This window comes from Nelumbo lutea, chromosome 1 (genome assembly GCF_056320005.1).
Source record: "Nelumbo lutea isolate HS-2025 chromosome 1, American lotus-T2T, whole genome shotgun sequence".
In the NCBI taxonomy this organism is placed as follows: Eukaryota; Viridiplantae; Streptophyta; class Magnoliopsida; order Proteales; family Nelumbonaceae; genus Nelumbo; species Nelumbo lutea.
In genome coordinates, this window is record NC_142684.1 from 188,317,906 (window position 1) to 188,389,994 (window position 72,089).

Here is a 72,089-nt window from a genome sequence, read left to right on the forward strand (position 1 = left end):
ATGGCTCTATTTGTGACCTCCGCTTGACCGTTTGCTTAAGGGTGTGCTACCGAGGTGAAATTTTGTTGAATCCTCATATTTTTGCACTAGTTCTGGAATTTAATATCCTCGAACTGCTTACCGTTGTCAGAGATTAGTACTCAAGGTAGTTCGAAATGACACACTATACTCTTCTAGAAGAAGTTCTGCACATTTTGCATTGTGATCGTCGTGAGAGGTTCGACTTCTACCCACTTGGTAAAATAATCAACTGCCACCACTAAGAACCTCCTCTGCCCTATCGCTGGCAGAAATGGTCCGAGTATTTCGATCTCCCATTGTGCGAAAGGCCACGGGCTGGTGAGATACTTCAGGTCGGTGGCAGGCTGGTGGTGGATGTTGGCATGCTTTTGGCACTTGTCACATCTTCTAACGAGCTCGATCGCATCTGCCTTCATTGTTGGCCAGTAGTATCCCTGTTGTAGCGCAGATAGGGGAGCGTGTAAGATCTTTGGTACACCCATTCATCTATTATGACGTATTTGGCCGCCTAATGCTCTACCCTTCTGGCGGCATTGCGATTTGCACGGAGGGTCTCGTGTAGAAGGAAGCTCACGAGCGAGTCAATCTAGCTCAACTCTGCTTGAACGACAGGAGCGATCTCCTCTTCCCCCCCCCCCCCCCCCCCCGAGAATGCTAGGCCGAGGCAAATTCTCTATGTACACGGTTCTCATGGTATTATCATTGGTGCTGGCTAACTGGGACAGGGCGTCGGCCTCAGCATTCTCAGATCTCGGGATTTGCTTGATGAAGTGTGATTAAAAGTTGAGCAGAGCCTCTCTTACTTTGGCTAAGTAGGCGATCATGGTTGGCTTGCGGGCTTCATATTCACCTATAACTTGGTTGACCACGAGTTGAGAATCATTGCAGACGACAATGTGTTTGGCTTTCACTTTATTTGCTAGAGCTAGCTCGGCTAGTAATACCTCATACTCCGCTTCATTGTTGGACGCCGTGAACTCAAAGTGTAACGCATACTTCAATTTCACCCCGCTTGGCCCATACAGAACGATTCCAGCTCCGCTGCCCTACTGGTTGGACGAGTCATCTACGTGAAGGGTCCAGGGCTCCTCATCTCAGCTTGGGTTTGATCTAACTAGGAGATAGGCCGCACTGGTTGCTACCCCATGGTGCTCGAGCTCAACCGGCCTGGGAACCTCGGGTTTATCCGACCTGAGGGCCTCGGGCTTGACCGTCCCGGGGACTTTGGTGCTGAAAGTGCATTCCGTGACAAAGTCAACTAAGCTTGGGCCTTAATAGCAGTTCACAACTTGTACTGGAGATCATATTCACTGAGCTCGATGGCCCACTTCGTCAACCTACCAGAGACCTCGAGCTTGAGCAAGACTTGCCTCAGAGGCTTGTTGGTGAGGACGATGACGGTATGAGTTTGGAAGTATGGACGGAGCTTCCGAGCTGCAATGACTAGCGCATACGCCAACTTTTCAATCTCTAGATATCTCATCTTCGCTCCCTACAACACTTTTCTAACATAGTAGATAGGTCGTTGGACCCTATCTACCTCTCTTATCAATACCGAGCTGGCCACCTCGTCACTTGCAGAGAGGTACCACTCCAAAACATCACCCTCCTCGGGTCAGGTTAAGATTGGAATACTAGCGAGGTACTTTTTTAGCTCATCAAACACAAGCTGGCATTCTTCGTTCCATTCAAAGCCTTTGCTTTTAATCGCCTTAAAAAAAGGTAGGCAGCGATCTGCCAATTTGGACATGAAGCGGCTCAGGGTGGCTATTTGGCCATTCAGCCTCTGAACCTCCTTCAATTTCCGGGGTGATCTCATATCTAGGATAGCCTTAATTTTATCTGGGTTAGCCTCAATGCCACATCGGTTAATGATGTACCCTAGGAATTTACCCGAGGTGACACCGAAAACACAATTGTCCAGGTTTAACTTCATATTAAATTTGCGCAAAATCTCAAAAACAGAATGCACGTCTTGTATCAAATCATTTGAAAACTGAGTCTTGACGACCATGTCGTCTACATAACATTCTATTTTTCTACCAATTAAGGGCTCAAATAATTTATTTACAAGTCTTTGAAAGGTAGCCCCAGCATTTTTTAATCCAAAGGGCATGACCTTGGGATAGTACAGGCCTAGCTCGGTTATAAAAGTTGTTTTTTCTTCGTTGGCAGGGTCCATTCTTATCTAGTTATAGCCCAAGTAGGCGTCTAAGAAACTCAACAACTCATGCCCTGAGGTCGCGTCCACTAGGCGGTCAATCTTGGGGAGTGGGAAGCAATCCTTCGGACAAGCTCGATTCAGGTCAGTATAATCGATGCACATGCGCCATTTACCATTGGCCTTCTTTACCAGGACCGGGTTGGCTACCCAGCTCGGGTAATGGACTTCTCTGATGAAGTCGGCTGCGAGGAGCTTCCCAACCTCCTCGTCAACTGCTCCCCAGCGCTCTGGGGCTAAGTTGCATTTCTCCTGTTTAACGGGCCTAACTATAGGATCTGTATTCAGCTTGTGAGTGATGATGCTTGGGTCTATGCCGGGCATCTCTGCCATAGACCATGCAGAAACATCTAAATTTTCAAACAAAAGACTTACCAATTGGGATCGCAGAGGCTCCTTGATTGAAGCGCTGATTTGGAGTGTCCGAGTTGGGTCATCTATCGAAGCTAGGACGGAGACAGTCTCTTCTGTAGGTGCAGATCACTCTTCGCATTGCTCCGTAGGTCATTCCAGCTCGAGGTCATCGGCCACCTTGGTTTTCCCTTTGAGGGCGGTGATGTAGCACGTGCGAGACTCGAGCTGATCGCCTCGCACTACCCCAACTCCGAAGTCCATGGGGAACTTCATTGCCAAATAATAGGTGGAGACCACCGCACGAAGAGCATGGGTGATGGACCGACTGATTATGGCGTTGTACGGGGAGGGAGTTGCAACCACCAAGAAGTCGTGGTTGAGCCGCACTATGCTAGGCCAGTTGCCAACTTCCATAGGTACTGTGATTCTCCCCAGGAGCCTGACTTCCTCTCCGCTAAAGCCTACCAAGGGAGTACTTGCGGGCTTGAGATCACTCTCTTGGAGCTGAAGCTTGTCGAATGCTGCCTTGAAAAGAATGTCTGTCGAGCTGCCGGAATTGACGAGGCCACACTTGACTTCGAAGTCATTGGTCCTTATCTTTATGACAAGCGCGTCATTGTGGGGGTAGTGGACCCCGCGTGTGTCATCCTCGATGAAGAAGATCGGGTCTTCTGTCCTTGGCCGCTTTGGGGGGTTCTACTCCTCCCTTCCGACCTCCCGAGCTAATGTCCGAGTTGCAGCTGAGGTGCAGCCCACGACGATCGAACCTCTGACGATCACATGTATGGTGCCCCAAACTTGTCTCTCTTCGGGGGGCTGCCTCTGTGGCTGCTCAGCTTGCCTGCTGCTGGATTCGGGAGAGTCTCTACTTTGCTCCCCCTGTCGACCTGCTTTATTATTATTATTATTATTATTATTATTATTATTATTATTATTATTATTACTATTATTATTATTATTATTATTATCATTATTTTGTACAAAATTTCTTAGGTATCCGCGACGGATGAGCTCTTCTATCTCGTCGTGGAGGTTCTTACAACTCTCGGTACTGTGACCGTGATCTTTATGGAAGCTACAATACAAGTTCTTATTCCTTACATTAGGGTCCCCTCTCAGCTGGGGTGGCCACTTCACGTACGGGGCATCCTTGATCGCCATAAGGATCTTGGCCCACTTTGCATTCAGAGGCATGTTGTCTGTCCTCTCTACTGGTGGAGCTCGGAAAGGCTGACCTGGCCTTGCCCCCCAAGTGGGTCTTTCTTAGACACACTCTCATTTTTCTAGTCGATCTCCTCCTCCATCCCTATGAACTCGTCTGCGAGCTTGAGGAACTTGGTTAGAGTCTTGGGCCGATTGACCACCACATGCCACTTGAATTCTTTGTGCGTGATGCCTCTCTTGGTCGTTGTAAACCGGACTGCGGGGTCCAGGTCGGGTATCTGTAAACAAGCGTCATTGAAATGCTTGATGTAACTTCGAATAGATTCTCCTTCCCTCTGGACTATGCCAAGGAGACTCTCCTGGGTCCTCGGGCATTGCTTGCTGGTGACGAAGTGAGAAGTGAAGACTTGCACGAACTACGCCCAACTTCTTATTGATCCGGGCGTGAGGTTCCTGTACCATGTGCGAGCCACTCCTTTGAAAGTGGTGGAGAAAGCCACACACATACAGGACTCACTGGCCCTTGCTAAGTGCATCTATGACTAAAAGGCGTCTACGTGATCATTCGGGTCGAACGATCCGTCATATTTGTCCAAGGGAGGTAATTTGAAGTCCTTAGGCATTGGGACGTCCAAGAGTTTAGGAGACAGAGGGGATGGTACAGAGAGGAGAGGAGTGGGTTTTATTTCACTCGAGATTACCTCTTCCTTACCTTTGAGCTCGGGCAGGTTATGCGTTGTAGTCTGGCGAGCTCGGCGACGTCTCTGCTGCTCTTTTGTGGGCTCCGCATTGGTGCTGCTGGCCTCGGTATTGTTGGGTACAGTTTTCGCAGGGAGGGGGACAGACTACTGGTGATGGTTGCGGATACAGGGATCTTGACTGGATCTACAGCCAAGACCTCGAACCGGTTCTCCACAAGCAGGGCCACGAACTCGGAAAGCTAAGGCGATGCGGGCCTAGTAGGTCGGGACCCTCCCGACCTGACTACGCGCGGTGAGGCAGGGGTGACTGGTCTTTCCTTCCTCCTGTGGGATGAGACTTGACTCTTGAGAGGATTTTGGGTTTGAGAGGTCTCTCTCCAGCGAGAAGGACGCTCATTCTGGCGGCAAGGCCGGACTTGTTGCATGGCTAGATGCCATGGTGTATCAGCTGCTGGGTCTGAGGCAGTGGAGGAAACTGCTACTGATAGTGATGCTGAGAAACTTGGTGCAGCACCTGCTGCTGATATAGTTGGAATTGCTGAACCCGTTGCATCTGAGCTTGCATAGCTCGCATGCATTGCACCAGGTCTTCAAGCTGGTTTTGGGCAGTCACGGGAGGAACAAGGGAGGGTTCGGTGAAGGTTGTTCCAACTGTGAAAGGAGTGGAGCATTCACGGGTGCCATTGTCGGAGGCATGTTCAGAATGGGAACTCCATTCGCAGAGAGGGGGATAGTGAATTGTCTAATACACACCGTTGGGTCCTGGAGTTGCTCCTCAGTGGTGTTCATTTCTGCACTGTGTCTTGCGTTTCCCATAGACAGCGCCAATAATGTAGTGCGATCTTCTCACTCCTAACTGGCAGGGGCCTCGCTCCTATCTGGCAATGGACAGCGCCTGAGAAGGAGAAGATGAAGGATTCCCAGGGAGCTTGCCCGGTGGGAACACTTCGATGCTTAAGTTAGAAATCAATGAAAAGCTTAGAGAGTAATGACGAGCTAAGAGTGGAGATGCGCACTACTCGATTACCAAAAATTCAATTAACTTTTTCCTTGGGAGTCGGAGCCCTTATATATTAATGCGTTGCCAAATTGGGTGTAACCGTCTCTGATTCTCTGCAACAGCCGTTATTCGTCAGGCTAACGGCTTGATTGGCGCAGGTATCCATCACAGGGTACGGTCTTGTCACTTGAGAGACATTATGCATAGCTGGCGTGCACGACGCCGCCTGAAGTGAGACGTGGGCGTAGTCCTCTGGACTGGCAGGTGCTGCGCCGCTGGACAAGAGACGTGGGAGCAGTCTGACAAGCATGGTCTTGTTGCAAAAGAAGTTTCCTAAAGGCTCCGGGTTACTCAATAACGAGCTCCTTTGTAGCGAGCTCCCTCGTAGTGAGCTCCAATAGTGAGCTCCTTTGTAGCGAGCTCCCTCGTAGCGAGCTCCGATAGCGAGCTACCTTGCAGCAAGTCATTCTGTAGCAAGCTGTCTCATGGTGAGCTGTTCTACTGGTGAAGGGATAGGAAACCATCATATGGACGCCCAAGATTGCGGAATAAAGGGGGGCGAATTTCAAAAATTTTTCTTTCCCTTCAACTGGGAATCAAATTCCCTATTTAGAAAATAATATTTTCAATGATCATTCTTGAACCATAAACTGAACCAGATCTGAACCAAAAGGAGGAGAGAGAGATAATACCTGATACAGAGAAATAATATCTCTCAACAGAGGTGTTCACGCCTAAGGTAGAAACTAAAATCTGCTCCCACTGAAGATGGCACAGTGCAGGGTGGAGCAGAATCAGCAGTGTCCTTCCTAAGAACTTGATTCTTCCCAAGAATCACCTAGGCGGCTAGTGAATACAACTCCTACCAATCTTTTCTCCAAAAGATTGGAATCAAAATCTGATCTTGATTTCTCCCAAGCAATGGAGATCGAACTGCTATAGGCGGCGGCTGCAGGAAGGAGGCGGCTAGAGAGAATTTGTAGGGTGCAGAATTCTCTCCTCTGTGATCTCAGCTCTGAAGACAAGACTGTTGCTGGTGATTGTGTGTCTAAAGGCTGTCGCCCCCTCTTCCTTTTATAGACTTAAAGGGATCAGCTCCTAATCCCATTAGGAGTTGCTAACCCAAATCATATCTGGATTAGAAGTCCCTTTAAAATAAGGGATAATCCCTATCTTATCTGCAGATTAGATCAGCCAGCTACTAATCTAATTAGGAAGTTTCCAAATCTAAATCTCATTTAGATCTTGGACTCTCTGAGTGGATAGGGTGTGGGCCCAATCCTATCAGCTGATCTTATCTCAGAATTCGCCCCTTAAAGACTAATCAAATTAGCCCAGTTCGAAATGGGCTTAAGGCCCATTAAGGGTTATGTATTCATTAAGCCTTCCAAACTGCTGCCCGGTTGGGCTTTCTTATATGGCGTGGGACCCAAACATTGATCTACACATCAGCCACATGGGTTCAACCTAGCCTTTGTTACAAGACCTGGCCGAATACACTGTTATGGATAGTGCACTCCCTGAAACCCATCAGATGGGCTCTATGGGCCCAACACTTACCCTAAGTGGTCCCTGGGCCAAGCCACCTTATTACACCCAGGGACTGTGGGCAGATGCAAGATTAGCCCATCAGGTATTATCCTCAACGGCCTTACACTTAAACTCTCAGCCCATAATGATCATACACTACCCGACAAGAGAGGACCTCTCCCTCGGCTGCAAGGAACAATGTTGCACTCTCTCAAGTATGGATCCCGGGAATTAAAACCTTTTGCAAATATTTCAAAACCATAATATATATATATATATATATATATATATATATATATATATATATATATACTTTTTATATCTCATATAAAATATATTTTGCAAAACAAATTTCAATGATTGAAATCGGCTGCCGACAGTCTTGGTTTCCATCAGTGAGAGTGCATCCCCGATCATTACCTTTGTCCGACAAAGGGGCTGATCATGTCACTATGATCACCCACTCAGATGAATTCTCAAACTGTCCCAACATACCCAGGTTTTGAGCCCCGCTAAGGATCTCACTGATTGGTATATCAAAGACAACCCAATCCGACACCCAGTGCAGTATCATAATCGAGTCTAGGGGTCGGGTGTAACTTTCCAGTTTTGCCCATCAATCTCCAAGGTCCAGGGCAATACTGGAAATCTGGTCCAGTTCAAAGATTCAATTAATCCCACACTGTATGTGCCTAGGGTCTCACCCCGATAGCTGAGACAAGCCACCCCAACCGACTTGGTGGCACCACAGTGTCAGCCTTGTCAGGATAGATCTCCCCAGACCGACCCACTGGCTGTGAACATTCTAAACTAACACGAGTCTCATTAAGTATCCAGTTTAAGGGTATTACCCAGAAACATACCAAGGGAACATGAATCAAATATCCACTTTTATTCATTTACAATAAACTCATAAAGTACATCAATTTGATTGAAGCTAAGGGCATACAAAACTGTCTAACAACTGGAGTTTCAACGAGCTCACTACGCCGAGTTGTGGCCAGGCTGTCATGCTGAGCCATCACTTACATCGAGTCATATCCACATGTCCCTTAGTTAGGAGGTCAGGTCAAATAATTGGGATTTATGTAGCCTATTTCACATAATTGGGATAAGGCTTAGATATAGGATTAAAATATTGACACGATGTCGAATCGTATCAATACCGGTAGGGGAGGATAAGAGATACACCACGATATCAACGTTTATTGCTCTGTATGGGTCGATACACACCGATACAGAGGCGTATCGAACCTGTGTTTAACAATAAATTGCTTCATTAGAAAAAAAAACAGTTAACATGATTCGATTAGGAATGGCAATGGGGCAAGGCGGGGATGGAGAGCCTCTTCCCATCCCCATCCCCATGGGGATCCCCATTCCCTGTGATTTTTTATAATGTTAACCATTTTGTTTTTGTTTTTTATTTTATTTAAAAAATAAAAATAAAATAATTAAAATTTACAATCCTATTAGAAAAGATTCAAACATATTCAACCATATTCTTTAAAATATTAATATATAGATGTATGTGTACATATATACATATATATTAGTGAGGATCCCACAGGGTGGGGATCAGGGTCCCTGCGGGGTGGGGAGTGCTCTCCCCGTCCCCACTAATGGAGATGAAAATTTCCCCATCTCAGTCCCCATGGGGGAAAATCATCCCCATCTCTTCCCCATTCCGGGTGGATCCCCATGGGGATCGGGGAAATGGGGAAATCCCTAGATTCGATCCCTTCACCATCAAGCCACCTTCTATTCCATGATAACAATTGAAAGAAATTATCTTTTATTAACATTAATGCTTACATTTAATCTAAACAAATAATATATTCAATAAATCCAAGTACAAATTAAAAAGAATAATATTCAAATTTATTATTTTATAGACCAATAAAATAAATAACTTATCAAATCCACATGTATAAATGATTTTTAATTTTAATAAATTTATACAAATAAAAATATTATTAATAGAATAATTATTTTAATAATTAGAAGTATTTATGTAGACTTGATAAATTATAATAATTATTTAATAAATTATTAATTAATATTTTAATTTGCAATAAATAGCAATGTATTTATTATTTACAAAGATAAAATATTGTTTGCAAAATATTTGAAAATATAATATAGATTGAATCTATCAAATCCACTAATCTACATTTATATTATTTTTTTTTTGTTTTAAAAAATTCATAAAAGTAAAAATATTAATAATGGAATAATTACTTTAGTATCTTCAAAATTTTAATAGATTTGATATATTTGAAGTTAAGGTTATAAATTTTTGTAAATTATTAATTGATATTTTCATTTACATTTTATAAACATATTTATTGTTTACAAAAATGAAAGTATTATTTACTAAACATTTGCAAATTAATTTTTAGTTGATTTTTTTGTTGATGTTAAAAAGAAAATAGTAAAATAAAAAATAATTGATATAATAATTCAAATACAATAGTTGCATTTGTTTTGTGCTTTGGACTTTAATAAAAATATAAATTGATGCATTATCAATAAAATTGTATAATATATATGCATCCCGTTATATTAATAGTAATATATTTCTTCATATATACTATTAAAATATACAACTCCTATGTATACATTATTTATAGTTATTTTGACATTAAACTTGAAGTTATTAATATAATTATTGAATTTATACGCATTTTCTTAGCGCATCCAAATGTTTTCATATTTTTCATCTGTATCCATGCGTTTCGCAAGCATATCTGTATTTGTATCCATATCTAAGTTGCCCAATACCAATACTTTAATCCTTGACTTAGAGTATGATTAAGTGCATTGAAGGAATAAATTCTTGCAACGTATCAAACGAAAAAAACATTTTAAGGACCAACCAAAATGAACTAGGAAAAGATGATGGACAAATTGATTTTGTCTGAACCTTTTGACGGCTCAGTGCCGGTTTTGAGCCCGGCCTCATGGCTTACAAGTATCAATATGGGTAAATTTCTTAAACTACCCTTATGGTTTAGCTAATTGACTAAGTGTACCCTTACTGTTTGAAAATTGACTAACGTTACCCTTACTATTTCTAACAATTGATTAATACTTCCCTTACCGTTAGCGCCCCTTAATATTCCATTAACAAAAGGACAAAAAACCTATTTTACTCTTTATTCTTCTTCAAATTTTCAAAATAAAACAAGAAAAAAAGGGAAAGAGAGAGAGAGAGAGTACATGTCCAGATACCACATTCTTCAACGAGTCCGATCTTTGATGCTGGTGGATCAACTTCCAGCTGCCACTAAATTCTAGACGGAACTAGCATTAGCATGGAGGGCGGCAACAGTTTCCCTCCACCGATTATCTCTCCAGTGATCTCTCTCTCTCTCTTTTTCTCTTTTCATCTCCTTTTTCCTGCCTTCCTACCGTTTCCACCACCTTTATTGGTGGTCTTCTCTTTCCCTCAATATCTCTCAGTCATTTCTCTCTCTTCCTTCTTAAAATTAATTCACACGAAGCAAAATTGGTTTTCGTCTGATCATTGATTTCTTTTCCTGTCTCTTAGAATTAAGAGAGGCACTCTTAACCACCGACATGCCAAAGCCCTTTATCCTATGTCTCTACCTAGACAGATTTCTTTTCCTACCTTTTTTTTTTTACTTGAAGATGTTAAGAGATTGCGGGAAAATGAAAGATGGATTTGAGGGAATCACCACCATTTTCTTATTTTTACTGGTTTCTGCCCTCTCCTTTCGACACTCCATGCCAATCCAGTTCCGTCCAAAATTAATGGCAGCCAGAAGTTGATCCACCAGCAAAAGAGATCAGACTCGTTGAAGAAGGGAGTATCTGGTTGTCTCTCTCTCTCTCTCTCTCTTTTCCCTTTTTCCTGTTTTATTTTCAAATTTTGAAGAAGAATAAAGGGTAAAATTGTCTTTTTGTTAACAAAATATTAAAGGGCGTTAATAGTAAGGGAGGTATTAGTCAATTGTTAAAAACAATAGGAATAGCGTAAGTTAATTTTTAAACAGTAAAGGTACACTTAGTCAATTAACTAAAACCATAAGAATAGTTTAAGAAATTTACCCTCTCAATAACGAGCAAACTTTGCCTAATAACCCTTATTTGCTTGATAGTATTTAATGTTGGGGTGGGGGTTGGCCAATTTACCACAATATTTTCATTTGTTTTTTAGTAAAAACCGAAAGAATAATTCTATTGGGTCTCATGGAAAAATGAATATATATATATATATATATATATATATATATATATATTATCAATTACTTGAGGTAATAAATATAAAGAAGAGTATTTTAATTACTCGTGGGTAAATAATTTACTCGCATCTAAACGGCTTTATCACAAGAATGCGGGCAAAGGAATGAGGCCCTATTTTCATACAAAAAAGTAAGGCATGGCCTTTAGGCCTCATCATCCATTGTTGAAAGTTCAAGGTTCCTAAAAATTTTAGGGGCATGGCTTTTATCATCACAACCGGAAAGCTGGGATCTCCTGCAATTTAAATTTTGTAATATATAGCATCCAGTTGCACATTTGAAATATCAACCATAGAATTTTTATTTATAGGCATGGTTTTTAAAATCTAACCGGTCCGGGGTCCGGTTATCAGTTTGAACGGTCCGCTTGTTTGATCCGAACAGTCAGCGGCCCTTTCTGACAAAAAATAAAAAGAAATTAAAAATTTTGAAAAACAATCAAAACCGTTTGAACGATTAACCGACTGATTCAACGGTTTAATGATCAAAATCAACAGTTTTGGGGGAAAAATGGGTTTGGGCACAAACGGAATGACCGATTCCCAGTTTTTCCGGTCCGACTGTCCGGTCCAATTTAGTTTTGAAAACCATACATATAGGAAAACCAATCTCTTATCTAAAAAAAATTTTAAGCATGGCATTATCATCCATCATTGAAACGAAATTGGATTTGATCTTCACAAAATAAATTGTGCTTACGCCGTTCTCACAGCCCTTTTCAGCCCTGCTTCTCATGAATAAAAATACAAATAATATAAAGTCTCAGTGCATGACTGAAAATACAAATATATGCGGCAATAGTAAGTGATTGGTTGGTCTAATCGAAATGGGACCTCCAAGCGCAAAACATGGGAGAGAGATTCTAAACAAAAGAGTTGAGCATATCAGAGGGTGCGACATAGACGTACGTTGTTGAAACTTGAGTTGAGCTCTGAACTCTCACAAGTCTGAACCAACCAAACTGATTCCTCCGGCTCCTGTCGTTATATATATTATATTGCCACAAAGAAAAAACAAGCTTAACGTCGGCATTTGCCCAATTGTATTTAATTAACAACTTATTTCACTGAAACATTGATGACATATTCATTTTTTTATATAAGAAACTAGAAAGATTAGTAGAGAAATAAATCAATAATGGTGTTGGCTCGCGCATCGAAAATCCAAAGCGACCATCAAAGATCAAAGCGGTAATTTCTTATTGATCTTACTCTTATGGGTTTTTAAATCGACAACCCATCCAGAGTCTTAATGTACTAAAAACAAAACTACGTCATTGATGTACTGCAGAAGACTCCTTGATTTTACCAACTCTTTCAGAAGCTTGAAGTGGATGATTGAGGAGCATTTCTTTTTGTTTTTGATATCCATTCAGCTTATTACCATTAGATGAACAATTTGCCACGTTACATTGTGTTAATAAGGATTGAAATTTACCATTAGATGATTGAGGAGGATTTCTTTTTATCAATGACTTCAAGAGATGGGCTTTATATCAAGTCCCTGAAGAAGTTTGAGAAAAGAAAACTAATATATATAAAGTGCCCTAAGATATAGGCTAATATGCCCCATCCAGCCACCTTGTGTGTGAATATATATCAAAATACAAAGAAAAAGAAATATCGAAATAAGTCAGCCTATATTTACTTCAAAAGCCTTTTCCAAAGGTTATAAACATTAAGTTTGAGAGTGCTTAAAAATAAGTGTTTATTTGAATAAGTATTTATTTTGAACTGAGATTACAGCAATAAATACTTATTTGCGTTTAGGAAATAATTCCTAATTTTTTTCTAAGAATAGACACTTACCCAAATTTCAAACTTGTAAGTATTTATTTCTTTTCTGACCTATCTTGACCTGCCATGTCATTTTAAAAAAAATATCTATACCATCCTTATTTAAATTAAGTATTTTTTCACCAAACACTTATAAATACTTCTTAAATAAACACTTATTTTTAATTATTTATTTTTTAAATAAGCACTCTAAAACTTGACCTCCAAGAGTACCATTACATTGCATGACTGCACTATGAAAATTAACCCGTTGTAAGAAAGTAAAGACCCAGTAAGTGATGCGCCAAGTAAATGCAGAGATAGACGGCTGATGCTTGGCACTCCAAATCTGCATACAAAGAGAAAAGTGTAGCTGCCACATAATATGGGATCCGAGACACCAACCTCTCAAACAAAATACAAGAGAGAACTGGTGAATCTGATTAGCCGAAGCTGAGAGGATCTTTTCCATTCTCAGTAAAGAGCTTATCTCATGAATGTGAAGCACTTGAGAGTCATCCCTTATATAGTCTGCTTCTCCAACGTTAAATTCCCTGTTATTAGGAACAAACGATAACCAAAATAACCAATTGAGATAAGTGCTCCTCAACAGTAAAATTCATGCTCCATCAGATTTGAGACAAGTGTCTCATGTTTGTGTATGAAAATATTACATAGAAATAACCATAAAATAATCATCTTTCATCAACATGTGTCTTGTCATATAGCCATTGCATGTTCCAATGCCAACAGATTCTATCAGCCCAAGAGCAGATTTCAGCACATGAAGCGCCTCACCTTATTTACTGGTGCGTGCCTCGTGGAAATAAAGTTGTTCCGGCTGCAGGCAAGAAAAAGTAAAAAACTACCAATTAAGTTTAAGTTTGATGAGAAACAACAAAAAAGAGCCATCATCATATCGCATCTTTTGCTTAAAAACACGGTTCAAAAGATAAAGTTAAATCTGTACTGCATCATCAACCCTTCTCCTCTATACAGGATTGAGACTAATAACATTGTTGTCGGTATCAGTACCACGCACCACTAATAATCTCTGGCCCCCTCTCCCCCCAGCTTTTCTTTAAATCAATGGTTACAAGAATTGATTTCACGTCAATGCTGGAATGAACAAAGTAACATATCAACTAAACCTGTTCATGGGTTGGGCGACGGGCCGGGCCAACCCCCAGACGGGCTTGAACAGGTCTTTTGGCCCGTGGGCTTAACCTCGGGTCAAAAAGCCCGGCCCGTATAAAATTTGAGTCGGGTTTGGGCTTTGTCAAAACAGTCCGGCCCGACTTATAGTTAAACATAAGTAAAAACCTTATGTGATGTCCATTTGAATAAATTTTTTGATTTGAGAATGTTGTTGATTCACTTGTAGGCCCATTGTCCATTTAAATAGGGGAAAAAAACATCTAAATTAAAATAGAAAATGTCCATTTGAATAGGAAAAAATTCAAATTTCTTTTATTAGGTCGGGCTTTGGGCTTTTTATCAGGGCCGGGCTCGGGCTCAGGCCTAACATTTTTTTGTTAATAAAGAGTCAAAGCCCGGCCCGACCCATGAACAGGTCTAATACCAACAACCCAACCACCACCCTTCAGTTGGTGGCTCGAGAACAATAGGCCTTGTTCATTTATTACTATGTTGGGGTGAGAGTTTTCCAACTTTCGTGTTCTTTCGCAAATACATGTGATGCTCATGGAAATATAGATTCCCCTGAGTAATTTATTTTCCCATTGTGGGGTGATTTTGTTAAGTTAAAAATATCCCGGTTAACAATTAAGCAAACCAAAAAAGAAAATTAATTAATGAAGGAATTCACTTATGATGAACGATGCAGATCTCCAACCGCCGCTCTTGGATTTGCTAACCCGACGACCTTTATAATCCACCATCTCTTCTTCCATATCTCCTCCTCCTCCCAGCAGCGGAGATTCACTTGCTGAAGCGTCACACACCTCTATTCTTCCCAGTCTCTCTCTCTCTCTCTCTCTCTCTCTCTCTCTCTCTCTCTCTCTCTCTCCCTTCTACACAATCAACAAAGAGAATTGAGGAGAGACAAAAGGGTAATGTTGGCAATAGTGTAAAAAATGGGCCTCTTACCTAGGAAAGTTAGTGAGACAAAAGAATATGGGTAAATAAACTTACTTTGGTAAATTTTACCTGGGAAACACTTACCTAGGTAAGTGAATTTGCCCAGGTAAGTAAGATAGCGGTAAACGAACGACGCCATAGTGTAAGAGAACCCAATGGAAGAGTATGATTGAAGTAATATACTGCAATCAACATACCAAATGCGAACCAATTTTAATATATATCTGTATTCAAAATGCATGGACCCACAATTACAAATTAATATGATGGTCCATTCAAAACCAACTAATCTGTACCATTTATAAAAATGAAAATGGTTATCGTCAAAAGACCCTGATTTTTCTATTTTCACTATTGCCCCTCACTCATTATACCTTGATTTTTATGACAAAACAATTCAAATGAGGAATAAAGATAGGATATTTTTATTTATTTCTATTAAAATGAGAATGGTAGATGGGTAATCCGATTATCTATTTCCATTATTACCCCTCTTTAGTCCTTATTATTCCAATTACATATCTATTTCTATTATTGCCCCCTTTAGTCATTGTTATTCCAATTGTATTTTATAATACTATATATAGTATTTTATATTTTCATTAGTTCCCTCCTTAACCATTATACCCTAATTCCTCTATAACCATTATATATTTCTATAATCTGTAATAAATATAAAAATGAGGATGGTAATAATGTTTCATCAAAAAGCCTGATTATACTTTCCCTTTTTATAGGGATGCAAATGGATCGGGTCGGATTCAAATCAAGGTATATCCAAATCCGATCTGATAAATTATAGGTCCAATCCAATCTAATTGGATCTCATAAATATTGATTTAGATTTGAATTCGATAAAGATGTTGGATATTTGAATATGATCCAATCAGATTTAATTTTTTTTAATAATAAGTTATTAAAAAAGAAAATATAACAATTTAAATAAAGAAAAACAAAAAAATGAAAGTATTTTTCAACTATTTTCATCATATATACATGTTTTCTATAAAAGATAAATCATATAAAAAATTCATAAAAATATAATATAAATAACATATTAGATCCTTTTGAATCGGATAGGAGTGATTTGAATCTGATTTGGTTTTTAATCGGAGCACGAAAGATGGTAGATAACACACATACAAATAGATGAGAAAGTAATAGCAAAGAAATAATCATAAATTGTCAAACATCAATGAACCACTTTCTAATGGCCTAAATCCAAGTTCTTCCCAACTTGGGGTCAAGTCGATATTTTCATCACAATTTGTATTTTCTTTATCATACTTGATTTGCATTAATGAATTTAATTATAGTTTTAATTTTATTTTTCATTCATTTTCACCGTGCATCGCACGAGCTTCTCCACTAGTATATTATAAACATGAATAATAGATCTACGACAAGTTACCATGTAATTATTAAAAAATCCTACTTAGGATGGAAAGATTTCCATCGGAATGGCATAGTAGTCAATGTTATGTTATATCATGATTTTCAAAACCGGACCTGACCGGATGGTCAGACTGGAAAAACTGGGAATCGATCAGGTGATCGGTTCCGTTTTACCCCAGAACTGTTATTTCCCCCAAAACCGTTGATTTGGTCAGCAAACCACTGACCCGGGTGTTCGAATCGTTCAAACTGTTCAATGGTTTGGCCAGTTTTTATTTTTTTTATTTTTTTATTTTTTTTTTGTCAGAACGGACCATCCATTCGGTTCGAACAGTCAGACTGTTCGACCCGGGAACCGGACCCTTGACTAATTCGTTGTCCGAACCAGTTTTAAAAACCTTTTTTTATATAGACACAACATAAATGTTTAATTACAACACTTAGAATTTCTGATGGAAACCTTTTTTTCCTTGTAATTATTAAACAAACTTCCTAAATTTAATATAATTATTAAACAATCTTATGGATCATTCCATTCCCGATTCTAGGCTCCCATTCCCACAAACTAAACAGACACCAAATGTATCATATATCATCCATCTTAAATATTATGTATATTCATGCATCTCACATCCATCTGTTATAGTACCATACAAAATGTTCAAATGCGTGATGCAATCAATAATCTCCATATCTCAAAGATCCACTGAAGTAACTTGATTATGCAATGTTTTTTGTAATTTAGATGATCAAGTGGCTCCTAGTTTGCTCAGATGATAGGTGGTACTTTTTAACCGTTGCTTTTGAGCATAATTTGCAATACAACTGATTGTGCAATATTTTTAGTAAAAACATGTATTGGTTAAAGGCTTGGACCTCTTGCACATTTGTCCCTACAAATACATCAAATCAGAGAGTGTCATATGTGAGTGGGACTAACAGACATTTCAAACGACCTCCATTCCCCATTTTTAATATATTAAATTTTAAAACAAATAAAAGGGGGTTAAGGGTTTCTTCTTCCTCTTTGTCAAATAAAAAAAAAAAACAAAAGGATTTGCTCTCCAACAAGCTGAATATTAGTAAGCAGAAAAACACTAAATAAGAGTTCCGACTTCTGGAATTCCTCGACCAACTGAAAAACCTCTGGTTCCTTGATCTATCATACAACAATTTATCTGGTTCAGTTCCAGCTTTCCTAGCAAATCTACCTAAACTTGAACTTCTGTGGCTAGGAGGTAATAATTGAATGGAAGCATTCCCGACTCATAGTACTCATAAATAATGATTAGATATTTATAAATAATGATTACAGAATACTGTAGAATGTAAATTACAACACAATTGTACATAGCGGTGGCAATTGGGTGGGTTGGGTTGAGTTTTGTTTGGGTTTACCTTCAACCCAACCCACCTAATCTGCCAACTCGTTAATGACCCAATTATATAAAATTAAATGGGTTGGACTCAACCCCAACCTGCTTTAACCCAATCCAAGCCCCCCAAACCCATTAATCTTATATTCATGTACTTAAAACAAAAAAAATAACTCTTTCTTGGCAAATGAGTTGGTCATAGCTTGGTGGTAATAGTAGTTGCTATCTACACAAGTGGTGAAGGTTCTCACATTACATGCATGTTATTTTTACACAAGCGGCAAAGCCATTTGATTATGTTTGGGTTTCGGGTTTGACCAAACACTTGGGTTCAAACCGGTCAGACCAACTTGAACTATCTAATTGGATTGTCTTTGAGCTAATCACATCAAGGGTGGTTGAACCGTTTCGATCTACATCAATCCGGTCGGACCAAACCAGACTAGTTCAATGAATGGTGGATTGACTTGGACCAGCCCATATCATGATTGTGCATGGGTTTGGGACCGAACCAATAGGCTCGAAGTGGGTCAAGAGAAGTAAATCAGACCTGCTCAGATTTGGGTCAAGTTGTGTGGATACGGGTTGTACAATCCAAACCAGACAAAACAAGCAGGGCAGATTTTGGGTGGGCCAGACCAGACCCGTTTTGAATTTGGGTCATCCCAGACTGGCCTATCTTGGTTCGGGTTGGGCTAACCGACCTAAACAAATCAAACCAAGGTGATCGAGTCTATTCATATTTAAACCAAGTTGAGTTGGTCCAGACTTGGGTCAAGTTGATTTGGATTTATGTCAATTTTGGTGAAGTGTGTTGATTCGAGACAAAACTAATTTTATTCAATAATTAATAGAAAATTAATGCGTTAATTATAAATTATTTCGTTCAAATGAAAAAAAATTTAAAAAAAATGGATAAGAAATTAATACTTATATTTGTAGTGGTTAACCCCATGGTTATCACCCAACCCACTTAAATTGACCCAATGGGTGATCAACCCATTTCCAACCTGTCAAGTAAATGGGCGGGTTAGATACTGGGTGGGTTCAGCGGGATGAGTGAAAAATTGCCACCCCTTGTACACGTGACTCTGTAATAGAACTGTACACGTAGATTTTGTTGTAACAAACTCTATAATACTCCCCCTCAAGTTGTAGATGGAGGAGGACCGACACCCAACTTGGATTTTAGCATGTGAAACTGATTATTTCTCCAAAGTCATGGTGTAAACATCCGTTGGTTGGATTTTGGTGGGAACATGGGAGGTAGCAATAGTCTGAGCTTGGATATATTCAAGGACAAAGTGGTATACAATCTCAACATGCTTTGTCCACTCATGGAACACTGGATTGGAAGCAATATGTAAAGCTGCCTTATTATCACAAGAGGCAGGCATATGCTGATTATGGTTTAATCCAAGGTCATGAAAAAGTCTCATAAGCCAAATAAGTTCACTAGTTAGAGTAGCCATGGAACGGTATTCGGCTTCTATAGACTTTGAGATTATAGGCTGCTTACTTGTCTTCCAAGAGATAGGTGAAGTAACATGTTGTTGGGCAGGCCCAGTATAAATTATAGTAGCCACGAATGACTAGGTCATTGTTGGAAGGAAGAGAGAGACCATGATCTAGGGTGGACTTCAAATATCTAAGAACATGAATTGCAACATCATAGTGAGCTTGTTTAGGCTTACTCATAAACTGGCCAAGAACATGTACTGAATATGTGATTTCAAGTATGGTAATTGTTAAATAAATCAACCATCCAATCAATCTTCAATATCTATCTGGGTGTGAAAATGGAGCCCCTTCCATAAGAGATAGCTGCTACTGTTAAAGCATAGGAAAAGAACTGGGTCGACAGCCTAGCATGCTCGTCTCATATAAGATATTAAGAGTGTATTTCCTTTGGCAAAAAAGATACCATCTGAGAAACCTGGAGATTTTGATCCCAAGGAAATATCGAAGTTCTCCAAGGTCTTTAATGTGGAAGCAGTTACTGAGGTAATTTTTAAATCCAACTATGAGATCGGAATCATTTCCAGCAATGATTATATCATCAACATATACAAGAACTACCAAGAAACTACTTGGTTGAGAAGAAACGAATAGTGTGCAATCAGTTGTAGACTGAAGAAAACAATGATGCTTTATGCTATGGCCAACATGTCAAACCAGTTGTGCAACACTTGTTTAAGTCCATAGATTGATTTTTGAAGACGGAAAACCTGTGTATCACTTGATGGTAAGAAACCCGGAGGTGGCAACATGTAAATTTCTTTGTGTAAGTCACCATGAAAAAGGCATTACTTGCGTCCATTTGTTGAAGATCCCAATGATAGATTGTAGCCAAGGCTAAGAGACATCTCACTGTAACCAACTTTGCAATAGGAGAGTAGGTGTCATTGTAATCAACTCTAGGAGTTCAAGTATAACCTTTGGCGACTAACTTGGCTTTGTAACGATCAATAGTCCATCATGTTTAAGCTTGGGCTTATATACCCACTTACAGCCCATTGGGGATTTTCCAGGTGGCAAAGAAGTTGAAGTCCAAGTACCATTTCGGGCAAGAGCTATCAATTCATCTTGCATAGCATGTTGCCATTTAGGATGTGCAACGGCTTCAGCATGGTTTTGTGGTTTTGTGGTGTTCAACAAGGCAAATGAATGGGCTGGTGGTGAAGGCCCAATAAAATGTGATATGGGATGTTGTGTTTTAGGGTTCTTTGGATCATTGAATTGTAAGGTAGGACAAACAAACTCTGGAGTCACTTGGGAGGTCTAACAATGCGATTAGACTAATATATAGGTGTAATGAGAGTGTTGTTGGGTTCTACTTCAGACCCATTAATGAGTAGGGAAGGCTCATCATGGGCTATAGAGGGCTGATTTATGTTTGTCAAGTTGTGGACAGGCTACATGGGTTGAGAATCATGGGTTGTAGTAGTATCAATAGGTGTGTCATCGATTATAGGAAGGGTACCATTGGCTTATTAGAAGACTGTGGAGTATTTGGTATATTTAAGAAAGGAAATTGATCCTCATAGAAGAAAACATCTCGTGAAACAAAGAACTCTTTGTTATCAAGGTTAGACAATTGGTAACCTTTTTATCCTTGTGGATAGCCCATGAAAACACTACGATGGGTCCGCATAGCAAATTTGTCATGGAGTTTGTCTTGAATTCGGCCATAACATAAACAAATGAATACCCTTAAGTGGATATATGTAGGAGGCTTACCATGTAACATCTTATAAGGAGATTTCCCATGCAACTATGGTGTAGGCAAGTAATTTATCAATAAAGTGACAATGAGCACACATTCACCCCAAAATTGTATTGGGAACCCAACTTGGAATCATAAGGCACGTGCCATTTCAAGTAAATGGTGGTGTTTTCACTCCACTACCCCCATTCTGTTGAGGGGTATCAACACATGTTCATTGATGAAGAATGCCATTGTGCTGAAAATATGTTTAAGTGGGTTCAGACAAGAACTCAATCCCATTATCAGATTTGATTGTCTAAACTGTGGTGTGAAATTAAGTCTCTACCATTTCACAAAACATAATTGAAAAGTATCTGACTTACGTGCCATCAAATAGATCCAAGTGGCTCAAATGTAGCCATCTACAATAGAGAGGAAATAACAAGCCCTAAAGTGAGATGGCACCCAATATCCACCCCAAATATCACAATGATTAATATTATAAGGTGCAATGCTTTTATTATAACTAAGGGGAAAAGTTAATCTTGTAAGCTTAGCACGATTACATGCATCGCAACATACAGTAGTTATAGACGGGGAAACATGTAGTTCTTGAATCAATGAAAACCGATCATAGGAAGCATGTCCTAACTTATGATGCCACAATTGAGAATTAAAATCAGTTGAAATAATATGTAAAATTGTAGAGTTTGGTAGTCCAGTGAAGTGGTAGAGACCATCCCTCATTTCATCCACTCCAATTGGTTTCTCTAGATGAATATGATCAATAATCTTACTAGATCCTTAAGCTCACACAGGCACTACAATGCTATTAGGTAGATGGACTAGTTTATAGGAACTAACTGATTGTGTATCAAGAGCTATACCAGACTATGCACCAATGATATGGTCAGAGGCTCCTATATCTAGAATCCAACTAGAAGGATGTAAAAGTTGACAAGCATGAGCCTTACCAGCATAATTTATTGTAGTAGTACATTTATTGGAGTTCAGAAGATCCATCAATTGTTGATACTGATCAAGACTCAAACCAACAACTGGAGTAACTAAGTCTGAATGTTTGGTTATCTAACTTATATTCTTTGAGGAAATCTTGTTTGTTAATTTGCCAGATGTAGATTTCCTTTTGTCTGTCCAACCTGATGGATAACCTAGAAATTCATAGCACCAGTCCTTCATGTGCCCATTGCGCTTGCAATTGATCACATTTGAATTGTGGATAGGTAGATTTATCTTGGGGTTTCAGTGATATAACTGCCACATGTAATGTGTTGCTATTTCGACAATAGGTGCTCGTTGAGACGAAAGACTCTCATGGCATTCTTCTTACACGACCAGTGCATAAATGCGACTAATGGTGAGCAAGGGATCAAGACTGAGGATGTGAGAACAAACGATATTTAAATTCTCACTCAATCCCATCAAGAAATGATATATTTTTTCTTTCTCGCATTCAAGAACGAATTTCTTCGCTGCTCCTCCATATGAGCAAGTCGGGATGAAATTATAAGTTGCTAATTCATCCCATAAGGCTTTGAACTTTGTGAAGTAAGATGAAACAAAGAGATTCTCTTGAAGTAGTGCTAAGTCTCTCTTGAGTTGAAAGATCTAAGAAGCATTTTCTTGTGAGAATCGCTCCCTCAGATCATATTAGATCTCATGAGCAAAATCGACATACGCCACACTTTCATGTAATTAATGGGATAGAGAGTTGAAAATCCAAGAAATGACCATGAAATTTCACTTATTCCAGGCCGGTTCTTGAGAAAATGATTTTTTCGGTCTCTTGATCGTCTCCTCCACAAAACCAAGCTTGTTCTTGACGCACAATGCATTTCACATTGCTATGTTCCAGGTGGAGTAGTTTTCTCCATTTAATGGACATGAAACTAAGACAGCACCCAGATTATTCAAAGGATGCATGAAAAATGGAGAGGTTGAGTAGGAGGTAACATCCAAGCAACCAGTTGCAGCGGTGGCAGCCATTGATTTCGGCTACTTGTAGACACAAAAAAAAAGAATGAACCGAGAGCCTAAGGTGCTCTAATACCATCTAAAATTAATGGAAGCACACAGTAATCATATTATGATTAGATATTTATAATGGATTAGAGAAGACTCTAGGATGTAAATCACAACAGAATTGTACACGTGAATTTTGTTGTAACAGACTGTAATACTTTGGATATCCCAAAATCGCTTCCTTCATTTCGACCTTTCACAAAACCATAGTTCTGGTAAAATTCCCAAGTCACTAAGCCATTTCAATGCAGAAGCAATCTATCTTAGTAAGAACAAGTTTACTGCAAATGCATCGATGTTGTTCAAAACAAATGGAACGTTGTCATGACTAGACTTGTCACAAAATGAGTTCAACTTTGATTTTTCTAGGGTGAAGCTTCCCAAGAGCCTAGAATATTTGAATAGGGGTGCAAATGGATCATATCGTGGTTAGATCCTATTTGGCTGAATTTGGATCACCCCTATTTGGATCGGATCAGATTCCGGTCCCCCCATATCCAATCTGAGAAGATCCAATCCAGTATATGTTGCATATTTATAAATATAAATATATAATACATATATATGTTATTTATTTATTTATAAATATATTTTTTATATATTTTTATAAATTTATTATATTATTACTTTTTTATAAAAAAACATGTATATATATGATGAAAATAATTAAAAAAATACTTGTATTTTTTGTTTTTACTTTATTTAAATTAGTACATTTTATTCTTCTTTTAATAATTTATTAATTTTTAAAGAAAACAAGTTGGATCGGATCAGATCCAACTTACCGATAAGATTTGAATTCAAATCGAGTCTTATCAGATCTGATCATATTTGATCCAACATGAACAGTGTCAGATTGGATTCGAATATACCCTGATTTGAATCCAATCCGATCCATTTGCATCCCTATATTTGGACGTATTGCATAACATGATCAGAGGGAATATCCCCAAGGAGATCACGAGATTGAATTTGTATTGGCTAAACGTAAGCTATAATATGTTGTGTGAAGATGTTCCATTTGGCGAGAAGGTGCAAGTGTTCGATGCCAACTCTTTCTTCCATAACCGCTATATGTGTGGTCAGCCACTCCCTAGGTGAAAGTTGTCGGCTCACCGTGGATGACAAACATAATGAACTGTTGAAGAGCAAACCCTTTTTTTATTTGACAAAGAGGAAGAAGGAACTCTTAACCCCTATTTTTTATTTGTTTTAAAATTTAATATAAATGTAAATATATTAAAAACGGGATGAGAGGAGTGAAGGACGTTATTCCATTCGCATATGTGAGATTCATGCATGAGAGGGTAGTTCTGTAGGAGATCTGGACTCGCTTTCAAGTTTATTTTTTGAGGGGGTTATAAGGTAATGCTGCCACCTTGGTTATAGAAAATGTGATATGCAGTAATAACATGTTTTTACAACAAATACATACATACATACATACATTGACTTAAAAATTTTCAACCACATCTGGCCCATTTAAAATATAACAAATTCCCAACCCAAGTTATACCGCTAATGAGATTGACCTTTTGCTCCACCATGTGAATTATACATGTTAGATCCCGACTTCCATTAGCTCCCTGACCTTCATTTCAATTGAACCAATCATCATTTTTACCAGATGAGTAGTTTAAGACACCAAATCCAGAGTTTCTATCGTTGGCCATTCATTTATCGGAACATCTTCATTGAAGTACGATGCTTCGACTGAGGCAACATCCATGGAGGAATTTGGTATTCAATGTATAAACCCAACGGGAAAATACATACAAGTCCATTGCAGATTTCTAAATTCCACTGCAAATCTATAAACATTCAAAATGTCAAATACCCCCCACTTTACACACCAATGCCCACCCATGAATTGACATCAATTCCGAACTAACATCTAACCCAAATGTACTTTGGGCCTAAAAATTCTGACCCTGGGCTGAACCGTCATTCTCCCTAAACCCAAATGCCACTAGAGATACTCCCTTTGTCCAATCACGGACGTGCTACATCACTGTGTTTAGTAGCATATAACTAACTCATCATCCATTTACGATTATGACAAAATTAAAGTCTGTTTGGTTCATAGTCGGAATCGAAATTGAAATCAGAATCAAAATCCTCTGGAATTGGAATCGAAATAGTTCATTCCCATAGTCTGTTTGATTTAGACAGGAATGGAAATGGGAATTAAAATCAGCAGGAATGGGATTTCATTCCCAAGGGAGGAGCAGGGAATGGCCATTCCTTCAAATGGGGGAAGCCACTCCAGCAGGAATGGGAATGGGATTCCGATTCGCCCAACCAAACAGTTGGAATCGGAATGGGCCAGACCCCTATTCCTGCAAACAAACGGGGCCTTAGTTCTGCACTAGAGTTCAGAACCTACGGGCTAATATGGCCTTAGGGTGGTCGATAAATGTATTTCCGGGCCATGCGTCCCATATTTTTGGGCTGGACCTCATTAGAACGCTAGAGCTAACCAAATTTAAAATGTCCCCACATTCTTATAATCTATCGGGACTTGACCTCAGGGCGTGCAGAATTCACACTTAATAAAGATGCATCATTGCATGATCTCATCTGATAGTAGACCTAATGCCGGTAAGTATGATAATGATACCCACCAACACAACACTTCTGAATTTCTGATCGTTCAACAACCTGCTTGTACTTCATGCTAAATGAACTAATGAAATCTATTTAACACTGTAACTGTAACATCCTCTTAACAGTCAAATTTTCTGTAACAGTAACCTCTTACTTTCCTTTATAACCACATCCAAGTTAATGATACACTGTAATCTTACCGGTATTCAACCATCTGTAAACAAACCAACGTCAAAGCAGACAATCAACCTTAATGGTCATCCCATTAATGACGGTATTGATGACAATGTATCTTCTCGCTAAAACATCCATATTGGAGAAAACTCTATTTGTTTATTCTTTTTATGATTTTGGATGCAATCAATATATTATAGGTCATGAAATGGCATACCCTTCAGAATTTGTTTGCAGAAGAGCCAGACTTTAAGGCATCTTCAACCTTGAAAGCTCTCTAGGAACAGCACGTAGCATCTTCAAAGGCAGTTTCATCAATCAAACGTTTTTGAGTAGTTCTAACGTGCTGGAATGCCATAAGATAATGGAAATCAGATGAGCCTATTCACTGCTGAATCCAGGGCATCTACATTACTCCTGAGGATTTTCCTTCACTTGTCAAGGAATCAAAGGTCTGTGGTGATAAAGCCAGCACAAGGAAAAAAAAAAACGAAATATTGCACTGAAAAGTGAAAATAAAGAATTTCTAAATTATTATTTTTAAGTACTGCAATTCACATCAGTGAATGTGAATGAATGGACAAGAATGATAGGTGAGAGTATAGTAGCACTTAGATGAAAGGATACAACTGTACAGCTAGATTTTCAATGCCTTTCATTTCCTCATTTAACCTGCAGCACGAGAGAATTAAATTATAAAATAAAAAGATTGGAACCCCTCCCCCCCTCCCCCTCCCACCCACCAAAAAAATCAGAAAACGTTGAATGTGAAAGACCTAAAATCTTATATTCTTATCTTTTTCCAATATAAACTGCAAGCCAAAGGAATTTCTTCTTTTTTTTTTTTTTTTGCCACTGAGGACGAATATGTTAATGAGGATGTATATATGTACGGAAGGAGCTGAATGAACTAAGAAAAACCAAATACTCCACTGCCAATTCATAAGAGTGACTAACAGATCAAACAACTTTTTCATGAATGGTCTGCAATATGCAATCCAAATATGGATATGGTATGGTGGATCTTTTATCTAGAATGCTAGGTAATATATATATATATGGTGTTTAAACCTGGATATATATTTGAGTCCTATATGGTGTTTAAAAGTACTAAAGTAACGAGTACAAAGCTAACACTCCATTATCGGGTAAGTATCTCAGTTAATTGAATATGTAATATAGACACTCTTTGATCTCTCTTTATTTTTCTACCCTACCCCTATTATCTGAACATGTAACGTGAAACTGAACATGGAGGTATCATTCTGACATAAATCTACAATCTCACCAATGAAGACTCCTTGAATTCCATGCTTCTGCAATTCTTTGTTTCCAGAATGAAACAATCTTTTAAATAAAGCATTAAGTTGGGGACTAAATACCTGAGACATGAATTTATGTATCTGTTTCCCCTGGTTGCTGCATCAAGTGCTGTAAAAGAATGAAATGTTAGAGATTAGATCAAGATCCTAAAAACTAAAAATAAAACCAATGAGCAACTAATTTTCTTCTATAATGAACATTTCATGAAGAAAAAAGGGAACAAAAATTTATGCTGATTCACAAAAAAGAATCATTTCTGAACCAGAATGCATCCATCTAGATTCTATGCATCATAGATAAGCCTCTTCATTTTTACTGAATAATAAAAAATGAACTCAGGAGAAAAAAACAAAAAGAAAAAAAGAGATCAGGATTGTGAAGGCCATAGACAAAGATCATAATCTAATGAACAGTAACATCAGCAGCTATAGTCAAGACCCAAAAGATTTCTATATCCAAATTAGAACATTCAGGGTCCGCTTGGTTCGCAGTCGGAATCAGAATCGAAATTGAAATCCTTCTGAATTGGAATCGGAACAGTCTATTCCCACAGTCTGTTTGGTTCAAACGGGAATGGGAATGAGAATTGGAATCAGCAGGAATGAGATTTCATTCCCAATGGAGGGGCAGGGAATGGTCATTCCTTTAAATGGGGGAATGCCATTCCAGCAGGAATGGGAATGGGATTCCAATTCCGCCCAACCAAACAGTTGGAATCGGAATAAACCATTCCGATTCCAATTCTGATTCCAAACCCCTATTCCTGCAAACCAAGCGGGGCCTCGGTACAGTACAAAAATCAGGCTGGCTCAGTAGCCAATGTGGAACCCAGGAACCGGTATCCAATTGTGTTTGGATTAATGAGCAGATGGTACCTGCATGAAACCCTGATTGATCTGTATGACCCACCTGAATTTTACCAATTATTATGACATGGAAGTTTTAATGAACCTCCGGGGTTGTTATTTATTTATTTAATAAAAATTTTTAATTAATAATGAAAAACGCCTTGCTATTTAGAGAAAATAGCAAGGACACCACTACAAAATAACATAATTGTCATGAAAAACATCAAACAAACAAACAAACCAGCAAAGGTTATCACCCTTCTTGCCTATAGATCAAGGTCAATTTTGATTCTGTGCCCCAGGCCCAGAGCACCCCCCACCCAACCGAAGACTTGATATGCTTGCACCTTATCTAGATAAAGAGACTGCCAAGTCGCATTACGAATCTCTAACAAGCTGTTCAAACAAGTCAAACAAGAAACTAATGTCTTGCCTCACCGAAAAGGAACCTGAACAGCTGGGACCTGTTTGGGTTATGGTTGAGCTGGCCCTAGGTGCCATGTGTCACCTCCGTGGCCGCCTTATCACTTTGGCCACGTCGAAACCACGTATCGGATAAGCGCGACCAAGATAGGAGAGCGCCGTACGGATAAGGAGTACAACTCAACCGGGGATTAGGTCTTATCCCGAAGACCTCAATGGACAACCTCATCCCGACAACCCCGGAAGCCTCATCCGAATCGGACACAGATCTTCAGCTATAAGTAGGTAACCCCCGCTCAAGGTGAGGAACTTTTGACTCTCTAGCATCCGCACTGTTACTCTGCTCGGACCAGAATTGCTCTCTCAACTGCTCGGCCCGATCACCCATTCTCCTCACTGACTTGAGCATCGAAGTGCCTACCCGAGGAATAACTCCTTGGGCCTCTGACTCTTTTCTTGGTTTCAGATCTTGCTGCACAACTTCATCCTTCCACCTCAGCTTCGTCCAATTGGCAGGATTATCTGACTGCGACCTCGATTCAGAACACCTCAGATCGAGCAGCATCAGATTGGCATCTATGGGAATTGCACAAAAAGCCATTCCAAACCCTCTTTCCACGTGATCAAGAAAGATGCCAAGAAACACATCCGACCGCTCTATAGGTCGATCCCCATCTCAGAGCTCCCACTCTCACCACCGCGGCCCCTTGCATCGTGAATCTCAACAACAACCTCAGCTGTAGACCGCGGTCGACCCCACCCAGTTCCAGGCAATGCAACAGAAGGTCGACCATATCCTAGCGATGATGCAGATGCTGGGATCTACAGCACAACCTCCTCATCGGTCCGTCCCCCCTCTTGCCCCAACACTTACTGCGGTCGATCCTCGCTCTGAGGACCCCAAAAAGCACCGATTGGACAAGGACGAGGCGCGGTCTGGCCAAGAAAGGCAACAGTTGTCAAGAAGATCGAACTCAGCCTGATCCCGTGAACGCAACGACCGCAGAAAGACATTGTTATGCCCAAGTTCCAGCGAAAGAAAGGCACGGAAAAAGGATGCAGCAACAACCAGCCTCCATCGCAGAATCCAGCTCGGTAAAAGATCACCCTGGCGCTCGAACCTTGGCTCATAAGGCACTTTGGCAAGGCTACTTCAGGCCGACCATGAAGCAGGATGCAGCCCAACTCGTTAGGAAATGCAACCGCTATCAAAGGCACTCCAACCTTCATCGTCAGCCAGCGGTCCCCTTGAAGCCAATCACAAGACTGTGGCCCTTCACACAGTGGGGAATGGATATCCTCAGACCTTTCCTTACCACAGTCAAGCAAAAGAAGTTCCTTCTAGTTGCAATGGACTATTTCACCAAGTGGGTGGAAGCCGAAGCCTTGGCACGCATTACCACACTGAATGCCCAGAATTTCTTCTGGCAAGGTATTGTCTGTCGGTTTGGCATTCCTTAAGTTCTCATCACCGACAACGGTGCACAGTTCACCGAACGTAAGTTCGAAGCCTTCTACACCGACCTGAAGATCGACCACCAGACCACAACCGTTCACTGACCTGAGAGCAATGGGCAGACCGAAGTAACCAACTGAACCCTATTGCACGGCTTGAAGACCAAACTTGACCAGGCCAAGGGAAGGTGGGTCGAGGAGATGCCAAGCATTCTCTGGGCGTACAGGACCACATCGCGGATAGCTACCAGAGAGACTCCATTCAGCCTAGCATACGGGGCCGAAGCCATGATCCCCGTAGAGATAGGCTCGCCAACTCTCTAAGCCAAGCTTTACGACGACGAGCAAAACAACGAAGGCTTCTGCGTAGAGCTCGACCTGGTGGAGGAAGCACGTAGCCGAGCATACCTCAAGACGACAACACAACAACACAAAATGGCCAAGTACTACGACTCCAAAGTCTGAAGAAGAGAGTTCAAGACAGGCGACCTTGCCCTTCGCAAAGTCAATACCATGCCAGCAGAAGGAAAGCTCGGACCGAACTGGGAAGGATTGTACAAAGTGACCAAAGTCCTCGAGCCTGGTACCTACAGACTAGAAGACCTCAACGGAAAGCCCATTCCAAGGAGTTGGAATACCAGGAATCTGAGGATGTACTATCAATAACCTACATCAATAAAGACAACATTTTCTACAATCATCTATTCAGCACACACTACATGGCACACACTATCCACACACTGCACAACGCACGCCGCACAACATGCACCACCCGCGCACTAAGTAGGCCGACCCATAATGGCCAAAACCCACAATGCATAGCCACGCACTAATTCGGCAACACAGCCAACCAAGTCAACTAGTTGACTTGGTCGATGACAGCCAGAGCCCAAAGCAGGAAGGACGCCCCCGCCTTCTAAGGCTAGAGGGCGACCATCGAACTCCGTGCACCTTGCTGATGAACCGTCTGATCTAAGCTAACCAAGGAACGTATAGCCCAAAAAGAGCACAAGGCTCCCCGAAACCAGGTGCCACTGAGCATCCCCCAAGCGATGAGAGATCAGAAGCACCGTGGCCAGCGAAAGCCAAAGACTAGGACGTCAAGATCTCGGCTACTCAAGACCTCGGCCAGCATAAGACCGAGGCTTACAACTAAGATCGACGAGATAAGGAAATGAAAGAGGGACACATAGCTCGGAACAAAAAACATCTTTTCATTAATTACAAAAGATAATTACAAATAGAAAGGCTTGGCATACCGAGTCGTACACATCAACAGCAAATAAAAAAAGAGACAATACCGGAAGAACAGGACAGAAGCAACGGGCAGACATCTCACTCCTCAGTCAGACGATCTTCGACCTCCTCAGGCACCTCGACGGCAGCAATGTTGCCCTCGGTAGGCATAGCAGGGACGTATGAGCCTAGACCCTGTGTGACCTCAGCGACGTCGAGGAACCTACGCATAATCTTGTCGTGGCAAAGGTAGAACTCCTACTCCCAAGAATACGAGGCAAAGTTGTCCAACGTGTTCTAATAATCCTCCGAGGCCTTGAACCTAGCGACCGCCTCCTCTGTCCGGGCCACCCTTTCATTGGCCTCCTTCAGTGCCTCCCACGCTCCCTTCAGGTTGGAAACACGGTCCTTCAGCTTGCTGACGGTCTCACTCCGCTCCTCGATGCCACACTTCAGTTGGGCGTTCTCGGCCAACCGAGCCCTCGAATGCTCCACCTCAGCCTACCCCGCCTCATAAAGTCGTCGCACCGTCCGAAGGCGCTCGATCACGGCAATCGCCGAGCAAGCATTCTACAAGAAGAAACCAACTATCATCACAACAGGAGTAACCGGCCAAAATATAAGTAACCAAAACAAGAAAGGAGACTTACCGACGCGGCCTGGAGCACAAGCGCACTCTCCAAAGCACCGCTTGAAGATCCGACGAGTTCGCACCTAATGGTTGGCGTCAACAAACCCTGAAGAAGTTGCTCAGTTACGCCTTCCATCTCAAGCTCGTCTTCTGGCCGAACACTCCACCGTGGCATGTAGGTTGCAGGGTTGCCGCCCTCCGACACGTTCTCCCACGGGGGAGGAGAGTGGGCGGCTTGAACACCTTCCTCGAGGTCGACCATGACCCAGTGTTTTAAAAGGCGCGCCTAGGCGCAGAGGCAAGGCGTTTTCCAAGCTAGGCGCCTCACCCAGGCTAAGGCGCACAAACCTTGAACAGGCGCCCGCCTTTGCGCCTCAGGCCAGGCAACAGGCGACCCAAGCGAGCGCCTGGATGATGTTTAGTTGTCTACAAATTTCAACTTAAAATAGGATTCAAAATTATATTAAAAAAAACACAAAATAGGAAACTTAGAAAAAAAAGGGAGGTGAATCGACAAGGTCTTTGCCAAAACAACCAAAAGAAAAAAAGAAAAGAAAGTTTGGAGGGAAGACTTCCTTCGTCCAAAAGTTAGCACTCCAGAAGACAAACCAAAGGAAGTTGAAGCTCATTCAAGCTCAAGTTCGTCCAAGACTCCAAGCCTGAATCAAACAGAGCTACAGTATCAGCCTATCAGGTATGTTATGTTTTTTTTTGTTTTTTGTTCTTCTTCTTCCTGCGGTAGTTGGCAGTCCAGGTTGAAGCAGGGGCTCCGCCCTATTTTTCTTCTTCTTCATACAAAACATGCATAAAAACAGGGGCTCCACCCTTCTTCAGTTTTATCAGTAAAACAGGGGCCCTGCCCTCTCTCTTCTCTTCTTCTTCTTCTTCTTATTCTTCTTCTTCTTCTTCTTTGGCTATGCCCCATTTGTTTTTTGAGTTTTTGTCATAAAAATAGGGGATCCACCCTTTTTTTTCAGTTTTTCTCATTAAAGTAGGGGCTCTGCCCCATTGTTTTTCAGTTGTTATCATAAAAACAGGGGATCCACCCCATTTTTTTCAATTTTTCTCATTGAAACATATTGCTTTTCAGTTTTTATCATAAAAACAGGGGATCCGCCCCATTTGTTTTCAGTTTTTCTCATTAAAATTGGGGCTCCACAGTCCACCCCATTGTTTTTTAGTTTTTATCATTAAAACTGCCCATTCTTCTTTATAGTTTCTACAAAGACTTGCATAATTGCAAAATTGCAGTCTTGCTTCTTAGTGAGTTAAAGCAATTCAGTTTTTCTCATTATCAAATAGGATAGTTTATTTATTTCTGTTAGTATCAAGTAGAACTAGAATAGTTTATTTATTTTCAAAGATAGGTTCAAAAATATGAGTATTGATAGCTGCAAATTGTAATTGTTATTTGCCAATAGGAAATTTTGCCAACCGAGTAAAGAGATGGGAGACAAGTCAAACAATACTCAAGAAAGCAATAGGAAAGACCCGGGCTGGAAATATTGTTATTTGCAAGATCCAAAGAATACAAATTCTATCACTTGCAAATTTTGTGGCAAAGTGACAAATGGAGGGATCTATAGAGCAAAGGAGCATTTGATTGGTGGAAGAAGAAACGTAAAAGTCTGTCCTAAATGCCCGAAAGAGGTGAAAGAAGAGATATTAGCATAGATGCATAGAAAAAAAAAATCAATGAAAGAGGACATAGTTGGAAGTCAAGAGGGCAGAATTCCTGATTTTGATGATTTTGAACACATAATTGAAGATGAGGATGAGATAGGGGACAAGGTGGAAGTTCTTGGTGTTGGTGGTGGTGATCACATTCCTACTGCTTCAGGTTCAAAAAGAAGTTCTAAACAGCCCCCCATAGGAAGGCAAAAGAGGCCTTTGGATAAATTTTTTCCTACTCCAAGCCTAGAAGAAATTGTGAATTTGAGAAGAAAACAGAAAAAGATGAAGCAAACCACTATTAGTGATGCGTATAATAAAGAAGGGAGAGAGCAAGTATGCATACGCATTGCTAGATGGTTTTATCAAGCTGGTATTCCCTTGAATACCGTACGCTTGAAAAGTTTTGAAACAATGGTAGAGGCAATAAGGCAATTTGGTCGAGGATTAAAAATCCCAAGTTACTATGAGTTGTGAGTTCCTTTCTTGAAGAAGGAGGTTGATTATACAAAAACATTGCTTCAGCACCAAAAGGAGTCTTGGGAAAAATGAGGCTGCTCTCTTATGTCTGATGGGTGGACAGATAGAAAGGATAGGACCCTCATAAATTTTTTGGTCCATAGCCGTGCGGGGACAATGTTTATAAAGAGCATTGATGCTTTAAGTGAAGTAAAAACAGCTTAGAGTCACATTTATTGCTGACAAGATGGTGGAGAGAATTGGTGAGAAAATGTTCTTCAAGTTATTGCTGACAACACATCAAATTATGTCCTATCCGGTGAGTTTTATACTTTGTTATTATTTCTATTTAACTTTAGTCTTTTGACATGTTAGAGTCACATTTCTTAATTCTTATTTCTTGAATTATTTTCTTGTATTATTAGGGAAGTTTTTTATGGCAAAGCATCCTCATCTGACATGGACACCATGTACTGCCCATTGTTTAGACTTGATATTGGAAGACATTGGGAAGTTGCCTACTATGAAGAGAACAATTGAGAGGGCAATTGCACTTACGGGTTATACCTATAGCCATCCAGGTTTATTGAACCTGATGAAGAAGTTCACAAATCAGAGAGGATTGATTAGGCCAGCAAAAACTCGTTTTGCTACTTCCTTTTTCACATTGCAGAGTATATACAAACAAAAAAAAGAATTTGAGAGATTTATTCAACTCAAAGGAATGGAGTGATAGCAAATGGATAAAAGAAGGAAAAGGGAAAAGAATAGGGGAGACAGTCATGATCAGAGTTGTCAAGGCGAAGCCTAGGCAACAAGGCGACCTTTGAGGCTCGCCTCGCCTAATCGCCTAATTTATTTTTATTATTTTCTTATTTATTAGGGTTTAATCAACACAAACATTGCTAAATGCTGTATTGAACCCTCAAAGACTTAAAAACCAGAACCAATAAGGAAGAACTAAAAATTTTATCTAATCAGCACATTTTCCCCTTCCATATATTCTTCTTCTTCTACTACTACCAATACTTTTTATTTTCTTCTTTTCCTAAAACAAAAAAGTAGAAATCACTAATTGCAGATTTAGTCGAGTTTCTTGTGAAGGAAAGAGGGGGAAGATGAAGATTTCAGTAGTAGAGAAGAAAGGAGAAGAAGAAGAGAGTAGGAAGTCAACCAGGATTGTGAAAAATTAACCCTAGCCGCCCCCCTCTCATTATATTTATACTTAACTTAAAGAGATGAGATATTACAAGGATGCCCTTAGTAGGGCGGCTACTAAAAGCTGAACAGTCACAACTTAAAAAAAACAAACTAATGGGCCTAAAGTCCAACAACTTCCTAACTAAATAAAAACAAACCAGACCAACTCAACACTCCCCCTCAAGTTGGGAGTAAATGTCACACATTCCCAACTTGCGTAGATCATGCTCCAGCTTGTTCTTTGCAACACCTTTTGTGAGAACATCAGTGAGCTGCAAATCAGAAGCAATGTATGGAAGACAAAATTCTCCAGAAGTTACCCTTTCTCTGATAAAATGTCTATCCACTTCAATGTGCTTAGTTCGGTCATGCTGGACTGGGTTATGGGCAATGTTAATTGCTGCCTGGTTATCACAGTATAGCATCATACGTTCTTCTACCTATACATCAATTTCTTCTAATAGGGAACGGATCCAGAGAAGTTCTGAAACTCCATGTGCCATGGCCCTGTATTCAGCTTCAGCACTTGATCTTGCCACCACTATTTGTTTCTTACTCTTCCATGAGACAAGGTTACCCCCAACTAGGGTGCACACTCCTGAAGTTGATCTCCTGTCATCAAGGCATCCTACCCAATCTGCATCTGTATAAACCTCTAGTTTCAACTGTCCATGATCAGTAAACAATATGCCTCTGCCCGGGTGTCCCTTCAGATAAGCAAGAATCCTGTCAACTGCCTCCTAATGCTGGACTCGTGGAGCATGAATGTATTGACTTACTACACTTACTGCATAGGAGATGTCTGGTCTTGTCATACACAAGTATAGCAGCCGACCCACAAGTCTCTGATATTTCCCAATGTCCTTTATTGGTTCACCTTCTGATGCATTGATTTTATGGTTCTGATCAATAGAGGTGCTGATTGTCTTTGTTCCAAGCTTCCCTGTCTCTTGAAGAAGATCCAAGGCATACTTCCTTTGTGAGATAAAAATTCCATGTTTTGATCTTGCAACTTCAATGCCTAAGAAGTATCTTAGTTCTCCAAGATCCTTAATTTCAAATTCTTTATGTAGGTTCTTTTTTAAACCATCAATCTCACTCAGATCATTCCCGGTGACAACAATATCATCCACATAAACAATTAGGATTGACACCAAAGATACCCTTCGCTTCACAAACAAGGTGTGATCGGATTGAGTCTGATTGTAGCCAAAAGCAATCAAAGCATGTCTGAATCTGTCAAACCATGCTCTGGGAGATTGTTTCAAGCCATAAAGTGACTTCTTAAGCCTACATACCTTTCCCTTTTCAGTATCATTGTAAAAACCAACAGGAAGATTCATATACACTTCTTGTTGCATATCCCCATTTAGGAAAGCATTCTTCACATCAAGTTGAAACAAGGGCCAAGAGTATGAGGCAGCAAGAGAAAGAAGTATCCGAACAGAGGTCATCTTTGCAACTGGCGCAAAGGTCTCTAAGTAATCAATGCCATAGGTCTGTGTGTACCCTTTTGCAACAAGTCTTGCCTTGTACCTTTCTATACTTCCATCTGCCTTATATTTTACTGTGTAAACCCATCTGCACCCAACTGTCTCCTTGCCTTCTGGTAGATCCACAATGTCCCATGTCTGATTCTTAATCAAAGCTATCATCTCTTCCTGTATAGTTGTCTTCCACTCAGGTTTGGAGAGAGCCTCACTAACACCCTTGAGTATAGACACTGAATCAAGAGATGAGAGAAAAGCACGGTAGGAAGGAGAAAGTCCATTGTAGGATAAGTACTGTGAAATACAATGAGCAGTACACTTTCTCTTCCTTTTTCTGAGAGCAATAGGGAGATCAAGGATATCTGTAACAAAGTTAGTAGGATCAATGGGAACTGAAACAGTAGCGGGACCAAGAGGAATACCCGAATCCATGGCAGCCAAATTTGGAGTCTCCAAGGAATCGACCGGAAGTGATGCGAGTTCTGTTGTAGTGGAATCAACCTCCTTGTGAAGTCTCTGTCGTAAGTAATGTTGAGAAGCAGAACACAAAGGAGGTGGCAAGGTAGGTGCCACAAGGTGGTGGTCAAGCACAGGAGTAGACACAGGGACTGGAACTGGGAGAGGAATAGATTGCTTACTCACTTCCCCAAAACACTCCCCCTGAGAAGGATTCTTTGAGAAGAAGTACGTGGATTCAAAAAATGTGGCATCCATGGTAACATACCGGCTCCTAGAGACTGGATCATAGCAACAATACCCTTTCTGATTCTCTGCATATCCAAGGAAGACACACTTCTTTGCCTTGAGATCAAGCTTCGAGCGGTGAGGACCAAGGATATGTGCAAAGCAGACACACCCAAACACCCTGAGAGGAATATGAAACATCTCCCCCTAAGGAAAAAGAAGACTGAATGGGGTGTTGAATCCAAGTATACGAGAGGGCACCCTGTTAATCAGATATACTGCTGTGAGAACTACATCACCCCAAAACCGAACTGGAACTGTAGATGTGATCATCATGCTTCTTGCAGTCTCAACAATGTGTCTATTCTTCCTTTCTGTAACACCATTCTGCTGTGGACTATAGGGGCAACTGCTCTAATGGACAACACCATATTCTAACAGATATGAGGCAAGATGTCTTTCAAAATATTCCCTGGCATTGTTATTCTTGTTCCAAACTGCGTTAGTACCATCTGATGAAATTGCCTCACCAAGGATGGTACCTCATCACGGGATCTCATCAGGTAAATCCAAGAGTATCACGATAAATCATCCACAAATAAGAGAAAATAGCGATAGCCTCCCATAGAAGGAACATGGTAAGGGCCCCACACATCCGAATGAATAATATCAAAAGAAAAAGAACATCTTTTATTACTAGGTTTAAATGAATGTCTACAATGCTTTCCAAGTTGACAACCTTCACACTCCAGACTTGACAAACTAACAGACTCAAAAAGTTTTGGAAACAAAAATCTCAAAGAAGAAAACGGTAAATGACCCAAACGATTATGCCAAAGCATAATTTGACTCCCAGACCCTGACTCACTATCCCTACTGACATGATGACTCTGATGAGAAGGAAGTACATCCAAGAGGTAGATTCCATTCACTTCACGACCACTCTCAATCGTCCTCTTTGAATCCAGATCCTGCAAAATACAACGACCAGGAGAAAAAATTACTGAGCACTTCAGGTTCTTAGTCAAACTACTAGCAGATAACAAATTAGTGCTCAATCTGGGAACATGAAGGACAGAGGGTAGAGAAATAGAATCACTAACCTTGACAGATCCCTTCCCAGCAATAGGAACATGGGATCCATCAGCTATGGAGACCCTATCTCTACCAAAACAGAACTGGTAAGTTGAAAAAATAGTAAAGCTCTGGGTCATGTGCTCTGAGGCTCCAGAATCTACAATCCAAGGAGATCCCTCCTTACCTGAAGTGGAAACATAATTTGTAGTGACGTGTGAACTACCTGTGTGAGCAAAGGAAGTAGAGTGAACTCCACCAGTGCCACCTGTACCTTGCTGTCCGCTTGCGGTTGAACTGGAATTGGTTGTATCCCGCTGGTTTAGAAGTAGCCCATACCTCTCAAGTTCGGCCCTTACTGCAGCAGCTGCAACAGACTCCAGAGCAGTTGTAGTAGGAGGGGCCGGAATGTCACCAGTAACTGCCTTGTGCGCATTTCCCTTCTTATTTTTCAATCTAATCGACACAAGATGTGGGTGAAGCTTCCAGCAAGTATCTCTTGTATGTTTAGGCTTCTTACAATAGTCACAGATCAGATCTCTTTTATCTTCCTTCTTGATGTCACTGCCACTTTGTTTAGGTTTCACAACACTTACCATGGCAGACTGATCAGAAATAAGGTTTTTCATCATCACATCTCTCCTGCACTCCTCCCCTAACACAAAGGCATATGCTTGGGAGAGAGTAACACTGTCCCTGGAAAGAATGTGCTGTCGTGCAATATCATACTCAGGATTAAGGCCAGCAAGGAATTCAAACACCCTATGCTTCTCTAGATGTTTCTGATAGGTAGTTGCATCCTTAGTGGTTTCCCAAGCAAATGTCTCTAAATGGTCAATCTCCTGCCACAAGGTTTTAAGGACTGAAAAATAGGCTACAACAGATCTATCTCCCTGCCTTGTAGCAATAATCTGATTTCTCAATTGATAAGCCCTAGCAACATTCTCCCTCTGTGAATAGGTTTCTGCAACCCCATCCCATACTTCCTTAGTTGTATTTGCCCATAAAAAATTTTTACTTATATGTGGCAACATGGAATTACACAACCAAGTCATCACCATATAATTCTCCTGTACCCACCGGGAGTTGCTAGTTTCGGGTTTCACCTCTTCGCCAGTGATATACCCTAATTTCCCACGAGCACCAATGGCCATCTTTGCAGATTGTGACCATTCTAAGTAATTTGCACCATCCAACCTAACTGTAGTAATGGTCCCAGCCCCGAAAGGGTCTCCAGCACCTCCTTCCACTGGTCTCATTTCACTCCCGGGCTTATTTTCAACTCCGTGGCCCTCCATGCTTCTCAAAAAATGTAAAGAAAATAACTGAAATTTGCAGCATAATCAAACAAAACACCTTTTGGAACCAACAACACCTTTCTGGTGTCCTAGACTTTCTTCCCACAAAAGATTCCTTTTCTGTAAGACGGGAGAAGAGAGAGAAGAGGCAGTCGCCCTCTCTAGAAGCCTCCAAATCAAGTAGGACTTGAATCGCCCCTTAAAAATACTCCAAAGAACCCTAAAAAATTAGGGCGCCACTTCCTAGGTCAAAATTGAAGAGTCCAATAGAAACAGGACTCTTCCCCTTTCTCTAGTTTTTCCTGATTTTGATGAGAAACCCTGGACCAGCTACAGGGCACACAGATCCACCAAAAAAATCCAAAAACTGGGCTTACCTGAGAGCTTCGATCAGCCTCTTAAATCACCATGCAGTCGGCCGATCTAGGGCTGCATGAGAGAACAACTTCAATGAACCTTCAGTATGCTCTGATACCAAGTAGAAATCACTAATTGCAGACTTAGTCGAGTTTCTTGTGAAGGAAAGAGGGGGAAGATGAAGATTTCAGCAATAGAGAAGAAAGAAGAAGAAGAAGAAGAGAGTAGGAAGTCAACCAGGATTGTGAAAAATTAACCCTAGCCGCCCCCCTCTCATTATATTTATACTTAACTTAAAAAGATGAGATATTACAAGGATGCCCTTAGTAGGGCGGCTACTAAAAGCTGAACAGTCACAACTTAAAAAAACATAAACTAATGGGCCTAAAGCCCAACAACTTCCTAACTAAATAAAAACAAACCAGACCAACTCAACAAAAAATAAGGGTTCAGCCCCTATATTTTTTGAATTTTATTTTCCTTCTTCCTTTTCTTCTCATGAATATGTTGATTTTCTATACTTTAATATGAAATTTATACTTTTCTTATGAAAATCATGAATAATTATTAAAGAAATATGGTTATGGTACCTAGAGAACTACCCTATGATCTATGTTTTAACATAAAAAATCCATCACCTAAGCGACGCCTAGGCGCCCGCCTAGGCAACTAGGCGACTAGGGCTAGCCTCGCCTTGGCGCTTTGAAAACTATGGTCATGATGCCCACATTTTGGAATAATGTCATCTTTACTCTTAAAGTGTGTGACCCTCTTGTTCGTGTATTAAGGTTGGTGGATCGTGACAACAAGCCTTCCATGGGTTATATTTATGAGGCTATGGATCGAGCAAAGGATTTGACGAGGCATTTGGTGGAAGGAAAGAAAAATATGAAGAAATTTTTTAAATTATTGATAAGAGGTGGGAATGCCAACTCCACCAACCATTGCATGCAATTGGTTACTTTTTAAACCCCCAATTTTATTATGATGATCAAGAGAGAATTGAAACAGATGAAGAGGTTATGATGGGGCTTTTTAAAGTATTGAAATGCTTGAGAAGGACAAGAATAAGAGAAGTGTAATCATTGATGAAATATCCAAGTACAAGAAAGCATAAGGCATTGTTGGTTTTGATATGGCTATTTCCGAGAGGAAGACTAAAGCACCAGGTAAATAACATTGATTTAATAATTAATACAATATTGGATTATCTCAATATTTTTAGTTTGTCTAATGATCACTAATTCAGTTAATATTTATATTTTTTAGTTGATTGGTGGACCATATTTAGTGCTTCTACTCTGAATCTACAAAAGATTGCAATGAAAGTTCTAAGTTTGACATGTACTGCATCGGGGTGTGAGCGAAATTGGAGCATATTTGAGCATGTATGTCAAACTACTACACTCAAATACTTCCATTTTTTTTGGATAAACTATCTTAAATTTACACATTTAATTTTTTGAATTAATAGATCCATACTAAGAAAAGAAATCGATTGGATCAAAAGCGATTGAATGACTAGGTATTTGTTAAGTTCAACCAGATGTTTAAAGAAAGTTTTGACTCACGTAGCACCAATGACCCCATTTCATTAAAAGATATAGATGAGAGTAATGAATGGTTAATGGGGGAGGTAGGATGTGATGAGGATGGTGCAGAAGCTGATTTGGTGTTTGGTGATGATACACTAGCATGGGGAGATGTTACTCGTGCTTCTGGAGTTGAAGAGCCACTAATGTATACAAGGTCTAGAGCTTCAATTTTCCAAGTAAGAGCAACAAAATCTAGTGGAAAAAGACCAAGACAGCTTCAATTGGAAGATGAAGAAGAGGAAGAAGTTGAAGTTGATGTTGAAGAAGAAAAGAAAGAGGATTTTGATGACTACAAGTCAGATGACAATGAAGATGAAGTTCAACTTCCAAGTGAAGATGAAGATGATTAGAGGATGAGGATGCTGATTAAGACATTGAATCTTGAAGAATGGCTGAACTGAAACCTTAGACTCTTTTTTTTATATAGAAAATTGTCTATGACTCATTTTTTGGGTAGAAAACTGTCTATGACTTAATATATAGCTTGTTTTTTGAAATATTTTTCAAATCTGATTCCTTACTTGCTTATTACAATAAAGGATTAATTTTTATATTGATTTTGTTACGTGTGAGTGTAACGGTGTGAGCCATGGAGAGGATACTGATACCAAGAGGTAAGTGTCTTTTAAGTGTTAACTTCATTAACGCTGGTTATCTAATGTTGTATAGGTTGTGCACTTGTGCTCATATGTCATATTCTTTAATTCTTTTATATTTATATTTTATATTTTTATATTGAATCATTGAATTTGAATGTGTTATACTGTTCTGTTTTTTTTTTTTTTGTAGCCTAGTTTTAATGCTGATTTCTTAATTCTGTACTTATTGCATATTTTCCTGATTAACCAATTGAATCATTGCTGATTGCATATTCTTTATTCTTTTATATTTAATGCTGATTGCATTTGCATATTCTATAATTCTTTTATATTTAATCATGCTGATTTCTTAATTTTTATATTGAACCATGGTTGATTTCATAATTTATCAGTTTATGAGTTTATCTCTAATTTTTATTTCTGTAGATTCAAGATTGATCATTGATGATTGCATATTTGCATATTTTCCTGATTCATTAACTTCAGAATTCAGATTGCTGATAAGCTGATTACATTACCTCTAATGAGTAATGTCTAATAATCTAAGTATCTAATTCTAACCAATTGAGATAATAATTAAGTAATTAACTTTGTTTTTTGATATTTTCCTGATTTCTTAGAATTTCTACATTTTTTTTCTTATGTTTTCTATTTTTTTCTATTTTCTCTATTATTTTAGTTTTTTTTTTGTGCACCTTTTTTAAAAAGGCGTGCGCCTCACCTTGCGCCTCAGGCACATTTGGAACCTATCGCTTTTTGTGTGCCTTTCGCTTTTAAAACACTGCCACGACCACCTCCTCGTTGGCCTGCCTCGACCTCTTCTACTACCGAGGAGTGCATTCTGCAGACCTTGGCTGCACGTCATCAACTTGGGGCTGAGCCCCCTGGGTATGGTCGGACCATGCTCTCTCTGCTGCGGCCCTCATGTGACGGGACATCCCCTCGCGACTAGCCATTTCAGCACCTGTGCAAGATAAACAGCAAAATCAAGTCCAAAAGCTCGAAAAAGAGAAGAAACCAGTAAAGGCTGCATGAGACACAGACTGGTCGTCTCGCTCATCAGCCTGGAACTGATCAACTTCAAAAAGGACGTGTACTCCATCACGTCGACCTCCTCAATCATCTCTATCGACGCCCTTTCCTCCTCGATCAGATGGGTCGAGGTGGGCACCTTCACTTTTGTCCTTGGCTTCTGGAGCTCAGCCAGTAGAGGCAAGCCTCCAGGACAGTGCACGAAGAACTTCCCCTTCCAGCGCTTCATTGAGGATGGGGCCTCCACCAACACTTTGATGCGTTGCCAAACCAAGAAGTAGTAATACCCCTGCTAGTGATGCTTCAATTGGATGAAATACGCAAGCATAGGCAAGGTAATATCAAAACCGTGGATTGAGATAGCAAAACAGACTGACTACAAACCTAAAAGAGTTCGGCATTAGCTGGAAAGGCAACACCGGTACCACCTGAACAGCTCGACAATCCCCTCGCATAGGGGAAATCTTAGCTCGGCCACCAGGCTGTACTCATGCACAGAGCTCGCCTGGCCGAGCCGAAGTGGGTTTCTCACCAACCCTCGGGCACCTAAGTTCATACTCTTCGGGAATGCAGTACAGGGCTCTTATCTGGGCCAAGTTCCCAGGCGTCAGACAGCACGGAGTCATCCCAAATTGGCTACTAGCCCACAGAGGAAGGGTGACCTCCTCCTCAGTTGACAGCTCAGCCTCGGCCTCCCACTCAGCGACCCGCTCAGGATCAAAGGCCTCAAAGTCCTTGGCCCCAGCCCCCCGACCGTCGGCCTCACGAGTATTGAGCGCAATAGCCTCGATGAGAGACCCCGGATCAGACTCACTACGGGAAGAAAAGGAAGAGGAAGAACGGGAAGAGTCCGCGGACAAGGAAGACATCTTACCAGATTCTACGAAAGCCTAGACCGTGGAACTAAAGCAACACCGAGCCGAATACTACCTCTCGCAGAGCTCTACACGCACTTCCTTTGCAAATGACAAAGTGGAAATCCTCTTCACCCCCTTTTATAGGGCCCCGAGCGATCCAGATCAACGGCGTAGATCAAACGCCGCCCTCTGACAGCTCGGGAAGACGAAACGACACCACTGCCCTTCTTACTTGTGTAGCCTCGGGGAGGCAAAACGACACTCCCCCCAATCTGTCTCGGAAACGGTACGAGCATCGAGCCAGCCGGTTCGCCCAAAAAACCAGTTCAACCTTTAGTCCCTCCGCAAAAGATAGCACGCTCAACCAAACTTCTAATTCAAGTTCCTCAGCCGAGAACTGAAGAGCTCTTCCATGCCACACCGCGGCCGAACACTACAATCCTTGACTTCGGAACTGGGGGAGTGGTGTTTAGGTTATGGTTGAGCTAGCCCCGGGTGCCATGTGTCACCTCCGCGGCTACCTTATCACTTTGGCCACGTCAGAACCACATCATCAGATAAGCGCAACTAAGATAGGAGAGCATCGTACGGATAAGGAATACAGCTCCACCTGGGATTAGGTCTTATCCCGAAGACCTCGGTGGACAACCTCATCCCGACAACCCCGGAAGCCTCATCCGAATCGGACACGGATCTTCATCTATAAGTAGGTAACCCCCACTCAAGGTAAGGGACTTTTGACTCTCTAGCACCCGCACTGTTACTCTGCTCGGACCAACATTGCTCTCTCAACTGCTCGGCCCGATCACCCATTCTCCTCACTGACTTGAGCGTCGGAGTGCCTACCCAGGGAATAACTCCTCGGGCCTCTGACTCTATTCTTGTTTCAGATCTTGTTGCACGGCTTCATCCTTCCACCTCGGCTTCATCTAGTTGGCAGGATTATCTGGCTGCAACCTCAGTTCAGAACACCTTGGATCAAGCAGCATCAGGACCCTTCATTTCACCCAGCATATTACAACTTGACAGTAACCTTCAGCTATCACTCCACTCCATCCAGAGGAGAAAGCCAGTATTATCCCTTGAAGAAGAGCAAGCAATTGTTCTCCTAGTTAAATCCTACATCTTATGGGTCCAAAGTAACTCAGCATAAAGTTCATTCATGATCTTTTAACACACTTTCAACTTTGAAGGATCCCAAGTTTCCTAAAGAGCAACCACCAAAGTTGAATTTTATCAACCCTTGTCTGGAGGGCTCTCAGACCTCAAGATAGAATCCCATGGTGTTGATAGGACTATAAGTGTGTACTCGAGGGTAGAACAGTTTATTATTGTTTCTTTATGAAACTAGCAGACATGGAGAAATTTATAATTTTCCTTCTCATTTCCAGTAGTTAATATAAAAGATAGCAAAGCAACAGGTGCACCCCACAATTGTTGTTTTCTTCTTCATTCAGTTTCTCTTCTTTTCTTCTTCTCACTCTCACTACCTTCTATAGTTTCTTCTCATCATGAGAACAACCTTGCTTCCTTTAAAATGGAAATCCAGCAGGCTACTCTAACAGCAATAAGATGAACATAATGCCCATGTCTTGACTTTTTGTTATAAAAGATTCTTGTATTTCTTTCATTCTACATACACCAACCAAAGAACATTTGCCTTGGTACAACTCCACATAATCTTTCTCTCTTAGTAGAAAAAAGGAGATACATCTTCCATATATGAAGGAGCAGACCAAGAATCACCAAAAAAGAAGGAATGGTGGTTGCTTATAGCCAAGAGGAATAAATGTTTGCATTCTCACCATTCTTGAATCTTGAGGCATGAAACACACACGAGGACTGAGGGAAGAGGCACCAAATTTTCCTTTCCTGTTGGAAAATTTCACCAGTATTTATATGATTGAATCATCAAACTGTTTGACCTGGTTACTAGGTGGCAGGTTACCCACTGACCTAGACAGTCAAATTGATGAATCATCATCTGGAAAGAAAAGTGGGTCAGTCATGGGTCCCGGTTTTAAAGCATAGCACCTGACAGTAGGTTGTTTCCATATACAAAAATATTGTAGTCTAGGAAAAACAAGCCAGTGTTCTACCCACCCACCCCTACGGGCCTACCCCTAGCCAAACATCCTCACAAAACTTGACACTGTCTGGAGTGGAGTCATATTGAATGTGTCTCGTGAACATAATGTACACAGTCTCTATTGTTTTCCATGGGCAATGTAAATTGTAATGTCCAACAAGGTTGTTATTTGTCATTTAAAACACCAATTGGAACTTTCTTTAAAAAGTTGTACCATTATTGGAAAAAAAAAAAACCTCTAGAATATGGCATTTTTCTATCAAGTAGAATGTAGCACTTCGCTATCAAAGAGATTTAACTCTTGGGTAACCAGATAGTACATTAAAATGTGTGGAAGAATATTAAATAATTTTGAAATTAGACTGTATAAGCCAATGTGCAGTGGAAGATGAATGAAATTATTTTAAAATTACACAACTCTTGGGTAACCAGATAGTACATTAAAATGTGTGGAAGAATATTAAATAATTTTGAAATTAGACTGTATAAGCCAATGTGCAGTGGAAGATGAATGAAATGATTTTAAAATTACACATTATAAGCCAATTTATTAAGCTTACTGTTCAATAACAGATTAAGATGCTAAGAAAATATGTCATATTCAATAGATTCCCAAGAAAGCATGACATTAAGAAGAAAATGTGATTGTTTTCACTTGATAGTGAGGCCGACCAGAAATAAGAGAAGAAGAGAAGAGAAGAAGAAGAAAGGAGAGAAGAGAAGAGATTGGCAATAGAACAGTGCTGGCGGCACCAACTTTATTATATTATATAGGGCGGCAAAAATAAGAAGGGAAAAGACCCTTGTGCCCCTGTTGTAAATGAGTACAATAACAGACATAACAGAAATAAAAAAGATTGAAATAAAAAAATGCCTTAACTAGCCAAACAGACCCTAACACAAAAAACTAAATTATCTCAACACTCCCCTTCAAGTTGGAGCATAGATGTCAATCATGCCCAACTTGTCACACAGATCATTGCACCGCACATGATGAAGACCTTTGGTGAAGATATCTGCAAGTTCTTCTGAGCTGACATATGGAGTACACACTTCTCCATTTACAAGTTTCTCTCTAATAAAATGCTTGTCCACTTCAATGTGTTTCGTCCTATCGTGCAGGATTGGATTAGCAGCTTTATTGTCACAGTAGAGTGACATAGGATTGCTCACTGCAAAACCCAGTTCACCTAACAGATTTCTTATCCACATGATTTCAGCAACCCCATGAGACATCACTCTATATTCTGCTTCAGCACTAGATCTAGCCACCACACTTTGTTTTTTACTTCTCCATGTGACCAGGTTTCCTCCTACAAAGGCACAATACCCACTGGTAGACTTTCGGTCATCGACTGCTCCTGCCCAATCAGCATTAGTATATACTTCCACCTTTAAGTGACCATGTTTCTGGAACAACAAACCAGCTCTGGGAAACTTCTTGAGGTATCTAAGGATCCTCTCTGCAGCTTCAAAGTGAGTTGTCGTAGGATTGTGCATGAATTGACTAAGGACACCCACTGCATAAGCAATATCAAGCCTGGTCATAGACAAATATAAGAGTCTCCCTACGAGTCTCTGGAACTTTTTCACATCTTTCAAAAATTCTCCCTGACTGTCTCCTAGATGATGATTAGATTCAATTGGTGAGTCAATTGGTTTTACCCCCAACTTGTCTGTATCTTCTAGTAGATCTAGTACATATTTCCGTTGGGAAATAAAGATGCCCTTGTGAGAGCGGGCAACTTCAATTCTAAGGAAATAACGTAAGGGGCCTAGATCTTTCACCTCAAATTTAGTGGCTAAGAATTTTTTTAGTCTCCGTATTTCAGCCTCCCAATCTCCCGTGATCACTATGCCATCCACATACACAATAAGAGTTGCAATTTTTCCTTCATCTCTTTTCACAAATAGAGTGTGATCTGACTGGCATTGGTTGAACCCCATATGTTGGACTGCTAAATGGAACTTACTAAACCAAGCCCGAGGTGATTGTTTCAACCCATATAAAGATTTTTTTAACCTGCACGCCTTTTGTTCACTGCCTTTGGCACAGAAACCTGGAGGTTGGGTCATGTACACCTCCTCTTCCAAGTCACCATTCAAGAAAGCATTTTTTATGTCCAATTGGTGAGGTTCCCAGTCAAGATTTGTTGCCAATGAAAGAAGGATCCTGATAGAGTTCATCTTGGCCACTAGAGCAGAAGTCTCTACATAGTCCACTCCATATACCTGTGTAAAGCCTCTTGCCACCAGTCTAGCCTTGTACCTTTCAACAGTTCCATCAACCTTGTGTTTCACTGAGAACACCCACTTGCAACCCACTGGTTCCTTCCCTTCAAGAAGGTCCACCAACTCCCAAGTGCCATTTTTGTGTAATGCATCAATTTCTTCCTGCATTGCATCTGTCCATTCAGGTTTAGATAAAGCTTCTGCCGCATTCTTAGGAACGAGGACACTGTCCGCAGAAGAGATGAATGCACGGAATGAAGGTGAAACATGATCATAGGACATAAAATTAGAGATAGGATGATTAGTGGTATAAGATCTAACACCCTTTCTCTTAGCAATAGGAATATCAAGATCATTGATGATAGGTGAATCAACATTTAGAGGAACAAGCATATCAATAGGAACAAGTGTACTTGGCTGATGAGACGGATCTGCCTCTGGTGAATCCGATGATGTTGGTTGCTTAGTGTCAGGTCCCACAGCTCTTGAACTCTACTGACTTTTATGGCAACGATGAAAAACCCAGAATGGAGGAGGATCGGGTAAAGGAGATAGTTGAGGTTGAGTCGCCTGTTTCTCCTCAACCCTACTCTCCCCCTGAGGAGAAACCGAGAAGAAAGGTTGATTCTCAAAGAATGATACATTAATAAAGACATTATACTTGCAAGAGGTAGGATCATAGCAGCGATACTCCTTTTGAGATAAAGGGTAACCAAGGAAAACACAAGGAATAGCCCAAGGATCAAGCTTACCTCGAGTAGGGGACAGGTTATGGACAAAGCAACGACACCCAAAAACACACATCGGAATGGTGGACAATGGAGCTGTAGGAAACAAAAGCTGATGTGGGGCCTTATACTCTAGCAACCGAGACGGCATACGGTTGATTATGTATGTAGCACACAAAACGGCATCCATCCAAAAACGTTTTGACACATTCATATGAATTAATAAGCCACGAGCTACTTCAAGAAGGTGACGGTTCTTTCGTTCAGCAACACCATTTTGTTGGGGTGTCCTGACACGAGCTTCGCTGAAGTGACCCACTCGAAGCAAAAAAATCCATGAGATCATTATGGAAGTATTCCTTCGCATTGTTTGACTGGAAGATATGGATTTCAGTTTGGAACTGAGTGAACACCATGCGTTGAAAGTCTTTTACAATTTTCGGCACTTCATCTCGAGATCGCATAGGGTAAACCCAAGTGTATCTAGAATAATCATCAATCAAGGTAATGAAGTACTTATATCCAGCCTCAGTGGATAGAGTAACAGGGCCCCAAACATCAGAATAAACAATATGAAATGGAAATTCAGATCTTTTATTTCTCAAAGGTAAAGAACTTCTACAATGTTTACTCAATTGACATGTCTAACACTGTAACTGACTCATTGACAAGGACTCAAACAACTTTGGAAACATAACTTTTAATGACTCAAAAGAAAGATGACCTAGACGACTATGCCATAAATAGGCTTGACTCTCACTTGACAAACTCATGGACTCTGTAGCCACAAGACCAGCTTTATTCTCCAACACGTAGAGACCATCCACCATGCTCCCTCTACCAATCGTCTTCCCCGAGACCAATCCTGAAACACACATGAAGACGGAAAAAAAGTGACTGAACAGTTCAAGGAGTGAGTTATACTACTAATGGACAGCAAATTAATAGGTAATTTCGAAACATGCAATACATTAAAAAGGGTAAGGCCGAGTGGGAGAGGTATGGTACATTGGCCAGCTATGGTAGAGAAGGAACCATCAGCTATTCTGACCTTATCTCTCCCAAAGAGGAGGTTATATGTCTAAAATAAATTTAACTTATCGATCATGTGGTTTGAGGCTCCAGAGTCAATAACCCAAGGAGAATCAATAGTATGAGATGACACATGGAAGGCAGTGCCAGCATTACCTGATGTAGACGCGAAAGAAGTAGAGAGAGTAGGACCATAATCCATCTGGTAGAGCGTCCTACCATACAATTCCAAATGGTCACGAAAGGAGTTGATAATTTCTTCCTTAGGGTCAAAACTGGGATGCCTCTCCTGAGTTACCAATGGACCAGTCTCTGTCGACGCCAAATTAGCTAAGTTATACTTCTTCTAATTCTGCTGGCTTGGTTCCTTGCCCTGATCAGGTGTTGACTTCTTACCCAAATCCTGTGCCCATTTAGGTTTTCCATGGAGACCCCAACATGTATCTCTCGTGTGTCGTGTCCTCTGGCAGTGAGTGCACCAAATTTGCTCTTATCATCTGTTCTTTTCTGAGAGTCACCTTTCTTAAAAGCACCTCCGACATTTGTATCTGAATTTCCCCGGACAGCTAGGGCAACTGACTCCCCCTCTACACAATTCATCACACTTAATCTACTCTCTTATGACTACACTAAGGCATACACCTCCTGAACTGATGGCAAGTCTTTACTACCCAAGATCTGCACCTGGATGGACTCATATGAAGGATTCAGCCCTAGGAGAAAGGCAAAGACCCACTGCTGAGATACAAGTGACTTATATGCCTTTGCATCTTCATCACACTTCCAATTTACATTATGGTAGTGATCAAGTTCTTTCCATATCGATGTCAAATCAGAATAGTACATTGAGAGACTCCTCTCCCCCTGCTTGCAAGTAGAGGATTCAGCTTGCAGTTGGTATATCTTGGCGTAATGTCGCTGCTCTGAATAGGTGGACTTTGCTTGTTCCCATATCTCACAAGCAATTTCAGCCCATATAAAAGTCTTCCTTACCTGTGGCAGCATGAAAACCAAGAGCCATGACATCGCCATACTATTCTCTTAGTTCCACCTATCATATTCAGCACTTCTGTACTTCGGTTCCTTCACTCTCCCATTGATATATCCTATTTTCCCCCCAGCAGTGATGTAGAGTTTTATTCCCCTAGACCATTCAAGGTAGTTTTTTGATGAATAATAATAAATTTATTGATTCAGAAGCAAATTTAGAGTGAGTTCATACATCATCCCAGCGAGAGGCGCGAGTTGCAGCCCCTCCTTGAATCTTACAAGTAAACTAGGAAAGAAAAACAAGAATCACAACTGAGCCCAAAATAATTCTTCCCTATTTACCCCTTGCTTAGCTAACATATCTGACAAAGTATTTGTTGATCTCCCCACCCACTGTACAGTGACCAACATATTCCTTGTCAACCAACTAAATTTCTTCATTTCATTCTTGTATCGCCACATAGCCTCTTCAGAATTTTTCAACCAACCCACCACCACTTTGGAATCCCCCTCGATTATTAGGTGTTGTACCCCCAACTGGTTTACAAATTGCACCCCTTGTACAGCAGCTAAAAGTTCTGCCCTGATGGAGTTCCCAAACCGCAAGAGACTTGAGTAAAGCAACAAAATCTCTCCCTTCGCATTTCTCAAAGCACCCCCATTCCAGATAAACCTGGATTACCCATGCTACTTCCAATCAAAGTTCAACTTTAGCGAGCCTTCGGATGGAGGAGACCAGCTTGTAATTGATTTGTCCTTTAGAGATGAACACCTCGCTACTGCTGACCAATTTCTCCAAAGGTCATTAAAGGAGAATTGATGAAAGATTTCCAAGGTCTTCAGCCAATGTATTGCCCTATTTAACACACAGTCTTTCAAATCCTGGCTGCTCCTTTCCTTTTCTTGAAAGATTCTAAGATTTCTTTCTTCCCAAAGAATCCAAATCAAGGCAGCACGAGCACATCTCCACATAATTCTCCCTACTTTTGTAGGCCGATAAAAGGTAGAATGGTTGAAGAGCATGTGAACTTCTGCTGGTAGACTCCAACTACCCCCAAACAACGAAAGTAGCCAAGCCCAAAGGTCTGCAGAAAAGGGACGAGATATTAATAGATGGTAACAATCCTCACCGTGAACTCTACAGAAGATACACCAATTAGGAGAAATACAGAGGAAAGGTATTCTCTTTTGTAGGTTATTTAAAGTGTTTACTTTCCCATGGAATACTTCCCAACAAAATGCCATAATTTTTGGGGGAACTGACCTACACCAAATTTCTTTTGACAGAAAGGGTTGGTGAGTAAAATGTTGAGAGATGGACTTGAAAAAAGAAGCACAAGTGAAGGTTCCATTGGGTCTAGGAGTCCAAACCCTCTTATCTAGCTTGGAGGGATCCAAACAAACTTGATTAAGACAACCAAGCAAAGCAGAAAGAGAATCAATTTCATCATCCCTAAGTCCTCTACGAAACCCAAAATCCCAAGTAGGATCTAAGGGTGTTCCCAAAGGTGAGACAAATTTTAAGACCACCTCTTTTTTGTACAAAGAAAAAGAAAAAAGCGAAGGGAACAAATCCTTTAATGGTGGGTGTGTCTCCTACCCAAATATCCTCCCAAAAAAGGATAGAGTTGCCAGAACAAACTTCATACCTGATAAAATTGAGGAATTGAGGAAGGGTGTCGTGAACAACCTTCCAAGGTGCTGCTAGGTTAGCTTGCTTCGATACACCAGCATCCCATCCATTCTCTGACCTCCCATGAATGCTTCCCACCACCTCCAAGGTAGTTCAGACCATCAAAGGGAATAACAGCCATGGGGAAACTCATATCCATGTTAGACAGTTTTGTATGCCCTTAGCTTCAATCCGATTTTATATACTTTTGATACTTAGTGTAAATAAATAAAGTGCATGTTTGATTCATGTTGTTTGGTATAATTCTGTGTAAGACCCTAAAACTGAACACTTATTGAGACTCGTGTTAGTTTTTAAATGTTCACAGCCATTGGATAAATCTGGGGAGATTTATCCTGCCAAGGCTGATACTGATGTGCCGCCAAGTGTTGGGATGGCCTGTCTCGGCCACCAGGGTAAGACCCAAGGCACATGCAGTATGGGATTACTCGAATCCTTGAACTGGACCAGATTTCCAATATTGCCTTGGACCTTGGAGACAGATGGGCAAAACTGGAAAGTTACACCTGACCCTAGACTCGATTATGATACTTCACTAGGTGTCGGATCGGGCTGTCTTTGATATGCCAATCAGTGAGATCCTTAGCGGGGGTCAAAACCTGGGCATGTTGGGGCAATCTGAGAATTCATCTGAGTGGGTGATCATAGTGACAGGATCAGCCCCTTTGTCGGACAAAGGTAATGATCGAGAATGCATTCTCTCTGATGGAAACCAAACTGCCGGCAGTTGATTTCAATTGTTGGAATTTTGTTTTTTGCAATATATACGGTTTCAATTGTTGATTTCATAGGGTCCATGTGATGGGCTCAGGGGTTCACTGAGCTTTTCAGTGAATTCGGCTAGGCCTTGTGATAAAGGCTAGGTTGAACCCATGTGGCCGGTGTGTAGATTAATGCTTGGGTCCCATGCCATACAAAGAAGCCCAACTGGGCAGCAGATTGGTAACTAGTTAAGCATTGAACACTTAATGGGCCAAAAACCCATTTCAAACTGGGCTAATATGATCACCCATCTATGGGGCGAATCTGGGATTATAGTTAGCAAAAGGATTGGGCATTTAACCTTATCCACTCTAGGAGACCAAATTCAAATCAGATTTGAATCTGGTAACCTCCTGATAAGATCAGGAGTAAGCTAACTTAATCTGCAGATAGGATTAAGATCATCCCCTATCCAAATACTGATTTGGATTGGGATAACTCCTAATTAGGAGGTTTCTTAATCAAGAAGAAAAGAGGAGAAACCCTAAGAGATCATAATCAGATTTTGAACCTAGGGTTTTGTGCAAGAAAAACATCCTGTGAATTGAGATTGGATCTCATATACACACTGCAGAGAGAAGAGAAGCAATTCAGCCATCTTCACTTCAGGAGTTCTCCTCCAGCTGCCGCCATTCTTTCTTACAAGATTCGATTTTTGAAGAATAAAAAAATCAAGAAATCGGTTCTTAACATCAGTTTTGCAGGAAAGACTGAAAAGATTTGGTGCTCAGAGTTTCCAATGGATTCTTGCGAAGGATTCAATGTGTAGGACGCACTCTGCTGGTTCCGCTCCACATACAGCTGTATCATCTTCAGCAGGAGCGGATCTTGGTGTAACTTTGGGCGTGAACACCAACTTTGGAAGATACTGCTTCTCTGGATCATGTATAATTCCCTCCTTGTCTTTTGGTTCAGATCCGGTTCAGTTATGGTTCAAGTAGGATCCTTGAATATTGTATTCTAAATTTAGGGAATATGATTCCCAGTTGGAAGAAGGTAGGAAATTTTTGAAATCCGCCCACCCATTCCGCAACCTTTTTGCGTCCATACGATGGATCCTACCATTCTTTCAATCCATTCCCCCACTCACTCCATTGTGACTCCCTGGAATCTCTAAAGTGGCAGAATTCTCAGAAGACATGGTCAAAACAGACAATCAGTCCCAAACACCGGACTTAGGATCCCTCCTTAGTCCAAAAAACATATGCTCCACACACGTACTCAGTCCACACCCACACTTGGGTTTGAAAACAGTCTGAGCACAAACAGTACCAATTTCAGGACAAAAAAAAAAAGGCAAGATTCGGTAGTTTTCAGACCTGTACGGTTTTGACAGTCCCAACCTACCAATCTTCCAGAATGTCTAAAAACATTAATCAACAAGAGATATCCTTAACACTTATAATCAAGCCAAAAAATTGAGATAACAGGTCATCCTTGACCTACAGTCACCTTAACACAGGAACAGAATCACACGATCCCAAAACACAAGAGGTATAAACCTTACAAAGGTCTGACAGCATTCAGTACACGACCAAGGAGGGTAAAGAAGAGAAAAGGAAGGACTGTACCAGTTGTAGATCTGTTTTCTTCAGCCCAAATACAGATCTCTGTTCCGCCCAGATTCAACAAGTTGGAGAAGGAAAGAAGCTTGTTCGATCTGTTCTCTCAGTCAGTATTCCTGCTCTGATACCATCTTGATAGTGAGGCCGGCCAGAAATAAGAGAAGAAGAAGAGAGAAAAGAGAGAAGAAGAGAAGAGATTGGTAATAGAACAGTGCTGGCGATGCCAATTTTATTATATTATATAGGGCAGTAGAAATAAGAAGGGAAAAGACCCTTGTGCCCCTGCTGTAAGTGAGTACAATAACAGAAATAACAGAAATAACAGAAATAAAAAAAATGAAATAAAAAAACGCCTTAACTAGCCAAACAGACCCTAACACAAAAAACTAAATTATCTCAACATTTTCTATTTTGCGATATTTTGAATTGCATAAATAATGTTCCATTTAACCATGTTGGCTGTCATAACAATAAGCAGATTTTGATGCTTCACAGTTCACACACAAATTTAGCTTACCAGATTCTTGCAGGCGGCCAACAACATCGCTGAAGCATTGCATATGATCGATCGAGTTGTTGGTGACCTGCAAGAAGTTCAATAATATATCAGGTATACAATTAATAAAAGTAAAATATGAAACAATACAGATTACAGAGTGCTTCCTATATGCATTTCAGATTCTCATCCTTCCGTTTTCTGTTTTGAACAGGCTATGTAATTTTGCCAAATGGGTCAACAACTGGTAACTTCCCAAAAGTTAGCTTATCAGTTTCATGAATGTTACTTTGGCCAAAATGCTAAAAGCACCACCTAGTTAGTGTAAGCTACCTAGCAGCTAAGAGGCAACCTCTTATGCAATAGTAATGAGGAACTTGCATCCTATCTTCTTAGCTGGAGCCTTGGAGGTTCCTTTTTAACAGACTTGTATTATATGCTTTCAGTGACAGTGACTCGGTATTGTCCTAAAGAACCCTGTCCGCTTTTTGGTGAGAAGATCCAGGCTGAGGTAACATGTAACGTCCAAGCATTCCAATATATTGGGATTATTCTACCATCTTCATTCTGTTCATTTCCCCAATTTGATTTCAGTAACTATAAGAAACTACGTTTCACATGAAAATACGAATTGCGGAACATTGTATTTCTTACAGAAACAACAGCTAAATGTAAACTATTTGATTTAACTATAAGGTCGTCGAGCACATGTAACCTAATGCTTAAACTCCCAGTTAAAATACTTTTCATTCATGGAAAGAACAAAATTGCGAAATTGTTATTTTGACCTAAAAAGAGGTTCAACTGTAGTAAGAGAGAATTGCAAATACAAAAACATAAAAAATGCATAAACTGAACAATTGAGAAGCTCTGGATCAACGAAACTAGGAAACATACCTGAGATAGAGCCAAGCGGAGGGAGGAGAAGAGGGACGTGAAGCTCTCGGCAATGGCCAGTGAATCCTTTTCAACGATTTCGATAGCTTTAAGGAGCTCATTCTGATCGAGCAAGGGTTTCGGTTCAAAACGACTTTCATGGGAATCCGGATTGTTTTGTATAGGCATAGGTATCGAATCTCGATTGGGGTCTGCAATTGGGTTATCCATCGTCGTCGAAGCAGTGTTTGTGCCTCTTTCCATTTACCGCGGGTTTTCTAATCTTGCTTTTCCTGCTACTTGTGCAATGTCAAGGATTTCGATTTCTGAGCCCTTCGTTTATTTGAATCAGTTGTGAGTTGTATAATTCCTTTACGCTGCGTTTGATAAATGTAAATATGGTTAACATTTTAAATACTCCATCTATTTTATGTTCCAACGCCTTAATTTTTGTTAAAAATTAATTATCAAAAGAATATAAATTTGTATCTAAAAAGTACAATAATGATATCTTTTCAAAGTATAAAAATGTCAAAAAATATATTTTTGATATGATAATCATTATTTTTTATATATAAAACAAACACTCACGAACTGAAATACATAAATACCTTAATTTAACGTTTATATTGCAAACAAATAAAGCTTTAAGCGAAAGAATACAAATACAAATATGTACAATGCAAATACATACAAAATAATACAAAATTCCAGAACTCTACAAATTTCCTTTCCAGACATTTGGGTGTGTTTGGTGAAGGGTTGAAATGAATTTGGAAAAAAAAAAATTCACATCAAATTAATTTAATTTAATTTATCCATAAATAAAAAATCCATTATAGCCACTAATGCTACTCAATTTGAGGTAGTTCTTGAACTGAGGTCATAATCAGATAATCCTGCCAATTAGGCGAAACCGAGGTGGAAGGACTAAGTCGTGCTCTAAGATCTGAAACCAAGAAGACAGTCAGAGGCCCAAGGAATTATTCCCAAGTAGATACTCTAACGCTCAAGTCAGTTGAGCAAAGTGGGCGGTTGGGCCAAGCAGTTAGAGAATGTTGATGGTCCGAGCAAAGTAACAGTATGGAAATCAAGAGTTTGATCCTTTACCTTGAGCGAGAGGTACCTTTTTATAGTCGAAAATCTGTGTCATGGTCAAATGAGACTTCTAAATTTATCAGGATGAAGTTAACCGTCGAGGTTTTTGGGATAAGACCTAATCCCCAGCGAAGTCCTCATCCGTACGACGTTCTCCTGTTTGGGTCGCACTTATCCACATGATGCGGCGTTGACATGGCCAAGGAGATAAAGTGAGCCGCGGGGATAACGCAATGCTGACGTGGCCGAGGAGATAAGATGGGCCATGGAGGTGACGGGGCACTGACGTGACCGAAGAGATAAAATGGCCACATATGCGACACGTAACGTCTAGGGCCAGCTCAACCATAACCCGAACACCCACTTAAATGGGACATAATTCCTAAATGTTAAATTATACCATTGATAGAAACACGAAGGGGAAAAGGAGTTGGATCACCTACCAAAAACAAGTTCCAACAACCTACCAATTTGATCCGATACATCTTGTTATAAAATTGGGGACAATCATAAAATTGGGACCCGTCATTAAAGTTGTAGGGTGTTGGAAGGTATTTTGTTGGCAGGGGTAAGGGAAAGAAGGTTGAACCCATTGTGACCCCTAAAAACGTGTACATATTAGCATAAAATCTCATTCATATTTTGCTCTTTTATGCTTGAGACTATGTGCCTTTTTTTTTAAAGGGATCGTATATGCAATTTTGTTAGAAAATAAAAACATATTCAAAGACCTCATGTAACAACTTAAACTTTTAGGTTGAATGGATTTTTTACATGGAATTAGAGTTGACCAAGTGGAATAGTGTTCGACTCTCATGGCCCCCACTATAATTAATTAAGTTTCAACCCAAGGTATGGGTGGGCCTGTGCTTGTCCATGCTTCAAGCCTGATGTGCTTTCATGTGAAATGGCATGTTAGAAAATAAAAATCTATTCAACGACATCACCTAACAGCTTAAGCTTTTAGGTTGAATGGTTCTTTTAGAAATTTATTGCATCAAATCAACTTTGGAAAAAAAAAATGAAGATTCCACTAGTGGTCTTAATTACAATTTCCATCCCAAACTTGTCATGGTCCATTGCCCCATCCACATTGATTTTGACAAAGGGTGCAGTAGGTGGGGACCAACCTTCAACAACAGCTGCAACGGGAGTGGTGAAAATGTTCATCTCTCAGTTTTTTAACTCTGCCAATTCCTCTAGTTTTAATGTAGGTAAGTAGGTATTGCATATGCAATCGCCACCCTCGCCCCTTTTAGCAAATTCTTTTGTTTTTTTTTTTTTTAATTTAGTCAAGCATGTTGTATCATGTACATAGGGGTGTAAACGAATCGAATTAGAAAGGTGATATTCAAATTTGAATCCGATTAAAAAACTCGATATTTGACGGGTTTTGAAAATTAATATTCAAATTCAAATCCGATTAAATATTCGAATATTCGATTCTATTTGAATTCGACTAATTAATTATTTTAGGTAACTAATAAATATATAAAATAAATATTTTATTTATATAAAGTATATAAATATACTATATAAACTAAATAAGACATTTAAATATTTTATATATTATATATAAGACTTAAACAATCGGTCAAATTTAGATATTTATTGAATCGAATCAGGTCATATCCAAATTCAAATCCGATTAACTATTCGTATGAATAGGATATCCGAATTTGACCAATTAGATATTCAAATTATCTGAATCCGATTCAATTATGTTGAATATCAAATTTGAAATCAGATTTTTGAATACCGTTGACACCCTACATGTATAGGAATCAGATCTTCTCTTATGGACCTGCCAAAATGAAGTCGTGGTGCTTAAGGACTTGAGTGTTAATAATTAAGTCTTTTTTAAACGCCATGTGAGTTTAATAAGTAGTGCACTATTTCTTGTATCAGTATCTTGGAATCCCAAACCCCTACATTTTTTTTTATTCATGAAGAACATCCAGCCTTTGAGATATATGTGAGGGCTTCCCCAACCAAAAGTCACGGCTTATAGCTTTGATTTGGGGTGCAAATAGGGGTGTCAATTGGACTAGATTTGGTCCAATCCGATCCAGTCCAATGTGAGTCCATTATAAATGGACCAGGTTCAATCCAATCCAATGAATGTTTTGACTTGGTCCAATTCAATGTCTGGACCGTTCAATCTGTTCAAATTTAGTTTGGACGGATCAAGTCCAATCTAATCTAATAAATATTTTGGACCAGATAGGTCCAATCCAATATATCTTGTTGGTCCATCCAAATTGATTTTGGACTGGATGGAGTCCAATCCAAATTGATTTTGGGCTGGACGGAGTCCAATCCAAAACCAGTCCATTGACACCCTTAGGTGCAAATGCCATGGGGTACTTACTGTGTTGCCATTAAGTAATTTGAGATTGTAGACAGGGCAGATTTGATAAGGATTTCTCTTTCAGCACGTGGCAAGCAATTGGACTCCCATAAACTCTAGTAGAGATAGAGTTGTTAGTATTCACCAAGGGAGCACCAAGATAGTTTTCTTTCCCTCTTAACTCCAAACTAATGAGCAATATCCATCCTTCTGGTTCTTCTATGGACTTTCTAGCTAAAGAAAATTGAGGATTTGTTGAGACTCGGCCAACCCCCACAATTTGAAACAACGTTTTTGAACTATCGTTGACCCAAACGGTCATACCATTTGGCCTGGGAATCGTTCAAGCAATCGGTTCTGTTTTACCTCAAATCCAAAATCTGGTCAAAAACCGTTGAAAAAGTCAATAAACCATTGACCTGGATGGTCAAACCGTTAACTCGTTCAACATTATTTGACCATTTTTTTAATTTTGCTGTCAGAACGGGCTGTCGGTTCGAACCGAACAGTCAGACCGTCGACTCAGAAACTGATGGCCAAAACGATTCCATTTCCGAGTCGTTTTTTAAAACGTTGATTTGAAATGATCTTTTTAAGAGTGTCAATTTTACCTCTGGTGCACCTTGCAAAGAGTAATATGTCGTGAGACAATCATAAGGTGATTCAACTTCAGATAGTTTTAGGCAATTTTGATACCATAGAGGAAGGCTGAGTCAAGGTGTTTGGCTAGGAGCTGGGGGATAAATAAATAAGGGGGAGGGGGCAGCCTTGACGAAGTCCCCTTTCAAGCTGAAGGGTGCCATTAAGCATGATCAAAAAGGTGGGAGTGACTAGATAGTAAAAGTCGGAGTAGAAACCTCTTCGTTGTAAAGTTCAAATAAAGAATTCCTATTCAATTCTATCATAGCCCTTAGAAAGATCAATCTTCAACATAAAACTTACACTAATTCCTCTCGTCTTCCTCATGAATTGAACAATCTCTATAATGGTTTTCAAAACTGGACCGGACCACACGGTCGGACCAGAAAAACCAAGAACCGGTCAGGTGACTAGTTTTGGTTTTCCCCAAAACTGTTGATTTTGGTCAGTAAACCACTGACCCGTGCGATTAACCGTTCAAACCATTCGAAACGTTTGAATGGTTTTCACCATTTTTTGTTTTTTTTTATTATTTTTTTTGTTAGAACAGGCTGACTGTTCAGGTCAAACATTCGTTTTTAAGGCCTATGATAGAACGGTTCGACTTGAACCGTTCAACCCAATAACCGGACCCCTGACCAGTTCTATCTCCGGGTCATTTTTAAAAACCATGATCTCTATAGCTATAACTTTTTTCAGTCATCGAGCATTGATTTTTGTAACAAATTTGCATGAAATGTTTGTAAGTCCAATGGGCCGAAGATCATTCACATAAACTGCACCCTCCTTTTTCAGGATAAGAGCCAAGATGGTATCGTTAACTTCTACAACTCGGGTTTGATCCCTAAAACCTAATTCCACAAATTCATGCCGAATTTTTGGTTGGCAGGATTGATAAAATAATGCATGAATTCCATAAGGACCTGGAACCTTCAAGAGACAACGGAGAAGATAGCAAATTTAATTTCATTTATCAATGTTGATGGAGGGTGATTTGGCCCGACCTCGTAGCACGGGGACATGTTGGTACAACTTGGCATAAGTGATAGCTCAGCGTGGCAGCCTGACCATAACTCGGCGTATTGAACTCGCCAGAGCCCAGTAATACAACTCGGCGGACGTGGTAGCTTGCCGAGAAGAAACATCCAGCATACTCCGAATTCTCCCTAAGGGAGGGGGATTTCTGAGCTCCTCCCAGTGGGCCCTGAACTCTTCCTTCCTGAGAAGGGAACACCCCGATCTACGGGAAGTATCCCAAAGTGGGGACACTTCGGGACAGCCCCATTAACGCTCCTGCCCATACTTGCCTAAGGCTCGCCTCAAGCACTCGCACCTCGGCTACCCCCAACACCCCGGTGTAGGGTAGCTCGGACCAAGGCAACTCGGTGCAAAGTAGCTCGGCAACCTATAGGAAAGATCTGCCTAACAATAGTACCTGCCTAATTTGGGGGCTACGCCCATGTCTCTTGTCAGGCGGCATCGTGCCTGCCACTTCTGCCAGATGTGGCACGCCTGATAGGTCCGTACCCTGCAATGGCTGCCCACACCCGCCACCTCGGCTCTGGCAGTAACGACTGTGGCAGAGACGGTTACACCTGATTTGAGAGATCTTCAATATAAAATGACCTCGACCCTCGAAGAGAAGGGGTATTGAACTTGCGCCATCTGCACTCTCAACTCTTTGATTGTATTCTTCAAATTTCTCAGAGTTCTAACTTAAGCATCGGAGTGTTCCCGTTGGGCGAGCTCCCCGAGAATTCTTCACCTTCCTCTTCGCCTCAGGTACTGCCCGTCACCAGCTAGGAGTGCTCGGATTGCGCAGCATCATTTGGCATCGTCTGTGGGAAACACTACAAAAAGCCTTCCTCTAATCTCCACAACTCTCTCTCTAAAATTCAGCATTCATGGCTTCTTCCAGCAATGCTGGACAAGGTGCAAACCAAAACACCTTTGAGGAACAACCCCAACTTCCCACTATCTGCATCGGATAGTTCACCGTCCCCCTCTCTGCGAACAGAGTTCCTAGACTGAATATGCCTTAAACAGCAGCACCCGTGAATGTTCCACTTCCCCCTACAATTGGAGCAACCTTCCCTAAACCCTTCGTCATCCCTCCAGTGGACAGCCAAAGCCAGCTTGAGGACCGGATGCAGTGCATGCGAGCTATGCAAGCTCAAATGCAACAGTTCCAACAGCTTCAACTTTATCAGCAGTAAGTGTTGCACCAAGTTTCCTAGTATCAGTATCAACAACAATTTCCCCCACTGCCTCAGGCCCATCAGCCATTCCCTCCTCGGCATCCGGCCATGCAGCAAGCTAAGCCCCGCCACCGGAACAAACTTCCTTCTCGCCGAGGAGAGACCTTAGCATCGTCTCGTGGCGGAAAAGAGAGACCAGCTACCCCTGCCTCGCAGCTTGTAGTTAGGTTGGGGGCCTCCCTGCCAGTTAGGCCCGCGTTGCCTCAACATTCGCAGTTCGAGCTCCCACTTGCGGAAAACCAGTTCAAGGTGCTGGCCGTAGAATTGAGGCAAGGCCCCTCAGTTCGCAGCTACTGATAGCAGTCCGAGCCCCTCCCTGGGCCCATCGAGCTTGGTAATATCGAAGCCAACAGCACCAACGCCGAGCTAGCAAGGAAGCAGCGAAGGCACCGCCGAGCTCGCCGAGCTCCCACTCACGATTGCTCGAGCTCCGGGGTAAGGAAGAGGTAAGCTCAGGTGAAGGAAAAGTTATTCCACTTCTTTCAGTTCCTTCTCCTCTGTCGCCAGAACTTCTTGTTGTTCCTATGCCAAAGGATTTCAAGCTTCCCCCACTGGATAAGTATGACGGGTCCTTTGACCCGAATGACCATGTGGACGCCTTCCAGTCCCAGATGCACCTAGCAAGGGCCAGTGAATCTTGTATGTGCATGGCTTTCTCCACCACCTTCAAAGGGGTAGCCCGTACATGGTACCGAAACCTTGCACCTAGATCGATAAGGAGCTGGGCGCAGTTCGTGCAAGTCTTTGTTTCCCACTTTGTCACCAGCAAGAGATGCCCAAGAACTTAAGAGAGCCTCCTTGGCATAGTCTAGAAGGAAGGGGAATCCATCCAAAGCTATATCAAGCGATTCAACGACACTTGTTTGCAAATACCCGACCTGGACCCTGCAGTTTGGCTCACTGCGGCCAAGCGAGGCATCACCCATAAAAAATTCAAGTGGCATGTGGTTGTTAATCAACCCAAGACTGTGACCGAGTTCCTCAAGCTCATGGATAAGTTTATAGGGACGTAGGAGGAGATCAACCAGAAAGGTGAACAAGCCCTTGAGAAAAGAAAAAGGGAGATAGAGCCCTCAACCCAGGGCGATAGTAAGAAGAAGAAGGACCAAGCTCAGGGGGTAAGGCCAGGACAACCTTTCCGAGCTCCGACAACAGAAAGGGCGGACTACACGCCCCTGAACGCGAAGCAGGCCAAGATCCTTATGGCCATCAAGGATGCCCCATATGTGAAGTGGCCACCTCGGTTGAAGGCAGACCCTAATGTAAGGAATAAAAATTTGTATTGTAATTTCCATAAAGACCACGATCATAGTACCAAAAACTGTAAAAACCTCCGCGATGAGATAGAGGAGCTCATCTGTCACGGATACCTAAGGAATTTTGTACAGAATAATAATAATAATAAAGTAGATCGGCAGGGGGAGCAGAGTAGAGATGCTCCCGAACCCAGCAGGCAGGCAGAGCAACTACAGAGGCAGCCCCCGGAAGAGAGACCAGTTCGGGGGACTATCCATGTGATCGTTGGAGGTTCAATTGTCGCAGGCTGCACTTCGACAGCAGCTCGAGCATCAGATTGCGATGCCGCTAGGCAAGAGCAGAATTCCTCGAAGTGGCCAAGGATGGAAGACCCGATCTTCTTCACAGATGACGACGTGCACGGGTTCACTACCCCCATGATGGCGCGCTCGTCATAAAGATAAAGATTAATGACTTTGAAGTCAGGCGTGTCCTCATCGACTCGGGAAGCTCGACAGATATCCTTTTCAAAGCAGCATTTGACCAGCTCCAGCTCCAAGAAAGTGACCTAAAGGCCACAAATACCCCCGTGGTAGGCTTCACCGGAGAGGAAGTTAGGCCCCTGGGAAGGATTACAGTACCTGTGGAAGTCGACACTTGGCCTAGCATAGTGAGGCTCAACCACGACTTCTTAGTGGTCGCAACCCCCTCCCCATACAATGCCATAGTAAGTTGGCCGATCAACCATGCCCTACGTGCTGTGGTCTCCACTTACTATCTAGCAATGAAGTTCCCCATAGACTTCGGAATAGGGATAGCGTAGGGTGACCAGCTTGAGTCTCGCAAGTGCTACGTCACCGCCCTTAAAGGGAAAGCTAAGGTGGCCGACGACCTCGAGCTGGAACGACCTACGGAGCAATGCGAGGAACGAGCTGCACCCACAGAAGAGACTGTCTCCTTCCCGACATCGACAAAGGACCCATCTCGGACACTTCAGATCGGCGCTTCTTTTGAGGAGCCTCTACGATCCCAACTGGTAAGTTTTTTACTTAAAAATTTCGATGTTTTTGCATGGTCCACGGCAGAGATGCCCGGCATAGACTCTAGCATTATGACTCACAAGCTGAATACTAATCCTGTAGTTAGGCCCGTTAGACAGAAGAAATACAACTTAGCCCCAGAGTGATGGATGGAAGTCGATGAGGAGGTCGGGAAGCTCCTCGCAGCCGACTTTATCAGGGAAGTCCATTACCCGAGCTGGGTGGCCAACCCCATTCTAGTAAAAAAAGCTAACGGTAAATGGCGCATGTGCGTCGACTACACCGACCTGAATCAATCTTGCCCAAAGGACTGCTTCCCAGTCCCCAGGATCAACCGTCTGGTGGACGCGACCTCAGGGCATGAGTTGCTGAGCTTCTTAGATGCCTATTCGGGCTACAACCAGATCAGGATGGATCCAACTGACGAAGAAAAGACTGCCTTCATAACCGAGCTCAGCCTGTCCTATTACAAGGTCATGCCCTTTGGGTTGAAAAATGCTGGGGCAATCTTTCAGAGAGTTGTAAATAAATTATTTGAGCCATTGATTGGCAGGAAAATAGAATGTTATGTAGACAAAATGGTCGTCAAAACCCAATTTTCACATGATTTAATACAAGATTTGCATTCGGTTTTTGAAATTCCGCGAAAGTTTAATATGAAATTGAACCTGAATAAGTGTGTCTTCGGTGTCACCTCGGGTAAATTCCTAGGGTACATCGTTAACCGGTGCGGCATTGAGGCTAACCCGGACAAAATTAAGGCTATCCTAGAAATGAGACCACCCCGGAAATTGAAAGAGGTTCAGAAGTTGAACGGCCGTTTAGCCGCTCTGAGCCGTTTCATGTCCAAGTCGACAGACCGTTGCCTGACTTTCTTTAAGGCAATTAAAAGCAAAGGCTTCAAATGGACTGAAGAATATTAGCTCGCGTTCAACGAGCTCAAAAAGTACTTCGCCAGCATCCTAGTCTTAACCCGACCCGAAGAGGGTGATGTTTTAGAGTTGTACCTCTTGGCAAGTGATGAGGTGGTCAGCTCGGTACTAATAAGAGAAGTAGATCGGGTCCAACGACCCGTCTACTATGTTAGTAAAGTGTTGCAGGGAGTAGAGACTAGGTACCCAGAGATAGAAAAGCTAGCCTATGCCCTAGTCATTGCAGCTCGGAAGCTCCGTCCATACTTCCAAGCTCACACCATCATCGTCTTTACCAATAAACCTCTAAGGCAAGTCCTTTTCAAGACTGAGGTCTCCGGAAGGTTAACAAAGTGGGCCATCGAGCTTAGCGAGTACAAGCTCCAGTACAAGCTGCGAACTGTTATCAGGGCCCAAGCCTTGGCAAATTTTGTCGCAGAATGCACCTTCAGCTCCGAAGTCCCCAGGTCGGTCAAACACGAGGCCCCCCGGCTCAGGTGAGCCCGAGGTTCCCAGGCCGGTCAAGCGCGAGCACCGTGAAGTAGCAACCAACGCGGCATCTCTCATAGTCAGACCAAGTGAAAACTGGGATGTGGGGCCCTAGATCCTTCACGTAGATGGCTCGTCAAACCAGCAGGGCAGCGGAGCTGGGATCGTTCTATACGGGCCGAGCAGTGTGAAACTGGAGTATGCATTACGCTTCGATTTCGTGGCATCCAACAACGAAGTAGAGTACGGGGTGTTACTAGCTGAGCTGAATCTAGCAAACGAGGTGAAAGCCAAGCACATTGTTGTTTGCAGTGATTCTCAGCTTGTGGTCAAGTAGGTTACGGGTGAGTACGAAGCTCGTGAGCCAACCATGATAGCTTACTTAGCCAAAGTAAGAGGGGCTTTGCTCAACTTCCAGTCACACTTCATCCAACGGATCCCGAGATCAAAGAACGTTGAGGCCGATGCCCTATCCCGGTTAGCCAGCACTAGTGATAACAACATGAGAACCGTGTATGTAGAGAACTTACCTCGGCCTAGAAATCTCGGGGGGGCAGAGGAGGTCGCTCCCATCGTTCAAGTAGAGTCGAGCTGGATTGATCCACTTGCGAGCTTCTTGCTACATGGAACCCTCCCTGCAGATCGTAATGCCGCCAGAAGGGTAGAGCGTCAGACAACCAAATATGTCATGATAGACGAGCGGTTGTAACAAAGATCCTACACGCTCCCCTATCTGCGCTGCTTGCGACCCTCTGAGGCCGAGCTCGTCCTCCGCGATACTAATGAGGGCCTGTGCGGCAGACACTTGGGGGGCAGGGCCCTCGCCCAGAAAGCACTGCGATAGGGGTACTACTGGCCAACGATGAAGGCAGACGCAACCGAATTCGTCAAAAGATGCGACAAGTGTCAAAAGTGTGCCAACATCCACGTGGGGGATCGATTATTTCACTAAGTGGGTTGAGGCTGAACCCCTCACAACAATCACTGCTCGGAATGTGCAAAACTTCTTCTGGAAGAGCATAATGTGCCATTTTGGACTACCTCAGGTACTGATCTCTGACAACGGTAAGCAGTTCGAGGACATCAAATTCCAGAACTGGTGTCAAGACATGGGAATTCAACAGAATTTCACCTTGGTCGCACACCCTCAAGCAAATGGTCAAGCGGAAGTCACGAACAGAGCTATCCTCTACGGACTAAAGGCACACCTAGGCCGAGCTAAAGGACTATGGGCAGACGAGCTGCCCAGCATATTATGGGCTTATCGGACCACAATAAAGACCACAACAGGCGAGACTCCCTTCAATCTCACTTACAACACTGAAGCAGTCATCCCAGCCGAGATCGAGGTCCCCATGCTCCGACTAGAAGCATATGATGACAAGGAAAATGAAGATGAGGTACGCACCAACCTCGACCTACTTTATGAGGTACGGGACCTCACATATATCAGGACTGCGGCCTACCAGCAAAGAGTAGCACAGTACTATAATGCTAAGGTCAAAAAGCGGAACTTCCGCATTGGAGACCTGGTTCTTCATAAAGTTAAGGTGTCTGAGCCCGGCATTGGTAAGCTCGGGCCTAATTGGGAAGGACCCTAACGAGTAAAGCAGGTGCTCGGGGAAGGTACATACGAGCTTGAAACCCTAGAAGGGAAACAAGTACCTTGGGCATGGAACATTGTCAACTTAAGGCAATATTACCCATGATCGCCGAGTTGAGTGAACTACGAGTCGTTCTCTGAGCCTAAGGGCCAAAATGCCGAGCTAACGATGACCTCGGCATTATAAAACCCAGTCGCCTCTTCGGCATGGGAAAACTCCAAGAGGGGGTGGACCGTAGTCGCTCTCAGAACCTAAGGGCCAAAATGCCGAGCTAACAATAACCTTGGCACTATAGGACCCAGTCGCCTCTTCGGCATGGTTAGACTCTAGGAGGGAGTGACTAACCCCAGCCAAAGGGCTAAAACACTGAGCTAACCAAGGGCCTCGGCACTACAGTGCATAGTATGCCAAGGATGCAAGCAGCTCAGGTATGGACCCTACGGCGCTTAGCCCACCTCGGCATACAACGGGTTGGACCCGCTAGGGATAGCCAGCAAGTCAAGTACTGGAAGACAGTTCGGGCATATGCCTTACCATTTCGCTCACCTCGGTGTACATTATAAAAACCACCCCTACAAGGTACTGGGAGACAGTTCGGGGAGGCGACAGATGAAAAACCCTACTTCGGACACTTAATAGTTCGGATAAGGCAGTCATTCTGGCAAAAGTATAAAGTGTGCAGTACTTAGCAAAAAAGCGAAATTCATTGATTGAGAGTTCCATACAACGAGCTCGGTAAAAAAGAAAAGAAACTAAAACTGAGCTCATAGGCTCAAGGTACAAGGACTACACAAACTATTTGGGGGACTCGTCATCTTTACTCGGAACCTCCTTAGGAGCTTTTGCCAGGTTGGTGGCATCTGCCTCTTTATCCTTGGTCTCCTCTATGGCTTGGTTGAAGATCTCAGTTTTCTCCTCAATATCGGCCTTGAGGAACTCCACCTCGTGCTTTAGGACCCCTTTATCCTCCTTAAGGCCTTTCACCTCGAGCTCCAAAGCCCCCTTGCCTGCCTGGAGGGTGTTCACCCCGCTCTTCAGCTCATCCCTCTCGCGTGCCAACTCCTCTTTCTCCGCCATCAGCGCCTTGATGACATTCTTCTGAGCTGAAGCATCGCTCTCCAGCCGATAGATTTGGTCGCGAGCTGCCCTCAGATTGGTGTGGGCTGTGCAAGCCGAGCCCTCGGCAGCTAGAGCCTACTTCAGATGCCTCTTGGACTGAAGGGTCAAAGCGTGCACGACGGAGTTCACCTGACCAGAGAGGATTGTTTAGCACCGAAGAGATGTACAAAAAAAAATGAAAGGGGGATAAAAGAGAAGAGAGAGAAGGGTCTTTATAACTTACCACCATTGTGTGGGTGGCAACCCGGGCTCCGAGCTGAGCAGGAGTGAGGTCAGCTCAAACGGAGACCTATTCGGTATAGATAACCCCCTTGCTCTTTCGAAGGCCGCACTGAGGAATCAGGATGCTACAGGCTCCCTCTTGACTCCCCGAGCTGGAAATGGCCATCTCGGCTATGCGGATGAGCTCAGCGGAAGCTTCAGTCGCTACATCAGCGGCCTCGGTGGTGACCTCGGGCTCCGCAACTGCCTGTGGAGCAGGTTCTGCCGATGTCTCAGGCTCCCGAGGTGGTAGGATCTCCTCTAAGTCAATGATTGGAGGTACGTCAGGGAGCTCAAGCTCAGAGGTAGGAGCTTGCGGAAGCTTGGGGAGAATGGTTGAAGCACTCTTCTTTATTGAGAGGATCGAGCAAAAAATATCTAAGTTCAAAGGAAGGACATACTCGAAGCGAAGGGATATGTTCCCAATCACGTTATGAACAGAGTTCGGATGTAGTTGGTCTATTGTGACGTTGAAGTGGTTCAGGACCTCTACGATAAGAGGGTGGAAAGGAAGATGGAGCCCGGTTATAAGCTACTCCCGAAAGATCACGATCTCGTTAGGACCGTGCTCCCATGGGAAGTTACCCACAGGAAGACTGTAGGTATACTCCCTAGGTAGATTGTATTGCTGGATGAGGTATCGGAGCCTCTCCAGGGTCATAGTGGAGGGGCCGAACCTATCTGGCATCCGACCTCGGTGAGAGGTGGACGCCAGATTACCCGATGCCTCCCACGCCTCGGGAGACTGGACTTCGGTGGGGTCACCCTGAGTCGAGGTACCTACCTCGGGCTCATCCAGTTGGCTTTCGAAGCTAGACATAGTGGAGAAAACCAAAACAAATTGGAAGGAAAGGAAACTGAAAGAAAAGCAAAGAGAAATCACCAAGGAAAAGCAACCGAACTAGGGAGAATTGACCCGAGCTGGAGACCTTAGACACGAGCTCAAGACAAATGCTGAGGACTTATGGCGAGGGAAAATGACCAGGACCCCCGCTATTTATAGCCACTATACTCGGGCATCAATGGTCAAGATCAAAACGATCTGACGGCTCTCAAGAAAATTGGCTACGTAACCCCTGAGGTGAAATTGGTTTAGCGCATTTTTTGACGTCCGCGCATAGATTGTACACGACCCGGGTTGCCCTTGATCGAGCTGAGCAGTGAAATGGTCTGACCAATAAGCCGCCTGACCAGGAGGCCAGAGCTCCGAGCCAAATCCACCCGGTACACCGTGGACTCCCCACACTGGGTCAGAACCCCCAGCACGGGGAGTGAGGGGCAATTGATGGAGGGTGATTTGTTCCGACCTCGTAGCACAGGGACACATGGGTACAACCTCGCATAAGTGACAGCTCAGCTTGGCAGCCTGGCCATAACTCGACGTATTGAACTCGCTAGAGCCCATCAATACAGCTCGGTGGACGTGGCAGCTCACCGAGAAGAAACGTCCAACATACTCCGAATTCTCCCTAAGGGAGGGGGACTCCTGAGCTCCTCCCAGTGGGCCCTGAACTCTTCCTTCTTAAGAAGGGAACACCCTGATCTACGAGAAGTATCCCGAAGTGGGGACGCTTCGGGACAACCCCATTAACACTCCTGCCCATACTTGCCTAAGGCTCGCCTCAAGCACTCGTACCTCGGCTACCCCCAACACCCTAGTGTAGGGTAGCTCGGACCAAGGCGGCTCGGTGCAAAGTAACTCGGCAACCTATAGGAATGATCTGCCTGACAATAGTACCTGTCGAATCTGGAGGCTATGCCTACGTCTCTTGTCAAGCGGTGCCGTGCCTGCCACTTCTGCCAGATGTGGCACGCCTGACAGATCCGTACCCTGCAACGGCTGCCCACATCCGCCACCTCGGCTTTGACAGTAATGGCTGTGGCAGAGGCGATTACACCTGATTTGAGAGATCTTCAATATAAAAAGACCCCGACCCTCGAACAGAAGGGGTATTGAACTTGCGCCATCTGCACTCTCAGCTCTTTGATTGTATTCTTCAGTTTTCTCAGAGTTCTAAGTTAAGCATCGGAGTGTTCCTACCGGGCGAGCTCCCCGTGAATTCTTCACCTTCCTCTTCGCCTCAGGTACCATCCATCACCAGCTAGGAGCCAGGTTTCCGCCAACTAAGAGTGCCCGGATCGCGCAGCATCAAATGTCGCCTTATAGAACTTGTCATTATTCATTTCATCCATAATTTGCTAAGGAATAAACTCTGAATCATACTATTCAAAATCAGGCCTTGCCAAGGTGAAGGGGTTAATATAGATCTCTCTGACCGTGGTGGAAGGGGTGCAAGTTGGGTTGGCCCGAGTTAACAGTTTACACTATTTCGAGCTCAGGTTTCGGGTTTGGCCTATTGAAATTTTGACAAAATCTCAATCTTAACTCGGAAAAGTTGCACCCCTAGGTGGAAATAGTAGATTCATCAAAAGTTTGCTCCCCGTTTTTGTC

The 72,089-nt window shown here is 41.8% G+C and overlaps 1 protein-coding gene across 1 annotated transcript; it reads right to left on the reverse strand.

The window, feature by feature from the left end:
* Positions 1–25,893: 25,893 nt before the first annotated feature.
* On the reverse strand, positions 25,894–57,053 carry LOC148879929 (uncharacterized). Its single transcript, XM_088961690.1, has 5 exons — positions 56,654–57,053; positions 55,778–55,844; positions 27,320–27,368; positions 26,565–26,609; positions 25,894–26,366 (listed from the first exon to the last, which is right to left on the reverse strand). Exons 1-5 carry the CDS (start codon positions 56,894–56,896, stop codon positions 26,309–26,311), a joined length of 462 nt encoding a protein of 153 aa, XP_088817816.1. The 5' UTR covers positions 56,897–57,053; the 3' UTR covers positions 25,894–26,308.
* Positions 57,054–72,089: the final 15,036 nt, after the last annotated feature.

Coding starts and splice junctions, on each gene's coding strand:
- LOC148879929 (XM_088961690.1), bottom strand. CDS start 56,896: ATGGAAAGAGGCACAAACACTGCTTCGACGACGATGGATAACCCAATT. Junction 27,369..55,777: donor TGGCCGCCTGCAAGAATCTG/GTAAGCTAAATT, acceptor ATTCTTTTACAG/CACTTGATGCAGCAACCAGG. Junction 26,367..26,564: donor GAAAATCTAGCTGTACAGTT/GTATCCTTTCAT, acceptor TGACAAGTGAAG/GAAAATCCTCAGGAGTAATG.